At 35.2% G+C, this 72,089-nt stretch overlaps 5 protein-coding genes and 2 pseudogenes across 7 annotated transcripts; 4 read left to right on the forward strand and 3 right to left on the reverse strand.

Moving 5' to 3' along the window:
- Positions 1 to 2,900: 2,900 nt before the first annotated feature.
- LOC143545488 (cytochrome P450 76T24-like) lies at positions 2,901 to 11,020 on the forward strand (annotated as a pseudogene).
- Positions 11,021 to 26,225: 15,205 nt separating this feature from the next.
- On the reverse strand, positions 26,226 to 31,743 carry LOC143545514 (serine/threonine-protein kinase AtPK2/AtPK19-like). Its single transcript, XM_077037396.1, has 3 exons — positions 31,573 to 31,743; positions 31,384 to 31,491; positions 26,226 to 26,333 (listed from the first exon to the last, which is right to left on the reverse strand). Exons 1-3 carry the CDS (start codon positions 31,741 to 31,743, stop codon positions 26,253 to 26,255), a joined length of 360 nt encoding a protein of 119 aa, XP_076893511.1. The 3' UTR covers positions 26,226 to 26,252.
- Positions 31,744 to 33,241: 1,498 nt separating this feature from the next.
- LOC143545489 (geraniol 8-hydroxylase-like) lies at positions 33,242 to 39,486 on the forward strand (annotated as a pseudogene). Its single transcript, XR_013137433.1, has 3 exons — positions 33,242 to 34,126; positions 37,392 to 37,484; positions 38,791 to 39,486. The product of XR_013137433.1 is annotated as a geraniol 8-hydroxylase-like (transcript).
- A 1,357-nt stretch (positions 39,487 to 40,843) lies between these two features.
- LOC143545513 (serine/threonine-protein kinase AtPK2/AtPK19-like) lies at positions 40,844 to 45,684 on the reverse strand. Of its 2 annotated transcripts, none has more exons than XM_077037394.1 (7): positions 45,586 to 45,684; positions 43,045 to 43,845; positions 42,402 to 42,484; positions 42,200 to 42,320; positions 41,949 to 42,122; positions 41,759 to 41,866; positions 40,844 to 41,280 (listed from the first exon to the last, which is right to left on the reverse strand). In XM_077037394.1, the coding sequence occupies exons 2-7, from the start codon at positions 43,630 to 43,632 to the stop codon at positions 40,993 to 40,995; spliced, it is 1,362 nt and encodes a 453-aa protein (XP_076893509.1). In that variant the 5' UTR covers positions 43,633 to 43,845; positions 45,586 to 45,684; the 3' UTR covers positions 40,844 to 40,992. The 2 variants fall into 2 exon arrangements, with proteins under 2 accessions (XP_076893509.1, XP_076893510.1); XM_077037395.1 differs by lacking the exon at positions 40,844 to 41,280 and adding an exon at positions 41,291 to 41,656 and having other exon boundaries at positions 41,691 to 41,866.
- A 2,712-nt stretch (positions 45,685 to 48,396) lies between these two features.
- Positions 48,397 to 49,927, reverse strand: LOC143545515 (delta(12)-fatty-acid desaturase-like). The gene is made up of 2 exons (XM_077037397.1): positions 49,825 to 49,927; positions 48,397 to 49,719 (listed from the first exon to the last, which is right to left on the reverse strand). The coding sequence occupies exon 2, from the start codon at positions 49,693 to 49,695 to the stop codon at positions 48,556 to 48,558; it is 1,140 nt and encodes a 379-aa protein (XP_076893512.1). The 5' UTR covers positions 49,696 to 49,719; positions 49,825 to 49,927; the 3' UTR covers positions 48,397 to 48,555.
- Positions 49,928 to 63,739: 13,812 nt separating this feature from the next.
- Positions 63,740 to 64,225, forward strand: LOC143545475 (uncharacterized). Its single transcript, XM_077037366.1, has one exon. It carries the CDS (start codon positions 63,740 to 63,742, stop codon positions 64,223 to 64,225), a length of 486 nt encoding a protein of 161 aa, XP_076893481.1.
- A 779-nt stretch (positions 64,226 to 65,004) lies between these two features.
- Positions 65,005 to 67,414, forward strand: LOC143545490 (uncharacterized). Its single transcript, XM_077037376.1, has 7 exons — positions 65,005 to 65,125; positions 65,840 to 65,888; positions 65,965 to 66,067; positions 66,153 to 66,248; positions 66,384 to 66,458; positions 66,577 to 66,646; positions 66,738 to 67,414. Exons 1-7 carry the CDS (start codon positions 65,012 to 65,014, stop codon positions 66,810 to 66,812), a joined length of 582 nt encoding a protein of 193 aa, XP_076893491.1. The 5' UTR covers positions 65,005 to 65,011; the 3' UTR covers positions 66,813 to 67,414.
- The last annotated feature ends 4,675 nt before the right edge of the window (positions 67,415 to 72,089 follow it).

The following is a 72,089-nucleotide window of genomic DNA, read 5'->3' on the forward strand; positions in this document are numbered from 1 at the left end:
CGAGGTGGCGAGTTTCTCAACAAACTTTTCACCGAATTTTGTGATCAAGAAGGAATAAAAAGAATGTTTATGGCTCCTTACTCTCCTCAACAAAACGGTGTAGTCGAAAGGCGAAACCGAACAGTCCTAAATGCAACAAAAAGTATGATGAAAGCTATGGACCTTCCACAAAATTTATGGGGAGAAACGGTGAGACACTCGGTTTACGTATTGAATCGGGTACCAACTAAAGCATTGAAGACGGTAACCCCGTACGAAGCCTTGATGGGCCAAAAGCCTAACATAACACACTTACGAGTGTTTGGGTGCTTAACGCACATGAAGATACCCAACGTCAACCTTCAAAAATTAGATGATCGGAGTATGGAGGTTGTACATCTCGGAACCAAACCGGGATCAAAAGCTTATAGGTTGTATGACCAGGCTCAAAACCGTATTTATGTGAGCCGGGATGTCCGTTTCGAAAAAAGTCAAAAGTTTGACTGGTCTCGACATACCGACTCGTTTCAAGTCGGAACCGGACCTGAATGGGTTGAATTTATAATCGAGCATGTCCAAGAAGAAGTTCAACAAGAAATTCCAGTTGAAAACGAAGACCCAACAAACCTTAACGTGCCTGAATTTGAAGACCAACCGGAAGAAAATCTCGAACCTGAGCTGCGAAGAACTGGTCGTCAATCGGTCCCACCGAAAAGATTTGAAGATTATGTAGTGTTGAGTGAAGGAGAATGTCTTCTCCTAGATGAAGAGCCAGCTACCTTTGAAGAGGCAAAAAATTCAAAGAAATGGCGAGAAGCAATGAGATCTGAATTAGTCTCAGTTGAACAAAACAATACGTGGGACTTATGTAACCTACCAGCGGGTCACAAGGCGGTTGATTTGAAGTGGGTGTTTAAAACCAAACGTGATGCATGCAGGTCAATAACAAAGTACAAAGCACGACTAGTCGCGAAGGGGTACGTGCAAGAGCACGGGGTAGACTTTGATGAGGTTTTTGCCCCGGTGGCGAGAATGGAAACCATACGCTTGATTTTAGCAATTGCAGCGATCTATGGTTGGTTTGTTTACCATTTGGACGTTAAGTCGACGTTCTTAAACAGGGAGTTGAAGGAAAAAGTGTACGTAAAACAACCTGGTGGATTTGAAGTTCCCGGGAAACACGGTATGGTTTATAAGTTACGAAAGGCTTTATACGGTCTTAGCCAAGCCCCACGAGCTTGGAACGAAAAACTCGACAAGACGTGAAAGGTTTGGATTTTACTTGATGTCCAAGAGAACCCGCGGTGTACAAGCGGAATACGAGAACCGACATTCTGATTGTTGGTGTATATGTCGATGATCTTATCGTGACTGGTTCAAGTCAAGCCGTGATTGAGAAATTCAAAAGTCAAATGAAGAATGAGTTCGAGATGCAAGATCTCAGAATGCTATCTTATTATTTGGGCATTGAAGTAACCCAAAAGAAGCACGAGATAAAGTTGAAACAAGAAGCTTATGCTAATAAAATTTTAATGAGTGCAGGTTTAAACGAGTGCAACTCGACTCAATTTCCTATAGAACATCGGTTGCAAGTGACGAAATATGAAGAAAGAGAACCCGTTGATGCAACCGAATATCGAAGAATAATCGGTAGCTTAAGGTATTTGACACACACGAGGCCCGATTTGAGTTACTCGGTTGGAGTTGCTAGTAGGTTAATGCAAGAACCGAAACAATCCCATATGCAAATTCTAAAGTATATATTACGATACGTACAAGGCACGAGTGGATATGGTTTAACGTATAGATGCGGTAGTAGAGAGTTGGTTGGTTTTTGTGATAGTAGTTACGACCTGGATCAAATGGATGGACGAGGTACCACCGATTTGGCGTTTTATTATGGTGGTGCATTGATCTCATGGCTCTCACAAAAACAACAAACCGTAGCCTTGTCATCGTGTGAATCTGAGTACATGACAGTAGCAACCGCGGCTTGTCAAGCTATATGGTTAAGGGGATTGTTAAGCGAGTTGACCAGGCATGATGAAAAGGTGGTGACTTTACATGTGGATAATAGATCTGCTATTGATCTGATGAAGAATCCTGTGTTTCATGGAAGAAGTAAGCATATTAATATTAGATTTCACTTCATTCGTGAATGTATTGAACTTGGTGAAGTTGAGCACATTAGTAGAGAGAAGCAAAATGCGGATATTCTTACAAAAGCACTACCAAAGTTAAAGTTTGAAGAGATGAGGAAATTGCTCGGGATTGAAGATCTGAAAGGAACGAATCAAGATTAAGGGGGGTGAATGATATATTTAATCCCGATTCGTTAAAGATAAAACCGAGGGGTGGCTAGGTGGATCTCAAGGGGAGGATAAGGAGGAGATTAAATTCAAATATATTATTTAAGTTTTTTTATTTATTTGAAAGTTTAGGTTTATCTTTTAGTAGTTTCCTAGTTCTAGTCTAACTATGATTGTTAGGTTTATAAATACTTGAGTTTGTTTTCATAATAATAATAATAAGAAAAGTTGAGAAAGATTGTTGAAATTGAAGTCAAAATATGGAGGGTTCGTGTATTAGCCATGCACTTAGCTATAAGAAAATTATACAATTATACAGTTTATATATAATACAGTAATTGCAAAATTTCATATAATTTTACATTAAATATATATCACGTGTGTTTTCAAACTGTTATAGTGCTTTCAAATAATAACTTGAAATAGAATCACTGTCAACATCTTATAGATTTATATCAAATACGACATATGCTTTATTTTCCTAATATGTTCAAAAGAAGAAAAAAAATCAGTGCCTTTCAAATAGAAATGTCGTTATCTAGCAATTGGCTGCGAAGATGACAGTTTATTTTCTATAAGTAAATTATATGATTAGATTCAATATATATTAGTGATTTTAGAAATCATAAATTAATACACATTTGTACAAGTTATAAAAGATGTTAACTATCCACCATTGTTTATAACAAACAAGGAAAAGGAAACAATGGAGCTTCTACTTCTAATTATCTCGACCATTGTTTTCTTCTTCTTCCTCCTCCATGGCCTCGACCTATACCGCAAAAGGCGAATGCCACCCGGCCCTACAAGACTCCCCATCGTCGGAAACCTTCTTGACATTGGACCAAAACCACACGAGTCACTAGCCAAACTCTCTCAAAAACATGGTCCACTTATGACCATTTGTCTGGGCAGCGTCACAAGTGTGGTAGCATCCACACCTGATGCGGCCAGAGAAATCCTGCAACGCCAGGATGAGGTTTGCTCTGGCCGCATGATCCCTGACGCTGTCACTGCCTTGGAGAACCATGACAAGGCAGTATTATGGATCTCAGCCAACGAAGATTGGAGAACCATAAGAAAAGCCCTCAATACATACCTCACCCACCAACACAAACTCGACACCCTTCGTGGCCTCCGCCAGAACGTGGTGGACGAGATGCTAGACTTCCTTAACCAATCCGCACTAAAAAACGAGCTTGTGAACATAGGAAATTTGGCATTTGCGGTGGCGGTAAACCAGATATCCAACACGTGCTTTTCACGAAACGTGACGATCATCATGCTGATGGAGTCACCAAGTACAACGAGGGTGTGGGAGCTGTGGAGGAGTTTATTGTAGGGATTGATAAACCACATGTTATGAGAGATGTTGCTCCCTTGGGAGGGATAGTGGTGGATGAGGTTCTCCTTGACCGCGTCTTCTCTCTTCCTATCACAACTGTTAAGAGCATCCCTCATAGTTGTCGTATGGCATTTGCTCAAGCATTAACTGCGGCTCTGGGTAAGGTGGTTGCTATGCCAGACTCTATTGAGGCATGGGTGAAACTTTTCTTGTTACCGCGGTGCACGCTGCGTGTTTTCAGACCTTCTAAACGTTAGGAGCACAGACCCGGTAATAGAAAGTCTTTGCAATGTCAGAGTATTCAACAAGCACTAGCAAGTTGGGGTGCTAAGGATGGTTTTGATGCTCTTATTTTATCCCTTTTTGCCACACCTATAGGGGTGAACTCGAGTCATGGGGAGCCTCTCGCTAAGCACGATGATGTTGCGGTATGCGCCAATGTGAAACAATGTTTACGAAAAGTGGCGGACGGGCATTTTACTGCCGCCATTAAAGTATTATGCTCTTCAGGGGTTGCACCTTTCGGCAATGACACTTTGAAAGCGTTAGTGGCTAAGCATCCCAATTTGCCCCCGCCGGTTATGCCTGCTTCATTGCTTTCTAAGCCTCCTCTTGTTGTTGATGAGGATTGTGTTCTTGGATGCATTAAATCCTTCTCTAAAGGGACGTCATGCGGACGAGATGGATTGAGGGCACAACATATTTTGGATGCATTTTGTGGAGAGGGGTCGCTGATCGCTGTTGGGTTACTAAAGGCTACTACTGCGATGGTTAATTTATGTTGGGGGGGGGGATGCCCAAGGGTTTGGGCAGAGTTCATTGCGTCGGCTCCTCTCACACCGTTGCTCAAACCGGACAATGGGATTAGACCCATTGCCGTAGGTGCCATTTGGAGAAGATTGATCTCTAAGGTGGCTATGAGGTGTGACACCCGGTAAATTCCCAATCCCTTAAACCAAGTAATCAACCTAAATATTAGGTAATTGTTATGTGCGCCCTGCGCGAGCACGCCATATTAGAATCAGCGCGTGCATTTGTTATGTGCGCCCTGCGCGAGCGCGCCATGTTAAGAACCAGTGTGGGCATATGTTATATGCGCCATGCGCGAATGTTTTGGCTTTATGTTTTCATGTACCTTAACGTTATGTTGTCTAATGGGTTGACCATCCCGCATGATGCTAAGGCGGGTGCATCCTAAATCGTTTATGCGCGTGCGGAAGGGAACTAACCTCCCCGCATGGCGGGAACATTGAGAGCTAGTTTGTCTGAAGCTCCAAGATGGAATTGACTTCAACATAACTGATCACTATGTTGAAATACCAAGACCACCTGAAGAATCTACAAATGAAACTCAATGTCCTAACTGCGAGAAGGTTACGCACCTACCCGCAGCAAAGAAATGTCCTTCACGCAGAAAGCTATGCGCACAAAGTGATACGCACAGAACACTTAGTCTATTCTCCAGACGTAAGGAGATTACTCCCGCCCAAAAGGAAACAGTAGCATGTTTCAGAGATTTTCCACTTTTTACTGTACACTGACAAAAGTACCTGAAAAAGCACACTGTAACATGAAAAGTCAACTGTCAGCCACCCCATTCTCACCAACCCCAGACCTGCATGTCCTGACCAAATCAAATCAAAATCTTTTATCCACTACTCCACTTTTAAATAAATAATAATAATTTCCATACCTTATCATCATTACACCTAGATATGAAAAGATTACAATCCCCTAAAGCAAGGGATTGTGTTCCCTTAAGTTTGCCTATAAATATGTAACCTAAACTATCACCCAAAACACACTTCAAACTTCTCTCTTAAGAACTGCAACTTGCACTAATCATCTCCCAAGCATCCGTTGTTTTCGTTTCCGATCCTGTTACCAGGTAAGCCAAGAATATAACCTTGAGATCTGCTTTCCAACCCTTATATTCTCCTAATTCTTGATCTTAATATATATACTTCTTGTTATTTAATCACATTCTAGACCTTCAATTCCGAGGCCAACACCAAGAAAACCCGAATCTCGATTAATCCCTTAACAAGAACCACAGGTGAGTCTCACAGCCCCTATTCTCGCTGTTTTCACTGTTTTTAAACTGTTTTCGGGGCGAGGGACACGTACTTAAATAATGTTTTATCATGGTATACTTACAAGCTATGCAAGCGATTATGTGTTTAAATTATATTTCATAATGAGTAATGCGAACGGTTATCTAAGGTTTTCGATGTATGTGCGCTAGAACTCGAGTAAGTGATCACTTTACCATTGGAACTCTAAGGGTAGGGACTGCTGGTTTGATCCACCCACTCGTAGGGGTCGCACCTCTTTGCATGGACGAGTGCCTAGTATGGTCATGGGGCAGTACTATGGGTTTGAGCCCGCTCGTAGGGGTCGCGCCTCTTTGCATGGACGAGCGCCTTGTTTTCCGGCACAACGTCTGCGCGTAACCCGCGGGACGGTATTATTCGCTCGTAGTGGCAGCGCCACTTACACAGACGAGCACGGTTTTTCAGATGTGTCCGCGCGTAACCCGCGGGACGGTATTACTTGTTTCGCTCGTAGTGGCAGCGCCACTTACACAGACGAGCACAGTTCCCAGAAATGTTCGCGCGTAACCCGCGGGACGATTTTATCAGAATGTGTTGATAGAACTATGTTTTACCAAGCATGTGTTTTAATGATGCTATCAGAATTACGTTTCAGAATGATTTTTATCAAGATTATGATGCAATACGATTTATCAAGTTACTAAAACTTGTGAACTCACTCAGTTTATACTGATTCAAATGTTTTTACGTGTCTTTCAGGAGATAACTAGGTAGCGCATGGAGTCACACTTAGAGCACCTCACGCTGAACATCTAAAACTAGCTTTTTGGAAGATTTTAGTTCTATCCCTTCGATGCGCGTGGTTGTTCCCGCCGCGCAAGGGGATACGGCGTGAAAATCTTCAACAGTTTTTATAATTGGATGTTTTTATGTAATTTTTAAACAATGTAATGTATTTGTATTAAACATTTCATGCGCAATGAAAATCTTACTTTGAATGTTTGCAATGGCCCGTGCTTAATTATCAATCCCCACTCGAGCGCGCCCGGCTGTTTCCGCCGCTCAGGGCCGGGTGTGACATGAGGGGTGTTGGGAAAGACATTACTAAATACCTGTGCAACTTTCAGTTTGGGGTGGGAGTCCCTAGTGGTGCAGAGGCCGTTCTTCATAGCGCGAACAGGTTTTTAAGTAAGTTCCATTCTGATGGGTCATTGGCTATGCTTACTATTGATTTTTGTAATGCCTTCAACTTGGTGGATAGGACTACCCTTCTGAATGAGGTTCGGGCCCGATGCCCATCTATTTCCTTATGGGTGAACTTTTTATATGGGCAACCGGCCAGGCTATATGTGGGGGATGGCCACATTTGGTCCACCACTGGGGTTCAGCGGGGCTTGGGACCTCTTCTTTTCGCCTTAGTTCTGCACCCACTTATTCATCTAGTCTAGAGTTCCTGTAAGCTTCTCTTTCATGCTTGGTACCAAGATGATTGTACAATTATTGGGGACTCTAAAGAGGTTGCCAAAGCTTTAGATATTATCAGGTTGGAGGGTCCCCGCCTGGGCCTTGAACTTAATATTAAGAAAACCGAAGTATTTTGGCCGTTGTGCAATGGGGCTAAGGTGCAGGAGGGGGTGTTTCCCTGTGAAATTGGAAGACCGGTGCTAGGTGTGAAACTCCTCGGGGGAGCCGTTAGCCGGGATGTCGGGTTCATCAGTGAACTTGCTATGAAAAGGGCTTCGCGAGCTGTGGATTTGATGAGCTATCTCCCGCATTTGCGGGACCCTTAATGCGAGCTCCTTTTGCTCCGCTCATGTATGGGAGTTGGAAAGTTGTTGTTTGGTCTCAGAACATGCCAACCTGTGTATGTAGGGGAAGCAGTTTCTGTGTTTGACAATGGCCTTCGGGGGGAGATTGAGGACATCGTGGTTTGTGGTGGTCCCTTCTTTGGAGATTTTCAATGGAGGTTGGCATCACTTCCGACTCGTTTTGGAGGTTTGGGTTTATGTTCAGCTTCAGACGTTTCTACTTATGCGTTTGTGGCCTCGAAGGCGCAATCTTGGGAATTACAAGACCACATTCTTAGAGGTTGTGTTATTGATGGGTTTGACTCCGATTATGGGAGTGCGATAGATCGGTTGCACATTTCACTTCCCAATTTTGACATTAGCGGTTTCTCTAATAAAGACACCGCCCCCTAAAGCCCAACATGCTTTGGCGAGTGCCCTTTATAGTGGAATCATCAAGAGTTTGGAAATGAAGTTTGATTTATCCCCTCGTCAGAAAGCGGTGTTTGAGTGTCTTCGGGCTCCTCGGGCTTAAGATTTCTTAAGTGTTCTCCCTATTGAAGGATTGGGCCAACATATGTCGGCTTTGGAGTACCGGGCCATCCTGAAGTATCGGTTAATGATCCCTTTGTTTCCGGTAGATGAGCCGTGCCCGGTTTGCCGTAAGGTTTGTTTGGATTCTTTTGGCGAGCATGCGGTTCACTGCAAAGAGTTGCCTGGGTTTAAGTACAGGCATGATTTGGTGAGGGATGTTCTATGCGATGTTCTTAAACGAGCCGGAATTTCGGCTAAAAAGGAAGCTCCCGTAAACTTTCTTACGGATCCTCAAGAAGGAAGATCTACATTACGACCGGCCGATATACTTGTTTTTGGGTGGGTAGGGGGAAAACACGCTTGTGTCGACCTCACAGGAGTGTTCCCTCTTGTTGGGATTAGGGACACTGGATTTGTAGCAGGCCAGGCAGCATTGAAGGCGGCATCGGGCAAGGTTGCTAAACACGAGAGAGCTTGTTTGGAGAATCAACACGTGTTTATCCCCTTCGCCTTTGACACTTTTGGTTTCTTAGCTCTGGATGCCGTGGACCTTTTGAATAGGGTTCAGAAAGTTGTGTATAGTAACGTATCAGACCATAAGAATCAAAACTTTGTTTTTAGTCGGATTGGGTTTGCTATCCAAAAGGGGGTTGCGGAGCAGCTTGTTGCCCGCTTATCTGCCACTTCATTGTAAATCGTTTGGATGTTTCTATGAAATATAAAAGGAAAACTGATATAATGGTTTTCATTATGAGTCCGAGGATATTGGAGGGTCTAAGACCGCGGTGAAGACATTAATGGAGGTAGACGGGAAGTTTAACATAGCCGATATATTTCCAATACTGAAGCCATTGGACCCGCAGAACATACGAAGACAGGCTAAGGCTGCTTATGCATGGTTAGACCATGTCGTACAAGGTTTCATAAATGAGAGGTTAAAACATAGGGAGTTGAAGCTGCCAAGGTTTGGTGACATGTTGGATTCATTGCTGGATTATAGTGAAGATAATGGAGAAGACTTCAGCCTTATACACATCAAGACTTTACTAGTGGTACGTATATCACTAAATCCATCCTTTTATCATCGAATGAAAAATAAAAAGATATCTTCAGACCGTCATTGGACTTGTGGCAACCGCATAGGGCACACTAACCTGATTTCTTTTATTCGGTTTTTGAAAACTAGAAATCAAGCTATCACAATCTCTTCTTTTACTCTATCAAACGTTTCTCTTTCGACTGCCCAAATTAAAACATTGTTCAAATACTCATCACTCATCTTGCGCAAATCCATCTTGATAAGCTTCATTTTAGAAAAAAAACACCTTTCAATGGTTGTGGTTACAACCGGTAAAACCAACGCTAGCTTCAATATTCGATAAACCTAAGGAAAAGTGGCGTTCTTTCCAGTGGCGAAGCTTGGACGTGAAAATCGGGGGGGGGGGGGGCTTAAATTTTTGGTCGAAAACAAGTAAATTTACACTACGCATAAAATATTTCGGACGAAAAACGGCTAAATTTACACTAACGCGCGAAAAAACAGGGGGGGCCGGGGCCACCCCTGGCCCTCACTATCCTTCGCCTCTGGTTCTTTCCGGTTTACCGAATATTAAAGCTAGCGTTGGATTTATTGCCGCAACCGTCGAAAGATTTTTTCTAAAACGAAGCTTATCAAGACGGGTTTGCACAATCAAATGGGTGGTGAGTATTTGAACAATGATTTAATTTGTGCGGTCAAAATATAAACGTTTGATAAAGTAAAAGAAAAGGTTATAATGACTCGATTTCTAGCTTTCATAACCTAAAGAGTAAAAAAAAGTTATTAATATGTTAAACTTATTAATTATCATGTTTCTATTTTTGTTTCGTTTACATTGTATGAAACACAGTAAAAAAAATTAAATGTTACCCGTGAGATTTTATTTTAGAACATATCACTGGGGACGGCATTGGATATCTTTTGAGGTGACATTGGACACTTGAGATTTTATGTAAGTAATTTTAAAACAAATAATAGGATGAACATGAATGGGACAGAAATTGATACACGTTGAAAATGAATGGGACAGAAAACAAAGGAAATATATCTTTTGAAAAGGACACCACATGTTTTATGAACCTAGTTTTAAACAGAAAATAACATTTTTTAGAACACTAAAGAATAATAATGATTTTAGCAACTTCCACTTGTTAAAAAAAACTAAAGCAACAAGTATGTATGAGATATCAATAAAAGGAGATGGTCTTACTAAGGTGTCTCCGCTCTATTCTAAAAGGGTGTATTGGTGGTTTATAAAAGCATTTAGAAGTAGGTTAGTTTATCATTAAGAAAAAAAAGATATCAATATTTTAATATACCTAATGATGGTAAAAAAACTTTTGAGTAACATTATCTTTTGTAAATGACAAGATTTATTCATAGCCGGTACAGAAACAAGCTCAAACACAACAGAATGGGCTATTACCGAACTATTTCTTAACCCTGACGCGTTCACAATAGTTTGAAAAGAAGTTTCCACTAAAGTAGGAGAAGATGGTAAAATCCAAGAAGAGAAAATCCTGGACCTGCCGTATTTGCATGCTGTCATCAAAGAAACAATGCGTCTTCATCTATCCGTTCCTTTATTAGCGCCTCATAAAACTGAGAAAGAAGTTAAACTCGGCGAATATGTTGTACCCAGGAACGTACAAATTCTTGTGAATGTTTGGGCTATGTCACGGGACCCAAAATATTGGGAAAATCCTTTGAGCTTTATGCCTGAAAGGTTCATGAAAACCGAGGTTGATTATAAGGGTCAACACTTTCAGTTTTTACCATTTGGATCAGGGCGAAGGATGTGTCCTGGAATACCCTTGGCTCACAGAGTGGTGAGCTTAATTGTGGCGTCGTTCGTATGTCATTTTGATTGGAAACTTACTCATGCTAGAAAAGATATGGACATGAATGATGTCTTTGGCCTAACTTTGCTCAGGACAACTCCACTTGGCGCATACCCTATTTCGATTGAATAAGTACATAATGCCATAAAGCCATGCGTGCACTTTCTGTTTTGTGGTTAATAAATGGTCAATATATTCTAAAAGCTTATGAAGAAGCTGTAATTTATTGTGATACATTTGAAGTTTTTGCCTTAAATTACTTCAAAAGTGACGATATAAATGTATGTGTGTACTTGTGAAATGTGGTTATGTTTTATTTATCTATTTATTTATTTATTTTAAACAACGAAATTTTGATATATGAGAGACTTGAACTCAAGTTCTCTCAAATCCTAACTCATTGGTGTTTTAAAGGTTTTGTCTTACTAATGGGTCATCAACCCTATTGGTGGTTATGTTTTATTTCATCACGAGGATATATAATGGTCCGTGTTACACACAAGTGAAAATATTTCAAACGTTATATATATGTGCATATCATAAGAATTTTTTACCTTATTCTATACAAACCACAATATGTAGGAAAAATATGTATAAATGGTGGAATGAGAATTTGTTATACAAATCATTGAATTGCTAAAATAATAGGTTATAATAAAAAATGGAAGGCAAAATCAGTTATAAATAATTAATTGTGGTCAAAATCGGTTTTTAAATCATTTGAAAGGAAATAGTTGGTTATGATTATATAAAACACAAGTTTTTATCCCCCGTATTACGGGGTTGTTTAAATTTTTCGTTTCTAATATTGTGAATGTAGTTTTTTGGATTTTAGTTTATTTATTGTAATAAATTAATAATATACTTGAACTTGTTTTTATTAATTTATGTTGTGTTATGTTCATTTTTTAAAGAAAAGTTGAATGAGTTATCTACTTAATTTTTTTTATATTTATTCGTTTATGTTCATTTGTTATAATTTGAATATTATTTTGTGAAACTTTTTATTTAAGTTAAACTTAAAAGAAAAAAGAACCTTCTGACTAAATTCACATTAGCAAATTAAAATTAGGGTTTGGTTACGGGATTTGTTTTACATTTTGCGTTTTTAATATTTATGTCTTTTGTATTTTAATTTTGTTTATTGTAAGGAAATTAATAATATACATAAGGTTTAAGGTTTGATGATAAAAGAGTTTCACAAATAAATGAGATGTTAAACTCGTTTAAAAGCTATCTGGGTTTGATGAGACCCATGAACCACTTATTTTTTTTACTATAAAATTGTTTCATAATTATAAATAGTAAAGTATCTTTTTTTTTAAAAAAAAATAGGATATTAATTTTTAGTATATCCCTATTTTTAAGATTTTCATATCAAATATTTGGTGAGATTAATTTTTAATATAATGAGATCTTATAAACCGTTTAATGGCACTGGGTTTGGTGAGACCCATACCCGTGAATTCGGATCAAATGCATGAGAATCATCATTTACAAATAAAATAATCTTGTGGTTTGAGAGAAAATAAGGAGCTTTCGTTTATATATATTTAAGATTAATTAGTGAGGTTATGATTGTAGAAAATATTAATTAGTGAATTATGTGGCAATTCTATAAATGTAAACTGAATGACTTAAAAGCCAATACGAACATGCAAGTCGAAGACCACGTGGATATTTTGTATCGTTTCAATAGTATAATAAGATTAACGGCAAAAGGACCGTACACCAAAGACTAGTACACGAAATCTGAGTTTTATTAGTATTATTTTATGAATAAACTTATAAAACTATTTCAGTATTACAGTTATAGTTTTTCTTTCTTGTTTTTTTCAAAAGGCCTAACATATTTGTTTCACTACTATAAAACTGGATTTTCACTGGCGGAAAATAACCGACAACAAAGTCCGTTAGTAATTTACCAACGAAGCTCACAAAATCTTAAAAAAATAAATAAAACATTTTATCGACAGATTACAAACACAATTTAGCAACGACTCACCTTCTAATTTACCGACAAATAATCTAAAGTTATTTCTTTCTCCTCTAATTTATCCACAGATAACCAACGAACGGTAAATCAAAAAAACATATTTTATTAAAAATTTACCAGACACTGTATTCAATATAAACATTCATAGGTTACACTAAAAAAATATTTGAAGCATTTTTATCCAAGAGTACACAATCATGTTCACTTCCAAATTTCATTTGAATCAGGTTCTGTAAAGCCTTCACAAACCTGAAACAAGGCCACAAAAACATATACAACATAACTACCAATCCAACATAACTTATTTTCATAAACCGAATCTCAAACCGTCATTCAAGCATGAAGCCCTTGAACGGATTCTCAATACATTTAGGGCTAGCAGCCGGGGAATCCAGCACCGCGGGCAAATTGGTTCAACACGTACTCCTCAAAATTTGCAATGCATTGCTTACCAGTAACTTGTGGAATATGTTAGTGTAATCTTGCGTAAGTGCGGGGACCTAGTTGTCGTACTTACAAACCTAGGGGGGTTTTTGAGTTAGTTTTTCTCATATTCTTGTCTAACAAGTAATTGTATGGTTATATATAGGGGTTATTTGTAATCAAGTAATCACAACAACTTATCAATCAATACAATAAAAGTTTAGACTTGAATCTTATTGTCTTCAATTGGCATCAGAGCTTAAGTATCGATCAACAAGTTCAGGCGACGCAAGGCATCTCCGATCGTAGGGTAGTCCGGCGAGGAAGGCAATCTGGTTGCATCACCTGGTTGCAAGATCTCAGCACGGGTTCTAAGATCGATCGAAGATCAAGAGCGGCAACCGGAAAGAAAGATTCGGTGGTCATCTATTTTCCGTCAAGGTTTGCGTTTGGTCTCCGACGAAGGTGAACAAGGACGGTGGGTTTCTAGAACATTGATTCGATCTTGAACAAGGCCGACAAGTTTTAAGAACATCTGATTACCGGCGACCAATTATTTTGGTTCACGTTAGAGAAACTTTGTTAAGTTGGTGTTGGTGTTGGTGTAAAGAATTAGTAGCAGGGAAGTTAAGTTTATGAATCTTTTAATTGGGGTTTCTTTTATTTTGGTCATAAAAGACTTGTGAGGCTTCGAGAAGGATTAGTTTCTTTATTTGAAGTTTTGGCCTTTTGTGAATAATTGAAGATTTGCACAGAAGGCTACGAAAGAAAGAAAATATTCATTCTTATATTTAAAGAATTAAAGTTTCTTCTGTATACGAGATCTTTTTCGCCGAACAAATTTTGGTTCAAGAAATTGAATCAAGGTTTGGTCTGAAGTACCAATGAATAAGAAACGATGGGTGATCAACCAAATAATCAAGTCGGTTTTCCCAAAGAACCGAGTTCCCTCTCGATTCAGTTTCCGATTCTTACGTCCACCAATTATACGATTTGGACGGTAAAAATCAAGGCCATCTTCAAGGTTCAAGGGTTGTTGGAGGCTATCGAACCAAGAACGGGAACGGTTGTTGACCCAAAGATAGATGGGTTGGCGATTGTGTATCTTTATCAAGGCATGCCGGAGGCTTTGGTGATGCAAGTGGCTCACCTTTCCACCGCTAAAGAGATATGAGATGCACTTAAGACTCGTTTCATTGGGGTTGATAGGGTTCGAGAAGCACGTATTGTCAACATGAGTTCGATGTACTCAAGATGAAAGAAACGGAAACGACTGATGACTTCTCGACCAAGATTAGCCAAATAGCTTCCAAAGCAAGCAATCTTGGAGAACCGTTTGAAGAAAAGACCCTTGTGAGAAAGCTTTTGAAGTCCGTTCCGAGAAAGAGGTATATAGCGATTGTTGCTACTATTGAACAGTTTGCCGATATAAAGACCATGACGTTCCATGAAGCCGTTGGACGCCTAAAAGCGTTCGAGGAACGATCTGGAGATGAAGATAAACCCATATCCGGTAAGCAAGAACAACTCCTATATACATATGATGAATGGAAAGCTAAAAGCAATCAATAAAGGCGTCATGGGAAAGGCTAGATGGGAACCAAATCAAGTCAAAGGAACAAGGGAAAGGGTAAGGTTGTGGATCGGGAAAAGAAAGAACCCCGAGTTAAGAAGGATCGGTCAAAGATTAAATGTTATCGGTGTGATGAACTAGGACACTTTGCCACGTCATGTCCTAACCGAAACAAGGAGACAAACGATCAAAGTAACCTCGCTCAAGATGGCGGACCGGTTCTAAACATGATGACGGTAGCTCGGAGTAAGGAAGACGTCGTTTTTCTAAAAGAAGACCGGGTTGATCCGAAGCAATATGCTTCAACCCCATGTGATAAAAACACGTGGATTCTTGATAACGGGGCGAGTAACCACATGACGGGAAATCCGGAATGGTTTTCTAACATTGATCGTAACAAGACCGGTAAAGTAAGTTTCGGTGATGGTTCGTGTGTTGAAATCGAAGGTCGGGGCACGATAGTAGTAGAAGGTCAAAGGGGAGAACAACGAGCATTGAGTGATGTTTATTTTATTCCATCTCTCAAAAATAATATTATAAGTCTCGGGCAATTAGACGAAGGAGGATGCAAGATCGGGATCCAAGACGGTATCTTATGGATATTCGAACAAGATGGAAGACTTCTAATCAAGGTACTGCGTTCCTTCAACCGGGTTTATAAAATTAATTGAAAGGTTGTTTCTCCGGTTTGCTTACAAGTCAATTTGCATAATGTTGCATGGATATGGCATGCTCGATTGGGGCATTTGAATTTCGATGCCCTTCGGGGTCTCTTGAAACTCGCGGATGGAGTGCCAAGAATCAAACACCCGATGCAAATTTGTGATGCATGTATGCTAGGCAAACAAACAAGATCGGATATCCTGAAAGAATCCAATTATCGTGCAAAGGTACCGCTCGAGCTCGTTTATGCCGATGTTTGTGGCGCGATTACTTCCGAGACACATGGTGGCAACCGATACTTTTTACTTGTTGTTGACGACTACACCCGCTATATGTTGGTTTTCACGATAAAGACGAAAGACCAAGTTGCGGGTTTACTCATTGATTTCGTGAAAAGGGTGGAAAACGAAACAGGCAAGAAACTCAAAATCATACGAACCGACAATGGGGGTGAGTTTACATCCCATGTGTTGGAAGATTACTTATCAAGTATAGGTGTGGCACATCAGTTTACGGCCCCGTACACCCCACATCAAAATGGGGTGGTTGAAAGAAGAAACCGAACCATACTTGGTACGACTCGAAGTTTGTTAAAGGCGATGTCACTACCACAAGACCTATGGGGAGAAGCGGTTCATCACTCGGTTTATTTACTAAACCGGTCACCAACAAAATCGTTGGAGGATTCGACTCCGTACGAGCATTTAAAAGGAAGAAAACCGAACCTTTCACACGTTAAAGTGTTCGGATTCACGGGGTATGTCAAAGTCCTTGGTACCGGTCAAAAGAAATTGGACGACCGAAGTGTTGTGATGATTCACTTAGGTACTCAACCTGGAACAAAAGCCTACCGTATGTTTGATCCGATCAAAAGACGAGTACATGTTACGCGGGATGTCAAGTTTGCCGAGTGTAAAAGGTACACGTGGGCTGATCTTGACAAACAAGAGGGCGAAAAGGGTCCTGAATGGACCGAGTTTATTGTCAGGTGCGACATTGAACCCGAACCGGAGCAAGTGACATCCGGGTTTGACACCGGGTCCGTAGACCGTCATGATACCGGTGAGTTGGTTCGTATTAGAAACGGAAGTGAGTCGTCAAATTCAGAAGGTGCCAGCCCACCCGTAAGTCCGACTAGGCACGACACTAGCCTAAACGAAGAACCGTTACAAGTAATTCAACCGCGTCGAACTACTCGAAAGACGGTTTTACCCAAGAAATTTAGCGACTTTTGGTTGAAGGTATACCGACACCCGCCGATCAAGACCCGACAACCGACGGGATAAATCTCCTATTATTATTCGATGATTAACCGGTAAATTTTCGTGAAGGGAATAACGAAAAACATTGGAGAAAAGCAATGGAAGCGGAGATCGAGTCGATAGAAAGAAACAAGACATGGCGGTTAGTCGAAGCACCACCCAAAGTAAAACTGATAGGTTTAAAGTGGGTCAAAAGAGATGAAGCCGGGAAAATAACCAAGTACAAGGCCCGACTCGTAGCTAAGGGGTATGTTCAGAATTATGGGATCGATTTCGAAGAGGTGTTCGCACCAATGGCGAGAATCGAAACCGTTCGACTTTTACTCGCGTTAGCAGCAAACCGAGGTTGGGAAGTTCATCACTTGGATGTAAAATCCGCGTTTCTTCATGGTGATTTAAAAGAAGAGGTGTATGTGTTTCAACCAGATGGGTTCGTTAAGAAAGGTGAAGAAAGAAAAGTGTACAAGTTGGCTAAAGCGTTATACGGTCTACGTCAAGCTCCAAGGGCGTGGAATACTAAACTAGACGGGTCGTTAAAAGAACTCGGTTTCACTTGATGTAAACAATAACAAGCGGTTTACAAACGGTGTTTGATGGTTGGTTAATGTGTATATGAAACGAGAAAGATATGAAGAAAAAAAGAATTTGGGCAAGTGTCCCACCGTGGCCCACGGTCAAAACCGTGGCCCATGGTCAACCCAGCCCAAAAACAACAGTTTACACCGTACCGTGGGTTCTTGGACCACCGTGGGCCACGGTCCGGAGTTCGTAACAGCTTATTTAAAAGGGTTTTTGGCTGCATTTTGACCTAGCTTTCATTCCATATCATTCTTGGCGGCTGGAGGCGATTTCCACCACCATAGCTCGTGCCAAGACCCTACATATGATTCACATCATCCGAATCGAAGATTCTATGATGTCAAGGCTCGGCTAATCTCCTAGAATCGCACCCGGGATGTATAGTTTGTAATCTTTATAGTTTTTCTCATGTGACTAAGAATATCATTGTGTTATTATTGATGATTGATATATGATTATTGATGTTTGGTATTTCTGAGTGTTCGGTCGGTTTAGGTTTACGTTAGTCTGAACGATCTGTTACCAATTGCTAGATAATTGATCATATGACTGTTTGGTTAGATTGAATACAATAAAACATACAATTACCCTTAACTAAGTCACACTGGCAAGGACTGTTTGATAACCAGTGCTGTGTGTAAAGTGATTGTTGATGTCTAAGGTTTTGTCTGATTAATCGGTCTTTAGTTAATCGTTCATAATTAATCTGATATGTTGCATGAGATAACTATTGGTTGCTTACTTGAATTCCTGGGTGTGATTTGTTTGTTAACTGGTTAATACTCGGTTACTTGTTCGTTGCTTAGTTCTCTAAATTCAAACTATTGCTTGTGTGATCAGCACTAAAAATCATTTACTTCATAATTATAAATTTGTTACACGAATACATTGACCACATACTCCTTGTGATACGATACCCTACTTACTCTAACTATTTAGAATAATTAGGTTTTTGATTGACTCAAACGACGGTCATCAAAATGGCGCCGTTGCCGGGGAGTTAGTGCGCTTAGTGTTTTTCGTGTTATTTGATTTTTGTGTTTAATTTTAATTTTAATTTAAGTTTTAATTTTGTTTTCAATTTTTAGTTTAAATTTTATTTATCTGTATTTTATGCGGGTTGTGTTAGTTGTGCAGATTACAGGTTTATGCACACCTGCCATTCAGGCCGACAGTCTCCGTTAATTTACGAGCCCGAAATAGAGAGGTTAGCTCGGCAGAACCGAGTTCAGAATAGAAATGCAGAGATGGAAGACCAGAACCAGAATCAGAACCAAAACCAAGACCCACTCCCACAAACCAACGCGTTTCACCCGGCCAACATACCTGACTTACCAGACTTCAATAACCAAAATGATCAAAATCACTCAGCTCGTGCTTCCAGAACCCGAAACCAAAACCCAAGACGAAACCTAAACCTCAACTTTGACCGAGCCGGATAAATCTCGATGATTTTCAGCCGAGTGTTCCGACAGAGGAGGAAGACGAAGGGGAAAATCATAATGGAAACGAAGGTTTGGAGATCGATGATGAGGTAGACAGATGGGTTAGAAATAATCGGGCAGTTGAGCCCGAGAACGCAGGTTTTGAGCAGGAAGATGTGGGTTATGGTAATCGGGGTAAAGAGGTGGAAGAGCCGGTTAATCGAAGATAAGCTGAACCAGTTAACAGAAACGGAAGGGTTCGAGACAGAGTGAATCGGGCAGAACGACCCGAAAGAGTTCGTGGTATTCAGGTTAACCGGGGCGGTATGGGAAACCCCGGGGGGGCTGAGGAGAATTTATATGGCCCCGGTTCATGGTGTTAACAGTCGGTTCAGACCGGCTATCTCAGATGGAGCATCCCCGTTGGTTCCACAGGAACGAGTGCAGGGACAACAAACTTTCAAGTCCCGGCCATCTTACATCAACATCGTTCCTCACTTCAACAGGATGGATTCGGAAGACCCGTATTCACACTTAACTGATTTTTCGGCTATCTGCGGGTCTATCTGTGACGGTACGTTTGATCAAGATGAAGTCCGGTTGCGATTATTCCAATTTTCCCTAAAAGACAAACGAAACTTTGGTTTAACTCGCTACCGATGCACAGTATCAGAAACTGGGCCGAGATGCAATAAGTGTTTCTAAACGAGTTTTATTCACAGTCGAAGACTATCGAGGCCCGTTCCGACATTCGTCACTTTTCACAGTTACCTGGTGAGTTATTTCACGAAGCCTTTACTAGATATAAAGACATGATCAGGAAATGCCCACATCACCAGGTCGAACTGTGGGAACTGGTAAAGTGCTTTGTTGATGGTTTGACATACGAGGACCGAAAGCATCTTAAGGCCTCATGTAACGGTTTGTTGCTGAATCAGCATGAGGAAGATGATTGGGATTTTTTAGAGTTTATGTGTGAAGATTCGAAATCTGAAGCAGCAGTTGAAAGACGAAGACGGGGTAATTCGTCAAGGTCAGTTAAGTCAGTTGTGAGTGAGTCTGAAAGAATTACTGAGTTGGAACGTGAACTGGCTGAGTTGAAAAAGGGTAAGAAAAGAGAGGTCGGGAAAGTTGGTGTTAAATTCCCGGTTTGTGAAGATTGTGGTGAAATCGGGCATAAGGCAGAAAATTGCCCCGGGTATTTTGATGATGTGGAGGATGACACCGAGGAAGTTAATTATGCTTACGGGGATTCCAAAGGCCAAGGGTTCAATTCGAACACCTATCACCCGGGCCTGAGGAATCACCTGAACTTTCATTACGGGAACGCGTCTACACAGTTGAATCCGAACTTTCAGGGATCGAGCCAGAACATGTCGCAGGGTAATTACCGCAAGGGCGGTTATCAGCAGCAGAAAGATTCGTATGATCAGAATCGGGGGTATAACAGAGACGGTAACCGGGGTGGAAATTCATCGGGTAATCAGGACCAGCAGAGGGGGTCCTCGGGGAATTCGGACGAGTCGGTGCACTCAAAGTTGGATGTGTTGCTGAAGATTATGACTGATCATAAAGCTGAAACGAAGCAACAGTTCGAGTTACGAGATAAGTCTTCAACGGCAATGATGAAGCAGATCGGTCAGCTCGCTTCAGATGTGGCAAAGTTACAGAAGAGCACGAGCCAACTCCCGAGTGACACCACAGTCAACCCGAACCATTACTGCTCAAGCTCCAAGAAGGGAAACAATGTGCACATCAACGCTGTAAGTCTTTTACCTCATTTTGAAATTTCTGTTGTTGAAGTTGATTCACCACCACAGTTTGTTGAGGGGGTGGTGGAAGATTTTAGTGGTGAAAGTGTCGGTCAAAATGAATCAATTTTCCAAAATGAATCAGAACCAAAAACATATGAAATGTCTTTTTGTGAAAATTGCACATGTGAAAAATGTTTAAATGGTAAATCGACCAACATGAGATAAGAAGAGGTGGAGAATAATACCACCTCAAGTAAACTCCATGACCCGGGAGTGCCACTTTTATCAATTCAAATTGGGAAATTTAAAACTGATCAGGCACTTCTAGATCTTGGAGCATGTGTTAGTATCATGCCTGGTAGTTTATATGATCAGTATGAATTTGGCCCATTAGAAAGGGTAAACACCACCGTGGTGTTGGCGGACCAAACTCATACACTTCCTCGGGGCATGGTGACTAATGTAATGGTTCAGGTGGAGGAATTTTTCTACCCAGTTGACTTTCTTGTACTTGACTATGCCAAACGTGTGAATAATACACAACCGCAAGTCATATTGGGTAGGCCATTCCTTGCCACAACACATGCGGTAATTGATGGTGCTAAGGGGATATTGGAGATTAAGTGTGGGGATCGTGATAAACGGTTACCATTGTTTGAAAATACTACTAACCATGTTGTTGACAAGTGTGAATCCTTGAGAAAGGATCACACAAAAGAGAAATGTTTTGTGACTGACATGAATGAGCTAAGGAGTAGCATGAAGGAGAAAGGATGGAATGAGATGTTTCATGGAGTTAGAGATGGTGAGGAACCAACTACAAGAAAGGGAATGAAGACGAAAAAGAAAGAGGTAAAGAAACCATCAGACGTAAATGAAAAATGGCAGGATCATGGCGTTCCAAAAGGTTGGGAGGAATCTCTTGAGGAGCGTGCATGTAACGAGAAGGCTGCATGGGGGCATGCTAGACGCCCACCTTGAATGTCATCAAATTTTATAAAGGGTGGTATTTGTACATTTTGTATATTTTTAGTTTGCATTTTTTTTATTTATTATTAATTGTATTTCAAGCGTACCATCATAGCAAAAGCTAAGTGTGGGGATACCACTCCACGAAAAAAATGAGGTTATAGTTAAGCGACCCAGAGTGCTTTCATGTTCATTTTGCTGTGGTTAATCCAGGTACGTGTATATTATGTTGTAACCGAACTTTGTGGGTGTAGTTCACTATAAACCCTCACGAGACCCCACTCGTCCCCCGGGCTACCGGGAGGTTTACAGGGCTTGTTGCATATGCTAAATGCAATCTTGATTCCTACGAAAGTGAGTTAGGTCTTTTAACGTTTTTAACTAATTTAACAGAATTTCTTATGAAACAACTTAATTTGGCTCGGTAATTGTTTTAATAAACATAACATAAAACCTATTTTCATAACTCTTAAAAGACCTATGTCTTACACTTGTGAGAAGCTTGCTTCTACACATCGCGAGATTTTGCAGGTTCGATTGTCAGTGTGGTAATTGGATGAGACGAGAGTATACGAGTGTTTTTGAGAGTTCACGAGCCTACTGGTCCTCTCCAGTCCCGTTGATGTCAGGTGATTTCAGTTTCATAATTTATTTTGTTTTTATTACTTTAAATGTTAAAAGTGTAATTGTATAAGTGCTAGTTGAACCGCCACATTTGAGCCCCGAATTTTAAAATTGCTTAATAGTCAAAAAGTCAATTTCAACCCCGTCCCTCAAATGTCATTAATCGTTTTCTCTATTTTAACTTTGAGGACAATGTTTAAGTATTCTTACATTGAGGACAATGTGAACCTCAAGTGTGGGGATGGGGGAAATTTGAAAAAATTTAGTCCGATAGTACCTCGAAGAGTGTTCAGAAACCAAAGTTGTTAACTGTTAATTATTGCCATTAATGCCAAGTCATAGGTTTCTGGTAATGGTTGGTTTTTCAGCTTCTCATTAGTCTTACTCACAAATGTTTTTATAACAAGAAGTTGAAAATGGGGTCGTTTAGGCAGGGATAATGAGTCATGGGGACAGGTACACATGTTTATATCGTCAACCCTATCCCTCCGGTACGTGTGTGAGTTGACCCAAATATATATAATACACATATAATATATAGTACACACATGTCATTTGAGTGCTTTCATTGATGTTCATGGATTACGGGACCGTAGTTGGCAAAATGCAAAAGTGATAGAGGCAATTAGGTTAAGCCTCGTCTGGATGAGCGCGAGTGTGGGTACTGGGGGGTTGGGGTCTCATACATTATACATATGAGGATGGTTAATGTGAGGGGCGGGGGTTTGGGTCCCTTAGAAAACCTTTCTTGGACTTATTTTTCATTTGTTTTACCCCTACATTATGTTACGAGACGATCCGGCTTACTAGGTTTATCTGTAATTGTATTTGTTTTTGATTTTATATTTGTATTTGTTCCAGTATTAAGCATCACGTTATTATGCTAAAAAACAAAAAATAAACAAAAATAAACAAAAAAAAGCAAAAAAAAAAAAAAAATTGAGGAAAAAGCCAAAAATATGTCTGTGTATATTCAGTTATGTATTCAGTAGTTCGTTTATGTAAAAAAAATGATGAAATCAGCATTTATGTTAGTTTGCTTATTTAGAGGTTTATTAGTCAGTCAGTTTGTATAGTAGTTTCGTTTATTTAGATATTTTGTAATAAGCCGGGTCGGATCATTTGAGCTACTTAAATATTTCCCTTCCATACCCTTACACTTGGCCTCGTTACAACCCTTTTAAGGCCTCTTGATTTGCATTTGTGTTAAAGCAACTTTATGGATGAATACTTGCTTATGAGTGATACTGAGAGCAGAGTGATACTGGCACATCTTTTGCTAGTCCATATATTAAACCGAGAGCATAGATGTTATATTACGAGGGGTATGAGCAAGTGTGCCTTAACCGGAAACAAAGTACACTTGTCTGGGCGGCTCTATTGTTTTTATTATAGCACTTAACCTTATTTGTGGGATGTCAATCTATAAAAAGTGTCAGTCTGGAAAACTGGGTATGACCTTAAATCTTACTAGTATTAATCTACATACTTATGATGGAGGTTGATGTTTGCTTTAGAGTTTGCTTGAGGGCAAGCAAAAGATAAGTGTGGTGATGTGATGGTTGGTTAATGTGTATATGTTTTAGTTCGTTTATTTTTAAGTTTTAATCGTTTATTGTAGGAACTTTGTTACTTCATATGTGCTTTTGTATTTCAGGTCATTGATCGTTAAAGATGCTAAATTAGAGACTTGTACGAGCATGGATTGATATCTCGGGAAGATCGAGCCACTACACAAGTGTTGGAAATGAAAAGAAACAAGTAGAAGAAGATAGAGGATGTAATTACGAGAACGTGGGCGAAAACGGCGAAGAAAATGGAGTTGAGACGAGAAAGATATGAAGAAAACAAGAATTTGGGCAAGTGTCTCACCGTGGGCCACGGTTGATATGAAGAAAACAAGAATTTGGGCAAGTGTCCCACCGTGGCCCACGGTCAAAACCGTGGCCCACGGTCAACCCAGCCCAAAAACAACAGTTTACACCGTACCGTTTGTTCTTGGACCACCGTGGGCCACGGTCTGGACCGTGGGCCACGGTCCGGAGTTCGCAACAGCATATTTAAAAAGGTTTTTGGCTGCATTTTGACCTAGCTTTCATTCCATATCATTCTTGGCGGCTGGAGGCGATTTCTAGCAACTCCAAGAGGCGATTTCCACCACCATAGCTCGTGCCAAGACCCTACATATGATTCACATCATCCGAATCGAAGATTCTATGATGTCAAGGCTCGGCTAATCTCCTAGAATCGCACCCGGGATGTATAGTTTGTAATCTTTATAGTTTTTCTCATGTGACTAAGAATATCATTGTGTTATTATTGATGATTGATATATGATTATTGATGTTTGGTATTTCTGAGTGTTCGGTCGATTTAGGTTTACGTTAGTCTGAACGATCTGTTACCAGTTGCTAGATAATTGATCATATGACTGTTTGGTTAGATTGAATACAATAAAACATACAATTACCCTTAACTAAGTCACACTGGCAAAGACTGTTTGATAACCAGTGCCGTGTGTAAAGTGATTGTTGATGTCTAAGGTTTTGTCTGATTAATCAGTCTTTAGTTAATCGTTCATAATTAATCTGATAGGTTGCATGAGATAACTATTGGTTGCTTACTTGAATTCCCGGGTGTGATTTGTTTGTTAACTGCTTAATACTCGGTTACTTGTTCGTTGCTTAGTTCTCTAAATTCAAACTATTGCTTGTGTGATCAGCACTAAAAATCATTCACTTCATAATTAGAAATTTGTTACACGAATACATTGACCACATACTCCTTGTGATACGATACCCTACTTACTCTAACTATTTAGAATAATTAGGTTTTTGATTGACTCAAACGACGGTCATCAGTGTTCCGGTCAAAGGCTACTACTCGTTGGAGTTTACGATGATGATTTGATAGTCACGGGTACAAGTGTGCAAGAAATTGCAAATTTCAAAAGACAAATGAAGTCAAGGTTCGAGATGAGTGACCTCGGGTTGTTGCATTACTATCTCGGGATCGAAGTGAAGCAAAGTGATCGTGGGATAACGTTAAAGCAAAGTGGTTATGCAACGAAGATCCTAAAAGAAGCAAGTCTTTGGGAGTGCAACTCGACTCAATTTCCTATGGAACCGGGCTTAAAGTTGTCTAAAGAAGATGAGAATCCGAAGGTAGATCCGACTGGTTATAGAAAGATAATCGGAAGCTTGCGGTATTTAACTCATACGAGACCTTATTTGAGCTACTCGGTTGGTTATGCAAGTCGATTCATGCAATTACCAACTCAAGCTCATGCTCAAGCAGTTAAATATATTCTCCGATATCTAAGAGGTTCACTAGACTTTGGTATTACTTACTCGAGAGGCGGAAACAGTATGTTGCACGGGTATAGTGATAGTAGTCATGCGGTGGATATGGATAATGGTCGGAGCACCTCAGGTCTAATTTTCTACTATGGTACATCACCGATATCATGGGTTTCACATAAACAAGGAACGGTGGCGTTATCATCATGTGAGGCTGAATTTTTGGTAGCTACATCGGCTGCATGTCAAGCCTTATGGCTTCGGGGTTTGTTGTCAGAGATGACTAGAGAAAAGGAGGAGATTGTGACGTTGAAGGTGGATAATTCATCGGCTATTGCCTTGATGAAGAACCCGGTTTTTCACGGGAGAAGCAAGCACATCAACACACGTTACCATTTCATCCGGGAGTGCATCGAGAGAGAACAAATCAAGGTGGAGCATGTCAGTGGAGATTTACAAAGAGCAGACATCCTTACAAAAACGTTGCCACGGTTGAAGTTTAACGAGATGCGAAGCTTCATCGGTGTCACAAGATTAGGGAGGTGATTGTTGGTGTAATCTTGCGTAAGTGCGGGGACCTAGTTGTCGTACTTACAAACCTAGGGGGTTTTTGAGTTAGTTTTTCTCCTATTCTTGTCTAACAAGTAATTGTATGGTTATATATAGGGGTTATTTGTAATCAAGTAATCACAACAACTTATCAATCAATACAATAAAAGTTTAGACTTGAATCTTATTGTCTTCAGAATAAAACTCGGCTTTATTTCCCGACTTTCTAATTTTTGCCGGTTGATTGATTTAAACCAACTGTGGTTTTTTTATCCCATTGCTTCCACCAACTCCACTGCCAAAACGCCTGCTCGATTCCTTTTGTAGCAACTAAACAATCATAAAAACACTATATTAGCAACCACTAAGTTTCAACCTGGTACAACAGTGTTATGAAGGAATTATGTGACATAATAACTCTTATGAGCCTTGACACAACATATATTCAACAATTAATAACTTGGGGATATATTACAAGTTTGGTCCTTAAGTTTGAGAAATTACATGTGCACTCTGTACTATTTCGAAAGTGTAACAAGTATCGTCCTCTCGGAATGGATGTGCACCAGTTTTGCTAGTTAATTGGGAGTTGGGACCCACCACAACTACATTTTATTTTTATTTTTAATGCTAATTGGAATTTTAGTCATTCCACTCCCACTTAACTGAGTAAACTAATAAGTAACAACTATCCATTTTAAGGAGAAAAGTTTTTAAAAATAGGAAATATTAAAGGGGTGTAATGGTTTATAAGAGAGATAAATTTTTTTTGGGTTTTTAGGTGTTCCGTCATTTGAAATGGCGGAACTGACCATGATTGCATAACCTGTCAGAAACTGTCTGGTGACATGGACGTTAATTTTGTGTTCCGCCATTTCAAATGGCGTAAATGAAATAAAAACCACCTGTTCCGCCATTTGAAATGGCGTAAATGAACAGTATTATCCTGACACATCTGACGAGGGACTGCTGACCAAAAAACTATTCATTTCCGCCATTCTTTGAAATGGCGGATATGAACAGTACCGACAAGTAATGACCTGACATGACCTTTTTGACACCTTTTTAACCACACTATTCACTTCCCCCATTTCAAAAGGCGGAAGTGAACAGTAACTTTTTGACACCTTTTTTATGTATGCTTTTTTGACCACATATTTAAACTAACACACTATTTTAATATAATATTCACTCATGCCATTTCAAATGACGTAAGTGAACAGTAAAATTTATAAATAAAAATATATTATTACTTTATATATAAAAATACCATACGTAATTAAGACTCAAAAAAGTATATTTCAAATGGCGGAACAGGTGGTTTTTATTTCACTTCCGCCATTTGAAATGGCGGAACACAAATTTAACGTCTATGTCACCAGACAGTTTTTGACAGGTGATGTGCTTAAAGTAGTCAAATAATTATTAACTAAAAATAAACTAATCTAGAAACAAAGTAATACTCTAGACCCTTAAACTTAACTTAAACTACTAACCGGTAAGTGAACCGGTCGACTCTAGTACAGCTAAGTAAGTCCGGATATCGAACCCACGAGACTCTTTAAATTACGAAACTAGCAAATTAAACTCAACTACAAGACACGACTATTTATTAATAATATTTGAGGGGGATTTTAAAACTAATTAATTAAAACTTTAATAAAATTAACTAATGATTATTTTAATTTAACTATTAATTAACTAATTAATATAATAATAAAACAAAACCCTAATTATTATAATAATAATAAAACATAATCATTACTTATTAATTAATTAATAAAACTTAAACCCTAATTAGTTTTTAACTGATAAACAATTTAGAAAACTTGGATTAATTCAGATGATTAAAATAACTACCCAGGCCGGAATCACCAAAGTTACGGTTATTAATTTAAATGGAAAAACGTAAGTTATGGAACCGGGATCATAAGATAGACCCTTGACAGAAAACCCGAATAGGACCCTTGAACTTCAAGAAGACGCCTATGGATTTCTAACAAGTTTTAAGATTCACCAGTTTTATATTAAACTTCTTTACGGTTATTTAATTGCTTATGTCTAAGTATCTTTTATGACGAAAACCTACCTTACAGCGCGGAATTCAAAAGATAGCAAACCAAACCCAATTAATTTAATAGACTAAGCTGACAATCAAATCTAGACGGACTCCTTACGAAGAACTAAATCTAGCAATCCCGACAAGCAAAGATCTATTAATAGCCTATCACTTTACAGCTTTTTAGACTAGCAGCTCACTTTTATTTGTTTAGTTGATTTTATTGTTTCTATGATCTTAATCGATATCAATCATAAACTAGTTAAGAACACACAGTAAATGACCTAACAAAACCCTATCCTATGAAACAATCAACAAGGGCAATGTGAAACAATAAATTCAAGTAAACAAAACCAAGCAATCATACGCATCAACTAAATAAAACTCAACCGTTTACTTAGAACATAATATCCATAACGAAACGAAAATCCAAATAAAATCAAACTGAACTAAGGTTCATCATGACCTAGGCAGTCTATGGAATTTAGCCTAGCATATTAAAATCTAAATCAAACAAAACAAATAATAACGAAAACATGGTGAAAGTAAAAGAAACGGGGAATCGAAGATGATAAAACCCGTAAACTTGAACGTGAACGTTTAGCTCTTCACCGGATGTTCTCTCGCCTTCAAAATCACCAACAAACGCGTAAAATAGCTCCAAGAACTCTCCAAAATTGGTTGGTGGCTTTCATGTTATGTCAGGTTTAAGTTAAAGGTTTTTAAATAGCGAAAACAAGGCCCGACATTAAGCGAAAACGAAATTGATTAAGCCCAGTTTTACCTAGGCGCCGCGCTAAGGGCATTTGGCCTTCCCCCTTCGCGCGCCGCGGCGTGCTTCTCCATGGGGGCCGGTCAGACCGGCCCGGTTCTCTGTTCTGGTTTTTCCTGACGCGTTCCGGATCTCCGTTTCGGCTCGTTTTTCGCTCTTTTTAATCACGATCAAATCCCGGAACCTACGAAACATAGAAACATTAGTAGTATACAAATCTCGACTAAAAACGAACAAAAACTATTAAAATATTAATTAAAATGAACAAGGGAAACATATATATTTAGCATTATATCAACAAGTTATGCTATCATGATCGTGGTGGAACACCTAGAAACCCAAAAAAAATTTCTCTCTCCTATAAACCATTACACTCCTTTAATATTTCCTATTTTTAAAAATTTTTCATTTTAAGGACCATACATAGTGGGCATATAAATATATAATGTACTACTTTTGTATTTATTTTCTATGTTAAGGGGAACTTTAAATTCAACTACTATATTGCCCGGCGTGTTGCGCTTGTCAGGTAAAATTCAAGCGTTGTAGGTTCTAAGCTTTGAGTAGGTAAGTCAACACGAATTTGGTCGGTTTCGGTTACATGCGTTACTGTACCGGAACTAAAACAATAAATAGAGGGCGGCGTCGGTTGGTAAAACTTGAGCGTTGGTAAAACCCGACCGCTGTTGATCACGTGCATTGAGGCGGTGAGCCTACACAAATTCGGCCGGTTTCCGTCACGTTCGTTAGGGTACCGGAACTTAAAAAAAACAAAACTGGCATCCGGTCGGTTTCGTTACGTTAGTTATGGTACCTGAACTACAAAAAAAGGCGGTGAATCTACATGAATTTGGGAAGTTTTGACACGTTTATTATGGTACCGAAACTAAAATAAAATAAGGTCAGTTTTCTTTACGTTCGTATGGGCTAAAATTAAAAAAGAAAACAATATAAATTTCTTACATCAATAGGGCGTCGTCAAGCGGCACAATCATGTATTTGCGGCACCAAAAACTATTTTTGTATTATCATATTTAAACAAAAGACATAAATAAAATAACTTACAAAATTGAAAAATAAATCAAAGTAATCCGTTTGAAGGAAGGAGGGTCATGAAGCCAAAAAAATATTTGTTTAAACTATAAAGTAAGAAATCCTCCACTGAAAAAATGCAAAGAAATTTAGTATTATGTGAGCCTCGAGCCTACATAGTTTCTTCTTATAAGATTCTAAAGGAAAAGTAAGACAATCAACAAACCGGGACATCTCAATTGTTTAAACATCAAAATGATTTATATAAAAACAAAACATAGCTAATAAAATAAAGAAAAAAGTCTTTTGTAGCACCAAATCTCTTAATTGTAGTATATATATATATATATACTAGCTTTCCAACCCGTGTATTACACGGAATTTTTCAAAATAATAAAAATAAAATAAAGTTGGTTATTTGAAATAAAGACACAAAATTAAATGAAAAAAATAAATGAATTATATAGTACAAACAATAAAAAGTATAGAATCTTAATTTTACAAATTAGAGAAAAAAATTTTATATACAACATTTGTTGTTTTATCACAAGTATGTACTATTTAGTATTATCAAGACTATAAACATAATCAACATTTTTTATTGTATGTTTTTATTTTGTATCTTTTTTTTTGTTTCAAATAATTAATTTTATTAATCTAAACATTGACAAATCTCGTGTATGACACAAGTTCTAGAGCTAGCTGAAATGAACAAATGATAAAATAAATTTATTTAGGTTTACATTCATAGTCTAATTTTCCTCCTAATTTTCTAAGTTATAACTCTTTTGACAAAATGATTTTACCCATGCCCCATGAATAGTTAGAATGAATGAGGTGAAAGATTAGAAATTAGGAAATAAATTAGGCTAGGATTAAATACGGTTAGGACACCTAATCATCATTATTTTTGTTTATTAGAAGAGTAAGATATGTATATATAATTTACCATCAAGAATAGATATATAAAAAGTAGAGTAAAGTGTCATTTTCGTCTTTGTGGTTTGGTAAATAATGCGAATTTAGTTCAAAAAGTTTATTTTTTTGCATATGGATCATCCATATTTCTCCGTTCTTCCCAATTACATTCAAATCACTAACCCTGTTAAATTTAATCGTTAAGTCAGATGTAGACATGTATTTTCACTCATTCTTTATTATAATATTTATTTTAGTGAATTGCGATTTCGTCCATGTGTTTTGTCTAAATCTGCGGTCTTAGTCAAGTAGTTTCAAATTTGAAATTTTCTTCCTTATGGTTTCATTTCACTTGTAATTAAACCCGAATTCACTAATCTCGTTAAGTATGGTCGTTAAAATCATCAGTGTGCCCTTCACGTTAGAGGCAGTTTTGTTCCTTCTTTTTTTTTTCCTTTTCCTCAAATACATCTCAGCCCCTCACGTGAGAGGGCTTGCCAAATATGACTTAGGTTTATTTAGGGAGATAAACGACAAAACTGGTCGTCACGTGAGAGACACGCGGATAGGTTAACAACCAGACTTAAAAAGTATATTACCCCTTTCAAAAGAGAGTGTGCTTCACTTGACAAGAAAGCTGGAAGCTTAATCTTATCCTTAACTATCTTTTGCTGAATTTTATGTTTGTTTCCACCTCTAAATGGAGGCTGCAGACGCAACGAAAATCAGAAAAATAACAACGATGAAAATTACAAAAAAATATTTTAATTTAATTAAAGAAAATCAACCTTCCCTGTGAGCATTTCATACATTAATATTCCAACACTCCACCAATCAGCAGCTTTATCATGGCCCCGCCCTTGTACGATTTCAGGAGACATGTACTCTAATGTTCCACACATGGAATTTGATCGAGTACTCTCGTCAAATTCCTTTGCTACACCGAAATCAGTCAACATAACCTGAAATAAACATATATAGTATACTAAAACTCAAAACACAAAATAAGAATTTTATATTAAACAGGAAGGTGACCTTAAGCGTGATAAACCACCGGTGGCTGTGTGAGGTGAACCCATCACGCGTGATGGGCCTTGCTCACGTAGTGCCCCGGTGGCCTTACATGTCCCTCTACAACAAGAAGAATATTTTCAGGTTTCAAGTCCCCATGCAAAAGAAATATTCAAACATGCTTATTATGGATAAATTATTCAAAAATTGTTCTTTCGTAATGAATATTCTTTTGTAAAAAATAAAAAAGTTTTAGAAAAATTATAAAAATTAGTGACAAACATTATAAATAGGCCAATAATTACCCATATATGACATATAGATTATAAAAATACCCAAAATGAATAGAATGGGTTAATAAGCCCAACCCAGTTAAAAAAAGGCCGAAAACAACGACTAATCAATTTATTTTCTATTGACTAGGTCTAGGCTATCGACTCCTTCTTCGCCATTTCGGGACCGAAAATAATGACGTACTCTTGTTGATATTGCATTTTATTTATTTGGAAGAATGACCGACCCGACTCATTCGGGCCCGGAATCTTTGACGCCTGATAAAATCGAGCACCGAAAAATCCTAAACCCTTAGGAAAAAAATCTTGACTCCATCACTAAGTTCAAGACCCAATCTTCTGATTCACCCGTTCTTAATATATTTACCTCAAACTGGTTTAGACCCGACCTGATTTGAAAAAAAACATGCAAAAGTAAATAAAATAATTAACGAGTTTTTTGGTCCCAAGCCAGCCGGTTTGATCGGACTCAACATTCTTGCTTCCATACTGGTTTGGAGTTTGAAACCTGATCCGGTTTTTCCAACCCGGTTATGACCGTGCATCAACCCGGACCGGTTTTAACCCGAACCGATTTGGTATTTAACCGGTTTGTAAACTTTTACTCATAAACACATGCAAACAAAACACAAACATAAGAATATAATCACCAACCATTAAACTTTGACAGTAAGCTGTCATGAAGAATATATTATTTCAACACGTAGACTGTTTGCGTGATAATATCCCTCAGAGCAATCTCAGTAGCTTCTCTAAAAAACTTTAGAGGATTGTAAGTGGTTGTGAGTGGAGAAGACAAAATTTTTAAAAGAGAGGATGAATTTTGAGTAAATTTAGAGAAACATTGTTTATTCTTTATTTATTTTTTAATATATTTGTAAGTGGTTGCTGTGAGTGGAGGAGAGAGAAGAAATATTGATAAAGATAAAAAAAAGTATCATTTAATAGTATATGAGAAAGAAAATGTAATCTTTTTGGTGTAATTATAGATATCGAGATAGAAAAACTGTCAAGAACGCTTTTAATCCTGAAACAGTTATAAGAATTAAGTAATCATCATGTGGCCAAAACCTACCACAATGAACGATATTAAAGTCTTAATTACACAACATGAGGCTTTTAATAATACCTACATATGGCCATCCAATAATTAATAAAAACAAAAACAATGCTTCATATTGTTGTATAAATCCACACTCATCTTTGTGAACTACACACAACAAACAAGGAAGAGGAAACAATATATGGAGCTTCTACTTCTAACTCTCTCCACCATTGTTTTCTCTTCTTCCGCCTCCATGACTTCAGTCTATACCGCAAAAGGCGAATGCCACCCGGCCCTACGGGCCTCCCCATCATCGGAAACCTTCTTGACATTGGACCAAAGCCACACGAGTCACTAGCCAAACTCTCTCAAAAACACGGTCCACTCATGACCATCCGTTTGGGCAACGTCACGAGTGTGGTAGCAAGCACAGCCGATGCGGCCAGAGAAATCCTGCAACGTCAGGATGAGGCCTGCTCTGGCCGCATGATCCCAGACGCAGTCAACGCCTTGGAGAACCGTGACAAGACGGTATTATGGATCTCCTCATCCAACAAAGGTTGGCGAACCATAAGAAAAGCCCTCAACACATACCTTACCAACCAACACAAATTCGACACCTTTCGTGGCCTTCGCCAGAACGTGGTGGACGAGATGCTAGAGTTCCTTAACCAATCCGCACAAAAAAACAAGCTTGTGAACATCGGACATTTGGCATTCGCAGTGGCGGTAAACCAGTTATCTAACACGTGCTTTTCACGAAACCTGACGAATTATGAGTCCGGGGATATTGGGGGGTTTAAGACCGCGGTGAAGACATTAATGGAGATAGGCGGGAAGTTTAACATAGCCGACGTATTTCCCATACTGAGGCAATTGGACCCGCAGAACATACGAGGACAGATTAAGCCTGCCTAGGCATGGTTAGAAAATGTGGTACAAGGCTTCATAAATGAGAGGTTAAAGCATAGGGAGTTGAGCTGCCAAGGTTTGGTGACATGTTGGATTGTTGGAAATCAGGCCCTTGATCGAAAACACAAACACGAGATTGAACAACTTGTTCGACTCTTTTTATTATTATAAAAACAAGCACACAAATTACAATACCCCTAACCATCTATTTATACTAAAACTTTAACTTGCTCACCAAGACTCCTAATTAGACTCCAACTAGGAAACCAGATAAATACAAATATAATAAAATCTTATTCCTAATTATAATATAAAACTCAATAAATAATTCACCAAGAATTATCTATAACTCGTTTAATCTTTATCTTCTAAAATTCAAGATTAACATCTTCATTCTCCCCCTTTATCTTGAATTGGACCCGTTTTTTCACACCCATACCATGATCGACAAATTCAATCCCTCTTTCCTGTCCTAGAACTACACCGTTCTTGACCACCGAACAAAGAAAAACAAACTCGCTACTTTTACTATTTTCTTCTTCCTTTGCTAGACATGACAAGATTCAAAGCCTCCCACTTTGACGAATCTTCTTCCGCCTGCCTACCCGCAAATCTCTCTAATAGATTCAACCATTATTTGATCGTAATTTTACCATCCTGTCACACTCTTCCTTGATATGCACACACTAATATCAACCACCAACAAAGACAATAGCACCCCACTATTCCGTCTTTTCGGTCACTAAACGAATTCCTTAGCTCCTCGCTCTTTCGTTTCTTCCGCGACACGCCCGCTGGCTTTTCCGCCAAATAAATCAAACTCACTGCGATTTTTCTCCTTGGCTAGAAAGAGTGTCCGACACAATAAAACACAATCAAACAGCATGCATCAAGTCTTCAACACCACGTCACCAAGTTACCAACTTATTATTATTGTTGCGACACCATCTTTTGCTCAACTTGATAAACAAGACACGAACTCATCATAGGCTCGATGAGTCGGCCCAACCCGCCTCTTTGACTCGAGGACGGAAATTAAGTCCAACAATCACCCCTCTAATTTCGGACTCGAAATAGGTGGTTTTTGACTTTGAACTTCTCTCCTTTGACGTGTTGTTTGGGCTGTTTTGGGTGTTTTGAGTGTTGTTTGGGCTGAAAATTTGGTAGTTAATCTGGAACAAGTTGGTAACGTTATAAATGTGTTTGACGAAAATACCCCTAGCCAAAACAGCCTGAACATCACTGATTTTAGCTCAAACAGCACCCAAAACAGCCAAAACAGCCCGAACAACACCGATTTCAGCCCAAACAACACTCAAAACACCCAAAACAGCCCGAACAACACGTCAAAGGAGAGAAGTTCAAAGTCAAAGACCACCTATTTCGAGTCCGAAATTAGAGGGGTGATTGTTGGACTTAATTTCCGTCCTCGAGTCAATGAGGCGGGTTGGGCCGACTCATCGAGCCTATGATGAGTTCGTGTCTTGTGTATCAAGTTGAGCACGTGCTTGGTTTACATGTAATAAATTACTTGATGAACAAGTCGAGCCAATGACTTGGACTACAAGGAATTTATTTATTATTTATTGTTTAAATATGTTTTTACTAATTAGTATTTGAGTATGATAAGGAGTTTGTATTCTAGTCTAATTAGGTTTTCATGTTTAAACTAGTATATATACCCGAGCTTGTGGATTATATCAATGAAGTGAGTTTTCAGTATTATAATTTTCGAGCTAATGAGAATTACAAAGATCGAGCTTATGATCTAAAAATTCGTTATTGTGTTTATTGATCCTGGTCACCAAACTTCAATTGGTATCAGAGCCAAGTTTAAAAAATCGATAATCGGTTGGCAGCGATCGGCGGCTTGAGGAGGATTATTCAAATCGAACAAAGGGTGTTTGTTTTGGTTTTGCGGAGGGGAGTGTTCACTGCCAAAGGTCTCGAAAAAGAGGATTAACTTTTTGTGGAAAATTGAAAGTTGTGTCACAAAAAGTCAACCGGGGCTTCGGTTACGAAAGGAGTTTTGAGTAAATTTTGTTTGAAACAATTAAAAGGAGGTTTGGTTTTTTTCTTTTCTTATTGGGGATCCCGACGAGGAATAACAAAAGATTTAAACTAGTTGGTTTATCTTTGTTTTGTTGGTTTTACAAGCTTGAGTTATTTTTATCGGTTAAACAAGTTAGTTAGACCGGGTTTTTATTTGGATTTATCCGGGTTGACCGAAATTTTTTTTGACCAAGGATATGAAAGATGTGCTCGTGTTTTGATTCGGGAACAAAAGAAGATCAATGAAGATTGTTGTTCGCTCGATTACATGACCGGAATCGCAGCCAAAGGAGTGGTTATGCGTGTTCATACGGCCGAGTGAATGGTCGGGGACATGGTCACAGAGGTAATCGAATTTGGGAGAGCCGAAGAACACATCTATGGATCAAGAAAAGTTCCGGGGAGATCAAGGCTAAGATGGTTGTGAAAACCAAGAAGGTCAAGATTGTGGTTCAAATCAGACACGACAAAAGAGACATGCTCGGAGTTGGAGAACCACATATTCTGAGTCAGAAATTAAGGGGTGATTGTTGGAAGTAATTTCGGACTTCAAGTCACAAGTCGGTGAACTTGAGGGACAATTGTTGACAAGCTGGTCATAGTTGGTTGTGTTTTCTAATTACGTTATACTTCCTAATTTAAGGAGAAAAAAGAAAATAAAATTCTTGTTTTCCACTTTGCCTCGAAAGTCAACGTGGCGTCTATATTAATTCACCGTGAATTAGCACCAACTCTCAAGCTGCAAAAATCCAAGTAGCAAAAACGTGAACGTGATCCTCCAAATCGATCACGGCTTTAATTGATGGCTTCGGTCTCCTCCTTATCAATCACGACTTTGATTGATAAGACACCAAGAGCTTAACCGCTTTGATACCAATTCAAGTCCCGGATCGATAATCAACACACGACCAACTAATCGAATAAGTATAACTCTCGTTTATATTAATCAGAAAATCTAACTTAAAAAACTGATTACAAATATCTCAAACTCTAACTCGGTTTGACTCTTGATGAACCCTACCTCGGTTACACCAACTCCACCCTAGATGAACCCTAACTCGGTTACATCTCGTGTGTGTCTCCAGATGAACCCTAACTCGGTTGCATCTCACATCACTATCTCCTAATGTCTAACAATAACTCGGGTTATATAAACTAACCTAACTTGTTAGCCGAGACATTACCTATTATAATCACAATACAATTAGGAAGCATAACGTAATTAGAAAACACAACCAACTATGACCAGCTTGTCAACAATGGTCCCTCAAGTTCACCGACTTGTGACTTGGAGTCCGAAATTACTTCCAACATGGATTCACTGCTGGATTATAGTGAAGATAGTGCACAAGCCTTCAACCTTCTGCACATCAGGGCTTTATTTGTGGTACGTATATACATATATATATATATATATATACATATATATATATATATATATATATATATATATATATCTCACTAGCTAAATCCATCTTTTTATCATCCAATGAAAAATAAAAAGATATATTCAAGGCCGTCTTAGGACATGTGCGAAGTGTGCAGCTGCATAGGGCTCACTAACCCGAGGGCCTTATAAATTTCAAAAAACTACGTGTATATATATAATTTGATTTTGAATCAAAGCCCATCAAAAATGATTTTGCTCATCGTTTTGTTTAATATTATGACACTTATTGTTTTATTGCTGGTAATATATATATATATATATATATATATATATATATATATATATATATATATATATATAAGGGAAGGTTAACTTACAAATGAAATTAACGTGCTAAACGTGAGAATCAAGTAGAGTAATTATGTATACAAGTAGAGTAATTATCATAGAGTAATTATGTAACTACTCTATGATAATTACTCTACCTGTATACATAATTACTTTACTTGATTCTCACGTTTAGCATATTAATTTCATTTGTATATGATCCAAACTCTACATAAAATCTATCCAATGTCATCTCAAAAGATATCTAGGACCATCCTTAAGAGCGTGTGGACCCTCAAGACAAGTAAAAAAATGAGCCTCTAATATAAACTTTTATATATATATATATATATATATATATATATATATATGGTTTGAATCAAATACAAATGAAATTAACATGCTAAACGTGAGAATCAAGAAGAGTAATTATGTAATTACTCTATGATGTAATTACATAATTACTCTACTTGATTCTCACGTTTAGCACGTTAATTTCATTTGTACGTTAACATTCTCCTATGTAGGTAGTTTTAAAACAAACAATATGATAAACATGAATGGGAAAGAAAACTATTAAAGGATGAAAATGAATGGGACAGAAACGAAATATATATTTTGAAAAGGACACCACATATTTTATGCAACTAGGTTTAGACAGAAAATAAAAAAAATAAAATTAGAACACTAAAGAAAAATAATGATTTTAGTAGCTTCCACTTGTTAAAAAAACTATATATAGCATCAAGAATGAGATACCACTAAGGGAGTAAGGGAAATGGTGTGTTGGTAAGGTGTCTCATCTCTATTCCAGAGGTGTATAGGGTGAATACGTGTAGGTATAGGTGGTTTATATAAACATTTAGAAGTATGTTAGTTTGTTGTTAAGAAAAAAAAAAAAAAAGATATCAGTATTTTTATAAACTTAATGACGGTACGAAAACTTTTGAGTAACATTATATTTTGTAAATGACAGGATTTATTCATAGCCGGTACGGAAACGAACTCAAACACAATTGAATGGGCTATTACCGAATTGCTTCTCAACCCTGACATGTTCGCAAGAGTTCGAAAAGAAGTTTCCACTATAGTAGGAGAAGACGGTAAAATCCAAGAAGAGAAAATCCTGAACTTGCCATATTTGCATGCTGTCATCAAAGAAGCATTGCGTCTTCATCTATCAGTGCCTTTATTAGCGCCTCATAAAACCGAGAAAGAAGTTAAACTCGGCGAATATGTTGTACCCAAGAACACACAACTTATTGTGAACGTATGGGCTATGTCACGGGACCCAAAGTATTGGGAAAATCCTTTGAGCTTCATGCCCGAAAGGTTCATGAATACCAAGGTTGACTACAAGGGTCAACACTTTGAGTTTTTACCATTTGGATCAGGGCGAAGGATGTGTCCCGGAATACCCTTGGCTCAAAGGGTGGTGAGTTTAATGGTGAATGATATATCATTTTGATTGGAAACTACCTCATGCTAGAGAAGATATGGACATGAATACTGTCTTTGGCATAACTTTGCTCAGAGCAACTCCACTTGTTGCATACCCTGTTTCAATTGAATAAGTGCATAATGTCATAAAGCCATGCGTACACTTTCTGTTTTGTGGTCAATAAATGGTCTTTATATTCTAAAAGCTTATGAGGAAGTTGTATAATTTATCGTGATACATTTGAAACTTGAATGTATGTGTGAACTTGTGAAATGTGTTATGTTTTATTTATGAACGAAGAATTTTTGTGTTTGGCCTTTAGGAAACTTGAATTCAAGATATCTCAAGCCTCAATCATTTAAGTGATTTAAAGACTGTCTTGTTAACGAGTCACCAACCCCATTAGTGGTTATGTTTTTTTAATAATAATCAAGAATTCAAAATGTGTATGCTACACTTTACACTTACCTCCTAATTGTTTCTATCTTAACAAGCCATCTCAAAAAGAGAATTATTGAGCGTTTGGTAGGTGTTTTTCTAAGGAATTGAAATAATTAGAATCTGGCATTCAAATTTATAAATGTATTTAATTAGTTTGTAAATTTGTAGAAGAAAATTGGAATATTAATAAATTAAAATGAGTATATTCGAGTTTTATTTGAACCGAGTTCAAGCTCAAATTTCATCTTAGTTCCAGGCGCGTTGCGCCAGGTTGATGTTATTGACAGTCGTGCTCGTACAACTTATCAAGTCGTGCAATGCGTCTGCGAGTCGAGGTGAATTCGAACGGTGCCAGGTTATAAAACCAGTAATTACCCAAAAAAAATGTTAACGCAAAAATATAACAAATTAACAAAAAAAAAACACGCGTTGTAGTTACGAACCGATGGCACTTCGATTGGTAACTGGTTACGACCCAAAAAATAAAGCAAACCATAAATTTGTCCACTCTTAAATATACAACAATTGAACATATTTAAAAGAGAAAATTGCTAATTGAGTCCCTACGGTCTTTAGACGGAGTCACAATTAGTCCCTGCAAAAAAATATGAACTTCTTACATCCCCATAGTTTTTCAGTTTGTAAACTATGGGAATGTAAGAAGTTCATATTTTTTGCAGGGACTAATTGTGACTCCGTCTAAAGACCACAGGGACTCAATCAGCAATTTTCTCTATTTAAAAATTAAAAAAAATGTGGCGAACTAAAAAAAATATGTGCGTTGCAGTTGCGAACTGATACGAATTTGTTGATTATGGAATAGAGGGATAAAAAATTATAATAAAACTCACGGAGTAAAAAATCCGTTAGTAATTTACCAACGAAGCTCGCAAAATCTTTAAAAAGATATAATAAAACATCTCATCGACAGATTACCAACGGAATTTAGCAACGACGTCTACTTATGTATAAAAGGAAAATCTGCCGCTAATTTAAAAAAAACATTTTTTTTCACCTTTAATTTACGATGAATAGTCAAAAGTTATTTTCCCCCCCTCTTAACTTATCCACGGATTACCAACGAACTGTATTCCAAAAAACCATATTTTATTAAAAATTTACCACACCCTATAGGTTACAGTAAACAAATATTTAGAACATTTTTATTCAAGAGTACACAATCATGTTCACTTCCAAATTGCATTTGAATCAGGTTTTTGTAAACCTTTCACAAACCTGAAACAACATAACTACCAACCAAACATCAACTTATTTCTTAAACCGAATCCCAAACCGTCATTCATTCATGTGTCGTGCAGGTCTTACATACGTGAACCCCTTGAACGGATTCTCAATACATTTAGGGCTAGCAGCCGGAGAATCAAGCACCGCAGGCAAATTGGTCCAGCACTCTTCAAAATTTGCGATGCATTGCTTACCAGCAACTTGTGGAATAAAACTCGGCTTTATTTCCCGACTCTCTAATTTTTGCCAGTTGATTGATTTAAACCAACTGTGGTTTTTTATCTCATTGCTTCCACCAGCTCCACTGCCTAAACGCCTGCTCGATTCCTTTTGTAGCAACTAAACAATCACAAAACAAAAACACCGCAATCATTAAGTTTCAACCTGGTACAAGAGTCTTATGAAGGATTTATGTGACAGTCTTGACACAACATATATTCAGCAGTTAATTACTTGGGGGTTCGCCCTGCTGTTTCGAAAGCGTAACAAGTATGGCCCTCGGAATGGATGGGCGCTAATTTTTCTAGTTAATTGGGATCCATCACAACATAATTTTATTTGTTGTTTTAAACTTATAAAAAAAGTGGGCCATTTAATACGCTACTTTTACTTTTATTTTCACTGTTAAGGGGCATTTTAGTCATTTCACACCCACTTAACTTAAAAAACAAACCATCCATTCCAAGGCCATAGAGCGTAGGCATATAATATACTGCTTTTATTTTATTTTATTTTTTGTTAAGGGTCACTTTATATTCAATGTACCTTCAAATACGGATATATAAAAACTATTGTAATGAAAAAGTATATAAATTACCCCTTTCAAAAGAGAGTGTGCTTCACTTGACAAGAAAGTTGGAAGCTTAATCTTATCCTTAACTATCTTTTGCTGAATTTTCTGTCGGTTTCCACCTCTAAAAGGAGGCTGCAGACACAACGAAAATCAGAACAATAACAAAGAGGAAAATTACAAAAAAAATATTTTAATTTAATTAAAGAAGACCAACCTTCCCTGTGAGCATTTCATACATTAATATTCCAACACTCCACCAATCAGCAGCTTTATCATGGCCCCGCCCTTGTACGATTTCAGGAGACATGTACTCTAATGTTCCACACATGGAATTTGATCGAGTACTCTCGTCAAATTCCTTTGCTACACCGAAATCAGTCAACATAACCTGAAATAAACATATTTAGTATATAAAACTCAAAGCACAAAATAAGAATTTTATATTAAACAGGAAGATATTCTTACATGTCCCTCTGCATCAAGAAGAATATTTTCAGGTTTCAAGTCCCTGTGCATTATACCATTATCATGGAGATGCGAAACAGCAGATACGATCTCTGCAGTGTAAAATCGGGCCAAGTCCTCCCTGTAGACAGAAAACAATGTTTAATCCTTTATTATTTATGCAACGTCATGAAACATAAGTTTTCTTAAAGGTGAAAAATACCTGAACAAGCCTTGTCGATAGAGTTGAAAGAAAAGGTGGCCCCCGTTTACAAAATCAAGAACAAGGAATAATCTATATTTGGTCTGTATACATATAAACCAGAAAAAAAGAGGCATTAGAAAATTGGACCATTAGGACCTTTACTGTATATGAACCGAACAAACACAAACGAAGCATGTTCATGTTAGTTCTTTCGTGTAACTTTTACTGAATACGAACAATTAAACAAACAAGGTTTCTTTTACGCGTTCATTAAGAAAAATGAATGTGCTCATGTTCGTTTGTAAACAGTGTAAACGAAGGGTTCACGATATAATTGAAAATAGATGAACAAACATAACTAAGCTAAAATCAGTTAAATATAATGTGAAGAACAATGTGTTGGGTCCAAAAAGTTATTAGAACTAGTTGTAATAGGTCAGAAAAAATTAAATAAATATATTCACGAATGTAAACAGACGAACTTAAACAAACATAAACTAACGAACAAGACATGTGTTCATGTTCGTTTGTTTGTTAAATAAGCGAACTTCCCACCGAACAGACGAGCTATTCACTAAACATTCGGTTAGTTTACAGGCCTATTTTCAGAGCAAAAAGACACATATACCCCCAAAAAATTAACAAGTGATGTAATCATTACCTGGAACGAGTATTTGAGCTGCACGATAAAAGGATGGTTTATTTTTGTCAAAATATCTCTTTCCGCTTTCATATATTCAGCATGATCTTTCTCAAAAATCCTATCTTTACGCATGACCTTCATTGCAAAAATCTCTGATGAACCATTCTTTTTCACTTGATAAACTTTTGCAAATGCACCTTGACCAACCACTTTCAAAACTTCAAAATCTTCAAGTCCAACGCTAATATTATTAAAGTTTTTCAGTAAATCCCCATCATCATTATCAACATCAACAAGATCATATTCAGTCTCATGTAAAGTGAGTTTGCTAAGCTTCATGGACTGACTGGCAAAGGTTGTAGGGCCCACCAATGAATGGGACCGGCTGCAAATAACTTCCGGCTCATCATACACCAAGTCATTTGTATTATTAATTGCAGATGATACTTGAGGTGGGGCCACGCCAAACACGTCGGAGAAGTCAAACTCTAAGTCAACATGATCCACAGAAAGAGCATCAGGTGGACCCATTGAAAGAAGCAGTTGGTTGCTGACAGTTTTCACTGTAGTGTTTGCGATTGTTTGCAAACACTGAGAAGCAACCATTTTCCAAAGTTGAAGATAATTGATTTGTGATTTCTAAATTGATGATGGGCGGTTCACGAGAGACAAAAGGGTCGAGTGTAAAAGTGGGGTGCCGAGGAATCTTGAGAATAGGCAAATCAGAATCCAGAAAGGGAAGTTGCTCTTGTTTCCCGATTCACAGGAAACAGTGGATACAGCAATGCTTCTTGAAATCATGAAGATCATGCAGTCAAACTGTAGTAGAAGAAATAAGTCGTTTAGAATTATATCAAATAGTAAATAGCGTTCATATAAGTTTGTTTGACTTTCAAATGCTTCAGTTAACTAGCTATCATCCTATAACTAATATACTCACAAATCTATAACTTCTGTAATACTAATGTCAAATAAGGAACTATATCATTCTTAACTACTTGTATAGTTGAATTGCCTAAAATTAAAATTCACATATTTTGGTTTCCTGCTACTTAATCTGAAACCTTCCAAATTCAAACTGTTACTCCAAACAACTAACTTTGGATTAGACCTTGAACCGAGACCAAAACTGCAAAATAATTAAATGCATACCTTGCCTTTTCATTCATTTATCCTTATTTTCAGAAGTGCATGTGTAAATAAAGTAGAATTAACAGATTAAACAGATAACTGAAAAGGACATACACACATTCATGCAATCACCAAAAGCAGGATCATATGTTCTGAAACTATTGTTAACATTTAATGTTTATTGGAGGCCAACACCAAGACTAAGGGATACAGTTACATATTGCAACATCTGAAATAAGCTTAACAATAACAGTTTGTTAAAGCTTGCTAACATGCCCGTAAACATAAATCATTCAGATAATTTCATGCATCAAAACCAATGTTGCAAAAGTCGTTAGGCGGTCCCTAGGCGGCCGACCCCCTTGGAGGGAGTACTCGGAGTACTCGGGGAGTACTCGGACACGATAAATATAAAGAAAAATAATTTTTTGGGTGATATATATATTTCAAATATCATAAGTTTACTAATATTTATAACAAAATAAGTGAATATCAATATAAATAAGAGAAACACATTTTTAAGTACAAAATTATTCTAAAAAATGTTAATCATTAATTAAAAAAATGATATTCGTTCTTTAATATTATAGAAATACGAATTATGTTTTATTTTTAAGTCAAAATAGGCCCATGTTAACCGACTAGATGTATTTCTGGCTGATTTTGACCACCTTTGAACAATTTTTAGTAACTAGGCGGAGTTAAAGAAACTCCGCTCGGCAACATACCTTGGAGCGAGTACTGGGAGAGTACTCGGCCTTGTAGACCTATTTTTACAACATTGATTCAAAACAATTCACATAGGCCCAAACTTTAAGCCAGCAAATTTTGGGAAGTTACCGTTCAAGATCAACAATATGCATATTTATTAATAAAAAAACAAAACACTTTATGTAATTTAACTACAAGAAACTTTTAGGAAACAATAAATGGGATTCAAGAACAGAAATCAATTCCCTTGGAATCTTGTTTCAAACTATCTTTTACAAAAAACAAATGCCGGAAACCGAAGATTCTTCATCCACACTATCATAAACAATTTCATACATACTGATATTGACCATAAACCTACCACAAACAAAACAATCGAAATTCCACAATTAAAATGATCAAAATCCCCAATATTCTTCAACCATATAATAATAATAATAGCACACAATAATAATAATAGCACACAACCAAAATTCACAATACAACAAACATCCAAATCATAAATACTGCTAAAACCCTAACAACAATAAATAACACAACACGTCATCATGAACAATCTATATATATATATATATATATAACCAATCACAGCATCGTAAAACTCTAGATTCATTACACCAATCTAATCAAACAATTACAAAATAACAAGCATTCAACCATGATAATTAATAATTAAAAATTAAACACAAATATCAATTCCGATGGGATCATACATACCTGAGGGGATGTATCGCCAAGGAGATTGATTGATTCGCTGGAAACTATATAAAGCTATTATTATATGAATAATAATAATAATAATAATAATAATATAACCTTTCCCATTTGCCGCTTACAACTGACTTTATAAAAGGCAAATTAATATTGGGAGATATATGAGTGGCGTGATATGATTGGTGGGAATGGAATAAGAATAACATACAGCTTGTGACCTTCACACGTTTCTCTTGGTTTTTTGTTGGTCCCACACGAAGTCTAATTTGTGGCTTCTACGAAAGGAAGTCGTTTTGGCCACGGCGAAGCAATTGGTTTCGAGTGAATTACAAAACTAGTCCTTTCATAAGCACTTTTTGTCGTAATGTTCGGTGATAATTGGTTACACGTAACTTGTGTCTCTCTTTCTCTTGTACATGGTAATATAACTTCGTTAACAAGTAACATCAATAAACCATAACTTGTTCATTTAAAAATCCGTCTAACCCCCTTGTTGTAGTAGCTACATGGGCTCGACTCCCATTTCACCGACTATGAACGGGTGTAACTAAGGAACGTAAGGTTTGATTTCAATTGGACAGAAAACGAACAACTCTAACTGGGTTGCTTTAATTTTGGAATGTTGCATAAGTTGTATTCATTTATAAAATTGAATAGCGTCAATTTAATATTTAACAAACATACAAACATGGAAACTAGAAAACTAGATTGCACGATTTGTTTGGAATTTTGAACTCATATTGCCGGATGTAGAAGAAACAAAGTATGTTGTATATTTGTTATGATTCTTGTTTGAGTTGTTTGATACTCATAATAGGTAAAGATACATACCTAGAAAAAGAAATCGGGGTTTGAAATCGTTACTTTCCTAGGTGTTAATCAGGTTAACCAAAATTGACACAAACCCGTCCAATTACTGAATTGAAATAGTGAAACCGGGTTCGAGTTATAAGGAATCTTATGTTCGGGTATACAGTTTAGACATGTCTTTGAGTCATGTCTATTCAAGTTGGATATACTTATTGGGTTTAGGTGAAAACAACGGGCCTACTATATAAGCGTTCGTGAACACATTTAGCTTCATCTAGTTTCGTCTCACCCTTCAAATTTTATGTAATTTTATCAAATTTATCTTGAATTTTTGTTTAAAATAAAAATTGAAGAAAGAAGGTATTAAAAGAGGGAGGATTTGGTTGGAAACAAGAGAAAAGTAAAGGTGAAAATTAATATATGAACAAAGTTGGGGGTGAATTCTGCCAAAACAATTTTCAAACAATCAAAGGGTACGGTGGGACTTTGGATATGCTCCACTCTATCCGAATCTATTATGAAATCTATAAAATAAATATTAAATGCAAACTTAATTTATTTTGGATAGGAGATGAACTTAATAAGTGAACTTACTTGTCATACCTCGTTTTTTTTTTAAATTAAATCAAAACTTGTTATATTTCATACTTTGAAGTTCATTTTAAACGGGGTTTTCTTTTGAGAAAATAAGTTCAAAAACTTTTTTTGAAATTTTTTTAATTAAATAATAAAGGAATGCTTTTATTATAAAATACATAAAACATACTTTCTCTAAATAAATTAAAATCACTTCAACAACATTTCTTTAGCTAGTATTTTCATTTTTTATAAAATGCATTTACAGAATAATGATGTTACATCTTAATAAAAGCAATTAAAGATTTTTCTTATGTAACTTTCTCTAAAATTTATTTTTTAAACAATTTCTATAAAATTAAAAAAAAACTATTGAAAGAAAAAACGTTTTCTAAAACAATGTGCTTTTTTTCTAAATAAGAAAAAAATTGTTTTTGGCTATCTTAAAAAAATAGAAAAAAAAACATTTCATAATATATATAATATAAAAAAACAAAAGAAAAAAAAACTTTCTTTAAAAATATAGGAAACTAAAAAACGTTTTTAAAATAATGATTGTAAAAGATCACATAATAAAAATAAAAAATAAAAAATAAAAATATTTAAATCATATTAATGTAAAACCTGAAGAAGGAAACACGTTTAGTAAAAATAATGGAAAGAATACATTTAACAACACCCTTAATTTTACCATTATTTTGTATAGGGAGTGAACTTAATTAATTTTAGGCGTCTTCAAAATCTTTTGCAAAATAGTGAACTGATGAGTTATGAGCGTAAAAAAGTTTGAATGTCAAATAGCTATTGCCACATACTGTTTTTCATTTCACAATAATTCTATTACTTATTATAGTTGTTGGTAACTGAACTGATTTAATAGGTCGATGTGGCATTAAAGGCTATTGTGGGTAGGAATGAGCAAATAGCAGCGGTATAGTACCAGTATTTTTTTAAAAACTGGATCGATGTTGGAATTCAACGGACTTTTGCCAACGGTACCGGTACTGTATTGGTACCGAACCGAACACTTTCAGTACTAGTACCGGCACGGTACCAAGTTTTTGGAAACTCAGGTTTAGGATTTTCAAGATTGGTGTTTGGTATAGCTGCCTAGCCCACTTGAAGATGCTTGCTTTTTAGATGGAGAGTCACATTTTCAAACCAACAAGAAGATGCAATTAGTTCAAGCCTACAAGACGATGCAATTACTTTGTTTTCAGAAGGGTCGGTATTGTCATTCAAAAGAGGTGGCGGCGCAACTTGTTACCCGCTTACTTGTCTCTTCTATTTTAATTGGATCCTTTTAACGTATTTAAATATTTCATGTTTAAAAAAATGTGTATAGTGATGTTATAGTAGTGTAGAAGTAACATAATTGATGTTTAATCAAAAAAACAAAAGAAAAACATTAAAGTCAACAAAGTACAAGAGGAAAACAAGAAGAAACATTCATACACTTCCAAAAGGACATATATCTTGAATCAATAAAGAAGTTACATGACGGGACCCGAGTTCAAATAAACCAAGGCACGCTTATTTTTCTTCAAGGAGGTACACAAACATGTAAAGTACAAGTTACTATCAAGTCTAATTGCGGAACCAATAGACACCGCTATCCTCGGCACCTTCATCGGGTTCAACATAAACACAGTTCTTTGTTTCTCTCCAGAAAGCCTCTAGGATTGGCGTATCATCATACTTGTAGTAGTCACCCATGATGGGTTTGACTGCTTTGGTGGCCTCTACGGTATTGTAATGTGGAATAGTTGAGATCATATGATGCACCACATGAGAACAAGTCACGTCATGAAAGATACTGTTAAAGATCCCGTAATCCCTGTCGACTGTGGACATGGCACCTCTTAGCCAATCCCACTCTCGTGAGTCGAAGTGAGCTAGGGAAGGATGGCTATGGTGTAGAAAAGTGAAAAAGATGAAATGAGCATTCATAACCACCAAAGGACCAAAGTAGATGCACAATAACCATGACGCGCTTGTGGCTTGCGCAATCTTGTAAAGTCCATAGGCTGCCGCAAGCATACCCGCATCAGAGAGCCAGACTAGCTTCCTCTCACTGTCGTTGAACATAGGACTTTGCGGCCAGAAATGACTCACAAACCCATCGTAAGGCCTGCCGTGGATATTGAAAGTGAAGTACATGGGAAAGCTGAAACCTAACCTAACAACCGTCATGAACAAGTTGCCTATAGGGTTGTTTAGAACTTCGGAATACAACTTGTCGGCCTTTCGTTTGGGGATCCAGACCTCATCGTACTCCATTGAATTGGTGTGAGCGTGGTGACTACGATGACTGTATTTAAATGAAAAGTACGGAGTGAGGAATGCTGAGTGGACGACGAAACCAATTAGGTCGTCAAGCCACTCGTATTCACTAAACGCATGATGTCCCAAATCATGACCGATACTCCATATACCCATAAAACTACTACCTTGGACGAACCAGTAAATCGGCCATGCTATGTATTTAAGGGGTGTAGGTAAAAGAGGAATAAAAGTTGATGCAATCTTGTAAATTGTGAAGACGATGGCTATGTCAGCAAAAAGGTAGTAGAGAGAACGTTGGAGATCGCGTTTATAACAGTGCAACGGTATCGCTTTCTTGAGATCACTAATCTCGAATGGAGGTTTTTTGGTAGGAACACGTTCTAGGACGTTTTTCACGTTTTTATCACCGTTGTCAACATTCATATTACCGCCTGCGCCCATCTTGTTACTTTAAGCGAAATGAACCTACAAACAGAAATATATATATAGGGTTATGACTTATAACTATGCATTAAATCTACATAAGCATAAGACTATTATATTTGGATCTGAAAGAACAAAGAGATATACCTCACCAGAAGCTTTGAGTTTGCTGCTGGTTTTGTTGTCAAAATAGGCCAAGCTGCTTGCTATTTTATAGTCGAGGTGTGGGAGCTTTAGTTGGATTTTTTTTTTAATGAAACAATTGGTCTTTCTACATGTGCTGGCTTATGTTGCTCATAGTCAAACTATAGCCCTTTATCAACAGCCAAAGTTTTGTCACATATATGAATGTATAATAACTTATTCTATACACAATTAGTTGATAACCAATCCATTGAGAGATTTTGGTTTTACTACAGCACCATTAATTATCTTATTTTATTCTACATCTGTAAACAATTTGTCTATATTATATGGAAATATGTTAATGATAAAACAATCAATACTTTCAATTATTATTAACTAGGTTATTGACCCGTGTACGACACGGGTGGAATATAGAAATCGTCAACTAAAGACATATTTAAGATGATAAAAGTTTGTTTCATATGTTTATTGGGAGAATTATTTGGTATAATTGCAATTCATATTCCTATGTAAACAAAGTACTTAAAACAAAAAACTTACTAAAAAAGAATATTCATAGTACGTTGTTTGGAAACATAATTTAAAATTTTAAAAATTACAAATTCATAAACTGCTAAATTTTTCCTTATAAACCATATTTTTTGTCTTGTTTGTAATTTTACCTTACTTTTTCAAAATATGCATTTTAATACAATATCTACTATTCACTCTTGATAAAGCAACATATTGTTGACTATAAGTAGAAAATGGGTCTCTCATATATATTTCAACTCTTGCTAGAGATCTGCTTTAAGTCGTTACAATTATATCGCGCTAATATATTGTGTCACCGATATCACCAATGATTAACGCTGCAACTTTAGAAATTTTTGGCAGGTTGTAATTCCTTGCATCTTTTTGCCTTGTTTCAATAATGCACAACTTTAAATCCATACCGGAATCGTTTTTAAAACAATCGCTTACCATCCGGTATCCTTGAACCAAAAGATTTTGAGAATCCAACATTATCTTCAAGTAATTCATTATTCTTTATCTAACATTTCCGAACTTGATTCTAAGTCGTTACGTAAGAAAATGATTATGTGTTAAAAATAATAGATTGTTCATAAAAAATATTGAAAATAATAAATGATGTTTTAAAGATCCACATTGAGTCTTGACAATTATGATATAGAATACGTAAATTCAGTTATTACATATAATGATCTTTATTTATGATTTTTTTTAAAAGTTTTTGATATATTTATCCACTATTAATTCAAAGTGTCAAACCAAAATTTGGTGTGATTTATTATAGAAATAAAAATTCATACCGATATTTTTATATTACATTTTGTGTGCATAAAAATGATATTTCGAAAAAAAATATTGTCACGGATTTAAAATATAATTTTACAAACACTAAGATTTTGTTGTAAAAAAATTATCTTAAAATAAAAAGAGAAATGTTCAACACGGGTTAAAATCAAAGAACCGTTTACCACACATGTGGAAAATATATAATATGTTATACACTATAATGAATTGTAAAAAGTTGTATTTCTAAAAAAATATAATTATATATGAATTATAAGTTATTTATAAGAATAAAATTACAAGTTCAGTCATCTTTATAACTTAAACCATGAACCAAAAAAATACATTAAGAAAATCATGTAAAATCTATTTAATTACATGCCCAAAAAACTTTGTAACATTAAGAAAAACATTAAAAAAATATATGCTTTAGTAGGTTATGGGTTAGTGACCCGTGTACTACACGGGAGAAAATTATATAAAAAATGTCAATTATAAATATATGTTAATATATTGAAATATATTGTGAATTTTTTATTTATACGAACAAAATAATTTTATATAAATGTTATGTTTTTGAAATGTATCAAAAAATGCAATGTGTAGTCATTGCTAATAATTATAATATTTCATATACTGAACTACTCACTAAACTTTCTTTGAAAATGATCAAATAAGAATGTAAGCATTGTTATGATCCTTAAACTCTTTTTGTTTTAGCCTATCACATTTAAATACAATCACAAAAAATAATATAAAGAAAGTCAATTGAATGTTTAAGAATCCACTTGGTGACATCATTACTATAAAAAGAAAAATCAACCACAAAGTAAAATAAAATTAGAAATAAAAAAATATATATGTCAAAATTTGATAAATCTTAAAATCACTTAATGATTTGATTAATTTTAATTTTTTTGAAAGTATTAAAATCCTGTAAAAATAATATTATATAAGACATTTATGAACATATTAAAAGATAAGTATTCAAATATTGATATTGATATAATTAAGTAAATCATTATTGTTAGTCAAATCAAATATTAAATGTTACCATAATTATATTAATTATACATCTATATATCCATAAATAACTATATAATTATGATAATATTTTGAATAATTGACTGAAAGTTTAAAAGCTGCAATATAACTTGTTGATCATTCAAAAAAATAATTACAATATAATAAAAATCTATAAGACCTAAAAACAAAATAGGAATAATAATGCGATAGTAACCCATTCACCAACTCCACATATTAACTCAAGTTACAAATCCGTTACCTGTACAGTTTGAGAAATCTTGACTAAATAATTTAGATATAATTACAAAATTTAAAATCAAATCGGTTATTTAAAAATACTCCCAAAAATTATGAAAACATTTTTTTATTTTTGAAACATTTAAATAGTGGGTTTATTTTAGACATTAATTTTGACATTTATGGATAACTAAAAATAGTCAAATAAAAAAGTGAAAACCTTGAGGAGATTGAAGATATGGAAACCTTTAAAGGTTTGTTGCAAGATTTGTCAAATTTCGTATTTAAAATGGTTTGTCAAATTTATTATGAATATTAAGAATAAATTAAGGGTATTATAAAAACAGAAATTTAGGGTATTAAGAATAAATTAAGGGTATTATAAAAACAGAAATAAATAGAAGTCAATAATAAACTGGAAAATAAGTTGTGTAAAAGAATAAAAAATAAATAAAATTAACACACATGTTAACCATTGATAAAAGTTTCAATATAAGATTCACACTTGTTAACAGTCAACATAAAAATTAATCATATAAAAATGATTTAATTTACATTAACTGTGTAACCTACTTAAATACATGAATAATCGTAACTTAATATCCATTGTTGTACGAAAAGAAAACCATTTTTCCATCAAATACTCTTTCCACTCAATTAGCTATTTTACAAGTTGGGTCGCTATAACCTTAAATGATTAAAATTAAATTAATGTTACATAATATACTATTCCGGCTAAATTAAAAAAAAACATATATTTTGGTCTAGTTAGAATTACCAATGGTGGATAGATGCAATTAGAAAAATTTTAATCACAACCTAAATAAGCCATTTATTGTATGGAAGATAGAGTAGTTATAGAAACTTCAACATGTCATTTGAATCTTAGAGTTTGATGTACAACCTAAACAGATTATAAGAAAATCATATTAGAATTAAAAACAATACAAACAACAAAGTGCAAAGAAAATGAAATGACAATGGCAATAGCGAATAATATTTGAGAATCGACCATTAGCGTAGAATAAATACATTACCAGAAAATATGGAAAAGAAAGTCAGCAGAAATGACTAAACAGCAAGAGAGAGAGATAAATTTTAGGGGTTGTAATGTTAAGCTTTATATAGTATGAAAGGGGTGATTTGACTTAATTAAAAAGGAAATATGTGACATGACATCTAGCTGGACACCCTAGAATGATACCATGTAGAACTATTGTATTGCTTTAATAAAGTAGTAAATAAAAAACAATGAGCAACAACATAAATATAAAAAATATCAATATACACAACCAGATTTAATAATAGTTGAAGAAAAATAATGCACTCTCGTAATTAAGTTTTATTAATTGAATGAATAATAATAATCCATAATATATAGAATGTAGCAAACATCTTCTGTTGAGAGTGATAACTTTAGTTATATGTCTATGTTATATTGTTTTAGTGTTCCATAAACATTTTAAATAAATGGACATTACAAATATTAAAGGGAAAACATAAACAACATATCTTGTAGTATCGAATAAGAAAAATATCAATTAACTTGAGACTTCATAAATTAATAGAAAATGAGCATTGGAAAAATGTATATGGAAAATCCAATATTGTGTATCAGTGAATAATAATCCTTCATATTATAAGAAATGCAATTCCGGAATGATTAATTTAGTAAACCAGGAATTTCTTGTTACTCAATATATGTAAGGAAGTGCATTAAATACAAATTTCCATGGTAAAAATGGAAATTTGTTTATAAACAGTACCGTTAATTTAGCCGGGACAAGAAAATTAATTGATTGACTTATAAAGCTTGGAGTATATTATTTTGTAATTTAAAATATTGTATGAGTTTATCAAAAAAATCTATAAAGAAATTAGTTAAGCATGTTAAAAAAAATCCATAACAATCATATTAAAATTGATTCTCTAATTTATTGGACATAATAATGTATTTAAAGATAGTTAATGCATTGACTATGATTTTACGATAGTAAATGTATTGACTATGATTTAAAAATATTTTTAATGGCCATATAATATAAGCTGGCATTTAATATGAATTTAGAATTATTTAAATGTGAATAAATCTAGTAAGGCTTGATATTTTATTTTTATTTTGAATTATTTAATTGTGGAGAAAATCAAAGAAGTGTTTGTTATATATGGAAACAATATGGTTAGACCAATAAAAAGAGGCCATGCATCCAATAAATCCATTGCTTTAATAGTATAGTTAGATTAGATTGTAAAAGTAACTTGATATAATTAGCACGAGTTAAATTCATTAATATATTTAACAGCAATTATTAGACGCAATTTAGTTATATACTAGGTTATTAACCCGTGTACGACACGGGTGGAAATATTGATATTTTCGAACAAACACAAATGACAACATAAGTTGTTATATGTTATTCGGGAAGACAACATACTTAAAGTTATAAATGATATTGGTACGAAAATAAATGACTGTGAAACACAAAGATAAACACAAATAACATTCAAATTACAATATTTGAAAACATAATCAAAGGTCAAAAATGTAAAATTTATAAGCTACAAAAAATACATCCTTATAAACCATATTTATTCTTTATTTATAACTTTGTTTTTCTTGTTTAATATACAAATTTTAACACCAATTTTCGCTCTTAGTAAATTTACATAGAGTTGTCTATGTGTAAACATCGGGTCTTTGAGATATATGTCAACTCTTGCTAGAGATTGACCTTGACTTTTGTTAATGTTCATTGCAAAACAGACTATAACTGGAAAAAAACTACCTTCTCTTCAAACTAAACGAAAGTTTCTTTTCTGAAGGTGTTAGACCACAACGAATTATATAAGTGCAATAACCAGTATTAGTACCTGAAATAACTTTTATTTCAACAAAACGCCTACCCAAATTAATTACTCACAATTAAGTTTCATTACACAACCCGTTAAACTGATCCATATTGCTTAGTAACATGGCACACCGACTTTTAGAACCAATCTATGAGACAAAATAATTTCGATCTTTTTGATTTTATTTAGCATGATGTGTTTATGAAATTTTAGTTCAAATTAAAATATAAAAAAAATAACTGGTATGATCTTACTTAAAAATAAAAAAACTGTTTTTTTTATATGAGCCACAACTAAATTTGTGAATTTTGTTACCAAGTATGAAAACAATATAAATTGAGTAAACCAAATATAAGTAAAAAATATGGAGAAATATCTTTGCGCCTCTAATTAATATAAACTGATTCGTATACGCATCTTAATTAAAACACATATTTTAATTGGTTTTTAAGAAAATAAAATAGTATTGGATAACTGAAAATTATGTTTCGTATCATTTCAATTGTATACATTAATCTTGACATTTATGCGTAATTAAAAATTGCTTAAATATAAAAGATAGAAAGTTTGATGACATTGAATACTATTAAAACTACAAAAGATTGTTGTAAAATCCGTCAATTTCCGTTTAGTAAAAACAAAAATAAATAAATGTAAATATTATTATAAAATTTTTTTCATTTTTCTTGAAAATTCAATAACTAAACAATATACTATTGATTTTTGTAATTATCATGAAATTATTGTTAACACTTTAGCATCATTACTTTATTTAATAATAAATTTATTAGATAATTATTTTTTCAATTTTATACATTAATCTTGACATTTATGCCTAATTAAAAATTGGTCAAATATAAAATATGGAAAATATTTATTTTCTATTTATTTATTAATTTAATTTTTAATTTGGCCAGAATAATGTAGACGAATCGGTAATTCTTGACATTTATGCCTAATTAAAAACTGGTCAACTATAAAAGATGTAAAGTTTATTGAGATCGAAGAATATTAAAACTAAAAAAGAGTGATCAAATTCGGTTCTTAAAAACAAAAATAAATTAATGTATAAATGATTGGAGTGTATCTAGTAAAATTAAAGATGATGAATATTTTTAAATAAATAAGCAATTATATTAAATATCTAAGATTTTTTAAATGTGAATTCGAAATAAGTAATACACCACATATTAAATTGGTAGTCAACTTTGATTTATTTAATAAGTAATACACTACATTTTTTAATGAGTTTTTAATACAAAACTTATTAACTTTCGAGTATAATCAAAAGCAAATTATTTAAAATTTTCAGCTACATTAAATTTGTAATTTATGCTAACTAAAATTTGGTCAAATATAAAAGATGAAAAGTTTGTTGAAGTTGAATACTACTAAAACTACATAAGATTGTTGCAATAGTAGTCAACTTTGAATTTTATAAACAGAAATAAATAACTGTAAATATTATTATAAAAAAACGTTCTAATTTTTTGAAAGTTCAATAACTAATTGTTAAAAATTTCAAGATAAGATTCAAAAATTTTAACACAGAAAATAAAGATTGTGGTTTATATAAAAATGAATTAATTTACATGAATTGTCTAAGCTACATAAAATAAAAAAATGATAGAAAATTAACAACTAAAATACATTCGTAATGACCAAAACAAACATAATCAACGTAATATCCATCAAATATTTTTTCCATGCAATTAGTCAATCTACAAAGTTGGGCGGCCATAATTGAAATTACTAAAAATAAATTAATGTTAGATACACTGAACTATTAAAAAAAATTAGTAAGAATTATCAATGGATGTAATCGGAATAATTATCATAATAATTTCGATAAGGAAATAAATCAACAATATTTTCGCATATCTCAAAACCTTCAACTTGTCTATTGAATCTTGGAAGGAGCAGGTAGAACTTTGGTGACCTAGTCCTACCATGGCTAGAGTTAGTCTTCAAATGGTCCTTAAACTGTAAATATATATAGAGGGAGCTCTCAACATATAAAAATAAAACTTTAAATATGAATTTCAAGAAATCTTACATTAATCAGAACACACATTTGGTGGCCAGGTCCTATCATGGCTCGAGCTAGTCTCTGAATGGTCTTCAAACTTCATGATCTGACCTACCTAAGTAGCGGCAAGATGTGTGCAACATATAAGATGAACTGCAAATAATACCAACAATTCAAATAATTTAGTTTCATTCAAGGTACACCAACAATAAGAACAAAAGAAATATATTTAAGTAGAACTGACAATACGGAAATTTTAACATGAATCATTCACCTAACCAGTTTGCATACATCTAATTCCCAAGCTAACTTGCCTGCATAACAACCAAAATACCAAATAAGGACAACATAATTATATTAATATGTGAATTTTACTTACAAACAATAACAAACGATAGAAATTTGAATACAAAGTCGTAGTTATAAGTTATAACAGTTTCAGAAGAGTGAAAATGATGATATAAACAAATGAATATGAAATACCGAATTTATAGAAATGATTGTTAAAATGGTTTTCGAAGTATAAGATGAGGCCAAATAAGTAGTGGTAAGTTGAAATTTTAAAAATTGGACATCTAGTACTTGAGGGTTTAACAATATTTATTACACGATTTTTATTTTTAGATGATTTATATTTAAAGTAAATACATTTAGTAAGGATATGAATTAATTATGTTGTTAGTTTTGGTCTAAATTTGAATATTAAAATTGAACATTCATTGTGTTAGTTTCGGTTTAAGTTTGAAATTTAAATTTGAATATTAAAATTATCGGTTTTAGCTAAAAATTAGTTTATAGATGATTTAAATATCATAGTATGGAATTAATTGTGGGCTATTGATTAATTTAATTAATTTTGAATTATTTAATTGTTAAGTAAATCATAGAAGTGGTTATTATATATGGAAACAATAGAGTTTGTTCAATAAAACTCAATTGTTTTAATATAGATATAGATAGGTGTTTTATCCGGCGCGTCTAGTGTTTCTTTTATCGACAATATTAAGAATTGATCTGAAATCTGTTAGAATCGACGGTTTATGTATAAAAAAACACACGTTTCGGTGGCGAACTAACACAAATACGGTCGGTTCAGGTTACATAACTGAAAGTAAAGTAAAAAAAGCGGAAAAAATATAAATATCTTTCACACCAAAATACAACAAATTAATGTATTTAAATAAGTATAAAAACGTGATGAACAAAAAAATATACACGTGTTGCACCAAGAACTAACACGAATTTGGCTAGAAATATCGCGTTTGCGGCGGAGAACTAACACAAATTCAATCGGTATTGATGGCATCGACACTAAATCAAAATCGTAAACATAGAACTCGGTCATCGTTGACGATACTGGCACTAAATCTTTGGCTAAAAAGAATATATCATAAAAATAATTTGAAATATCAACATAGGATTGGTGTCACGTAGACCAATCAAATCAACCGCAACTTCAACTCATGGGTTTTAAATATATATAGTAATTACCTAATTTTAGTTAAAAAACAATTAAAACGTTAACACTAGGATTACTTAGGCTGTGTGTTGTGTGGGCCAACATGGGGTTGCCAACCTCCACATCACCTGTTAAACCATCGGCCAAACCACAACAATCTCAACGTGAACTTCCACCTTATTAACAGTCAATTACTTTTTTCTTATAAATATTTAGTTAAATCTAGTTAACCTATAACGGGTTTGTCTTAAGGTTGTCTAGACCACCTCCTATGTAGCAATAACATGAGGCTGATATTAAACTCGAACTACCTTTATTAATTGAACCACTTAACACACATTCTTGTCATATTCTTATAACATGGATTTCTATGAAAATGATTTTAAATATGAAAAAGGAAAGAATGTGATGAAACCAAGAAAAAGATACTAACTGACTTCCTCATTTGAAACGATTTATTTATTTATTTATTTATTTTCGTCCATGTTGGCGGCTAACTACCTGTCCTTTGTTGTCTAATATGTTTTAGCAATAGTTGTTGTCTTGGTGAGTGAGGTTGTTGTAGATGGCCAGTTCAGATTTTATACAGGGTTCGGATGAAGTGTAGAACAAATCTAGATGAAAGCATAAAACTTTTCAATATTATATATATTTATGAAATATAAAAATTTTAACATTAATGTGAATTGAGCTGAAAAATGATAGATAAAAAACCGATAAGGGCTCAAAAATCTAAACAAGTACATTAAACATTAAACAATCTAGTAATGAGGTAATGGACTTGTAGATAACCTAATAATGTGTTTCCTTGAGCTACCTTGAGGGAAAAACATTATACAATTGTTAGTCTTTTTTAGTACTCGTCTACTTAAAATCTCAAAAGACGATCCCGCTTGTGATCGTCCTTTTACCAGGCGGGTTAGCCTCTTGGAAATGTGTATTGGGTTTCAGGGTTTAAGTTTCTATATATTCATTGTCGGCCTAATGAGAGTCAACTAAGCAATCGCTTTAGGCCCCCAACTAATTAGGGCCCCGAGTTTTAGGAAACAAGTTAAATATATCGTTAAAATAATTATTTATTATTCAATTAGATACTTTTGTGTTTGTAAATTTCTTCTTGTTAATGTGTTTCTTTTTGTGTTTTTAAATGTGAGCGTTGCTCAATGCCTCAATGTTCGGATGTGGATATGGGCTGTGGACTGGATCTTTGCAAGACTTAAAGCTACTATTGGGCTCAGGAGTAGCAAAGGAGTTTGGAGATGCTGGAGCGGCCCAGTCTGGATCTCGAAGATAAAGGCCCAGTCTAGTGATTGACTTCACAAGAAGAATAGAACTATAGAAGCAGTTAATTTGGATAGATCACGATTTTACTTGATTTTAAAATACAACTAAAAGACATTAATGCTAAGTATGTTTTTTATAGTTTGTAACATGCTTATTGTTCGCTGTAAAACACGTGTTTACATCCTTTTGGGAATATCGTGATATATTTTACTAGTTTGAGACCCGTGTGTTACACGGGTAATTGATGAAAATTTTAAAAATAAAATTATGATTTGCCTCCCTATGATTTAGTGGCACGTAACCTGCAAAATCGAACCGAGACCTGTAGAGTGCTCCCACCCAAAGCATAGGGAGGCAAATCATAATTTTCTCATTTTAAATTTTATATATTAAGAAATATACAATCAACAACGAAATTATCATATATTGTTTATACAATTACAAATTACATTAAAATTACAGGAATTACAAAAGCAACATTACACAAATATTTTACAAATAAGAAAATTTCGTGTGCACTACATTTGTGGTTGTATTGATCAGATTACTATCTTAATCAATAATCAAAATCTTTAGCACATGTTTGCTTGTAACTTTTGACAATGCGACATATAGCTATCCATGTGAGAACACGGGTTCTTTCAAGTAAAAACATATATGTTGGTTATTTTTTTTATTGAGTTGGATACTTTTAATAATATTATATCAATAGAACTTTGATACAAAGTATTATACTAATTGAACTGAAAGTTGAGTGAGCATGATAAATTTGTTGTCACCAACCGATCTGTATTGAAATATTTCAAGTTTTTTTTAAATTTATTACAATTAAAAGTCATATAATCAATGAGTATATTAATGGTTGAAAGTATTACATAAAGAATGCAATTCACAGGAATATGAAAAAGACATACTAACATGTTTGTCATAGTTGTGAAACCGTTGATTACTGTATGAGTTAGCAAAGTACCACATGATGTGTCTTATATATAGTACTTGAAAACATTAGATAAAGAATGTTTAAAACTTTGAATACCAACCCCGTGTGATTAGTGATTATTTTAAAAAGAAGTTGCAATATTTAATTCGGTTGATATACCTCTATCTCTATAATTATTTAAAACAATTAAAAAAATCATGATTGTAGTTTTCAAAATAATGAAATAATTCATATTTACAGGAAATAATCATGGTAAATGAGTTGACAAGATTAAATAAAAAATCTGTAATTATAGCTTGATTATATTAGACCGTTGTTTTCTTCATTAAAAAATCTACCTAAAATAATTTATTGATTTATTTTTAGGGAAAATTGAAAAATCAAATCAATCACATTTATATTAGTTAAAAGTGTTAAATAATGAATATTTATAATTTGATACATATCTGTGTGATTAGATATATCGTTTGGAAAGTTGTTGATATATTAAACACCTAGTAACCATGATTGTTTCCACACTTATATATGTATTAATAAGGAAAAAAACATAATTTAATACTTGATTTTAATATTTAAAACTAATAATTATTCGTTGATTAGAGTTTTAGTAGGAAAACCATAATTGTAAGTTTCCAAAGTTTAAACTAAAACTAATAATGGTTTTAATGTTTACCTAAACTTCTCTTATTTTAAAAATTTTAATTAAAGTGATTTTAATGAAAATGTTAATCTTTACACATTAAGCAAAATACAGTTTACCAAAAATATGAATAATGAAAAAACAAACAACTAATGGTATCTTAGTTATGAAAAAAAGATATATAACGAAAAGTTTTAAACAGCTAGTGAATCGTGATTATAGCTTTCTAAATAAACAAAATATTCGAATTTTTAGGAAGCATGATAAATGAGTTGATTAGATTGAAATTTATGTTTTTGAAAAAAAAGGTTAAAAAAGATGAGTATGGCTAAGGAAGTGACAAGTGACACAAAGGAGTAGTATTTTATTGTAATAGTAGATTTGGCATGCTCTTTTGTTTGTTGTAAGGAGTGCCGCTATTTTAACAAACATAAATTATTCCCACTGCGTAGCGTAGGGGAATCCCACTAGTTTTAAATAACTGATTTTGTTTAATCAAGATTATTGTAACTCGGGTTAACTCCAAATTCAAATGATCTCAAAACCGTGAAAAGTAATTCTAGAGGTATTTTTTTGTTAACTCCGTATTGTACAAAAATAAAATATGAATCCAGGGTTGCATATCCTAAAATAACTTTTCTCTTGACATCTTGATGATAAGGTGTCCCTTTTTATCTTCGAGGTTGAGGATCAGAACATGCACGGTGCGTTGGTGGTGCATAGGTAGTCAATTAACGTTATTTGAACCCAGAGTTAGTAAGCTCGATTATAATTGTTTTAAAAAACAAATTAATAATATAAATGAAATATTGATTTATAATACTCTTCACTTTTACTCGTTGGTAGATAACACTTCCAACTTTCACCTTGTCTCTCACCACTCCCAACTTTCATACTATTTGTTTTTATCACTCCCCCGTTAAATAAAGACTAACGTTGTTAGTGGAAACGCTGACGTGACTTTTTTTTTAATAAAATCAGATGAGGTGTCATGCCTACTTGGAAATTAACTATTAATTTTTAATTTTTAATCTTTTACAATTCATCATCTTCTTCACCATCCAACCTCCTACTACTACCACCACTCCGATTCGGCCGGAAAAGCTCTTATGTCGCCGGATTTAACAAAAACACCCATGTTGTCTTATTTACCAAACGACCGCCCTTAACCACCACACTTACCACCATTTGCCATTGTCATTCTAACTAGATCTGAACTTGGAACCGCCACCGCTGCTGTCATTACATTGTCGGAAAAACTTGTGGCAGCAAAACCCTAATTGTTCATCCATCTAGACCCGACATCGTACTGATGTTCAGTCTCGCAAGACCCACCGTTGCAACGGATGTCACGTCGTTTTCGACCAACTAAAACCACAGTCTGATTTTCACCCACCATGCTCGCCGGGAAATCGAGTGCGGAGGCTAATACCAAGTGTCTCCAATTTGAATGGAGGAGGGCAACCAAACTTCAATTTGAGCAGAGGAGTGCGATCAGACATTGTAAAGTTAAAATAGAGAGAGTGCATAAATGGAGGTACCGGTAGATAAGGATGGTGCGGGAGAAGTGGTGGCGGTGGTGGTGATGTCCGGTAGTGGAGGTTGTGGTGGGAGGTTGGATGGTGAAGAAGATGATGACTTGTAAAAGATTAAAAATTAAAAATAAATAGTTAATTTCCAAGTAGGCATGACACCGCATCTGATTTTATTAAAAAAAAAAGCCACGTCAGCGTTTCCACTAACGACGTTAGTCTTCATTTAACGGGGGAGTGATAAAAACAAATAGTGTGAAAGCTGGGAGTGGTGAGAGACAAAGTAAAAGTTGAGAGTGTTATCTACCAACGAGCAAAAGTTGAAAGTATTAAAAACCAATACGATCCCGATATAAATTGATAATATTATTAATCAAAAAAGCAACATGAAGACATTGAACCCTGGCTCAAGGAATCACTTCTTTGCTTTCTTATTTCCCTTAAACTAAAGGTTTAAAGAGAATCAAATGTTTGAAGTGCTACTAAGGGAAGGCATTTCTAATCTTTACAAAATTCCAATTTCACTTGTATTTAAGTTACAACCTACAAACAAACCATCATCACTTATATTTTTGTCTCTTGTTTCTAAACCAACTAAAGTACTTAAAAAAAACAACCAATCATGCCGGCTCCTGACTCGGGGGAGAAGCAACAAAAGTACCTACTCGACCATGAAATTCGCGGTATGATGTCTATACTCACTACCCGTCTAGCTCATCTCCAAAAGAAACCGACCGAGGGTGGAAGTGCAAGCAACACGCTTGACCATGACCATGATCATGACGATGACCATGGCGGTTTTGGGGTCATAACTATGGCGGGAAGCAACGAGGGTGCCAGCATGACGGGTGATATGAGTGGCGCGGACGATAAATCCAAAGAGGATAAAGACCAAGGGAATCCTCCATTGACAACATTATTAAATGGCAACTTTCAAGTTGTCAATAACTCCATCATGATTGGAGGTAGTTACTCTGCCAATGATCCTGGTATCCATTTGGATGTTGAGGACCATGATCATGAGCAACATCCTAGTCATCCTACACGTGGACATAAGGGTAAGAAGAAGGCTCATTTTGGATCATCTAAAAGTGATGATTCTATTTAAGGTGCATGTATGTATCTTGGGTATCCCCTAACCAACATACACACACATATACAAAAGCATATATACTAATACTAGTAGCATGTTGAGTGGTTTGTTCATTTCTACATTGAATTTCGGAGAGGCTATATATGTAATCATGGTTTCATACAATAAACTATCTTTTTTCAATATTTATAAGTGCATTGTGCATGATCAGATATCTTTAATTAAAGGGTGATTGAATATCTCACTTTACTTTTGTAAATCCATCTTCCAAATTGATGCATTATCTTTATCATTGGTGACATATTGTATTTATTATTCAATTATTTTCAAAGTTTGAAAGTACTTACTTTATGTTACACGAGTAATATAACCTTCTTGCAAAAGCGGGGCCTTAACTAACATATCATTTTGTATTAGGGTGTACTTGAAACATAAAATACCAAACTATAACCAATATGCGCCGAAAAAACAAATCAAACCCTAACAGAATATGACGATTTGGTTTTACATTTTCTTAAAAACCATCATGACGAGGAGCCGTCAGAAAAATGACAGTAACAAGGGATAGAACATAGCTATAAACAGTGCTGTAAAAATTGTTAGTCGTTAGTCGGCGGTGATAGACTAGCGATTAATCAATCCGTGTGTTAAACAACCCCACTAACTCCTCAGTGAACCTAGTGTGTTAAACAAATGCCCCTAATAATTTCACCAACAATCATCAAATCCCCAATTATCTGTAATCGATTATTATTCTCAAACCCTATAATATCTCCAGCAGCTGTGAAAGCTTCTTCCAATATGTCTTCCAACGGAGGCGATGTGGCTCACTTCAATCTCTCACAGACAAGCTCGCTCAAGATCCAGAAAGGCGATATTACTCGCTGGTTCATCGATGGCTCATCCGATGCTATTGTATGTCTTTCTATCGAATCGATTATTAAATTAATTGCTATTGATCGTGATTGTGATTCTAAGTAGAAATGATTGATCCATAGATTTCTTATACACGTTTTGATTTAGTGAATTTTAATTGATCACTTGTTTTTAGATAGTATGAAACCCTAGATATGTGACTGAGTGGTACTAGACACACTCACACACGACATGATAACTGATCGTGTCAATTTTTCCAGAATACGAACACGAGTCTGTTTAGAAACAGGTTACACGACGCGACTTGTTTAGGGACACGGACACACGGTAAATATCGTTTATGTAGTCAAACAAAAGTTGCCAATACATATATATTTTATTTATAAAAATAAATTAAGAAAGTGTCGGGCGTTAGGTAACTAAAGTGTATGTCATATATTTTATTTTATATTATTTTAAAAGAAATAAAATATATGAAAAGGTTAACATGTGTTTAACCTGTGTGGACACGAATTTAATTGTGTTGACCTGTTTAAGACACGAAACGTGTTAAGCTCAATCCCGAAGTTGTTTGACTTCGTGTTTTTCGTGTCGTGTTAATAGTTCCGTGTCAGAAATTGCCAGCTCTAGATATGTCAATTGACGCCTCCTGCTCATTAATCATTAAAGAAGTTAGTTAAGTAAAACGAATTCTGCAATCATTTAACTGAGACAAATGGACTTTATGATTATTGTTGGATGACATGCATATAGGTAAATCCAGCGAATGAGCGGATGCTTGGTGGTGGTGGTGCTGATGGAGGTAATACTCTTAGAATGCAACCAAGTTTTCTATATGTAACATTAGTTTCTTACACTAATTCTTGTAAATTTGATAGCTATACACCGAGCTGCTGGCCCTGAACTAAGGACCGCATGTTATGATGTGCCTGAGGCTCGTCCTGGTGTTCGTTGTCCGACTGGAGAAGCAAGAATCACACCGTATGATCTCAACATTTAACTTCCATCATAATTATTCACACTCTTATTTCATTTATGAAACTTACTATTCACAAACTTCATGCAGAGGGTTTAAATTGCCTGCATCGCATGTAATCCACACTGTTGGACCTGTTTATGATGTTGATAGCAATGCTCCAGCCTCCTTGAGTAATGCTTACAGGTATCACTTTTTATTATTTAAATTACTTCTTTTTAACATCGACCCGTTAGCTGACCTGCCCACTTAATTGTGCATTCTTACAAAGCCTTGTACTGATTTCTATATCAAAATCATTTTTTTTAATCTCTGTTTCAGGAACAGTCTTCGTGTTGCAAGAGAGAACAATATTCAATATGTTGCGTTTCCTGCCATATCTTGTGGTGTCTATGGGTGAGTCTTATAACTTACACAAACTATTCTCACATTAGTAATTTTAAATTACTGGTATAGATATAGATGATTAGTTATTGATGTAAAGTAACCCACAATATCTTAATTTTTATTGCAGATACCCGTATGATGAAGCTGCAACTGTGGCCATATCCACAATCAAAGAGCATTGTGATGCCATTAAAGAGGTGATTACACATGTGACACGTCTTTTGTTGTATTAGTTAATGACAAGCAGTTTGTGATGATGTGAAACGAGTGATTATGCTTTCTTTTCAGGTTCATTTCGTGCTTTTTGAGGATGATATATACAATGTTTGGGTGAAAAAGGCGGGCGAGTTACTCCCAAATTAGAGTTTGTTTGACTTTAGGTATTGACTTTTATTGAAATTATGTAAGTTGGAGATTACATTTGCACATTTATCGTTATGGTTTCAGTTTCATGCTTCCTCATGTCAAACAAATCGAAACGAATTGGCCGGTTTAAGTTTCATCCGGTTCACACACAGTTTATGGTTTGAGAGTTTGGAACTTAGAGCCGGCTGTTTATCTGTAGCATTATTTTTGGAACCGTTTCTGCCGGTGACCCAACCAGCCTGGCTTTTTTTTAACTCCTATTAAACAAACTTACATCGGATCTTCCAACTTCCTATCTGGACCACATTGTGCCGTAGAACACGATACCTGTAGGAACTTTATAAAATTGAAGAATTGAGTTGTATGAATCTACCCAAACGGTATCTTCTGGTCTCAAGTTAGTTGTATTATAGAAGTACGTTTTGTTTAATGTTGCGAAGCTCAATTCTCATCTGGAGGTTTGATTTCCACACAAAATGTGGGAAAATCCCATCTAGGTTACATATACCAAGGAAAAATTAACCAAATTAGCATGCGTAAGTGTTTATTGGACAACACAATAAACGAAACGTATACATCATACCACTTAATTCGTCATCTTAACGCTTCATCTAACATGCGACTGCATCAAGTAATATGTTATTCCGATTCCAGTTGCATCAAGTTTGTATATAACATTCACTTTGTATTAAAAATGTAGGTTATCCAATTAAATTCGGAGCGCGAAAAAGTTTTTCAACAGCCTCTTTTGGTAAATAATTTTGTAACACCAATTGGTAAATATCATATCTAAAAACAATTCTCGCTTACATAAATGTGATTGGATGTAATAAGCTAAAGGTTATTAGAGGCAACTTCGAACAATTTAGAAAAAGATGTCTGTCATCAACAGAACTAGGAGGGGTGGTCTAGAGTCCGTTGACCATCCGGCTAGCCAGACAGGCCAGGGTAGATACCATTAAATACTAATCCATTTTGATCGGCATTTTTATGTTATTTAGTACATTGGTCAAAAGACATTTGCTATTTGGTTGTTTTATTAGTATGGGCATCAGACCAATGTATATATGTGTTATATGATTGTTGATGTTAGATTATACCCGCAGGGTATGAAATGACAACGTTCACGTAGTTTTCTTGAAGCGGCATTTTAACTGTAACACCAAGGATCGTGTTGTTTCATTCCCTATAATTAATTATCTGATTGTGTAAACGCTCTAGAAGTCGGTCATATATATACTCACTCCATGATTATCATTATCAACTTGTATACTTCACAACTCATTCCTCCTATTCAATCCAAATCGAAATTGGGAATGCCACTGCCTTACAGCGGTATAAGAGCACATGCCAAAGGGAAGAAGATATGCATTTTAAGAACTGCTAGGACCGTAATCACATGCACAAACAAACAAAAACGACAACAAGCAAATGAAAACGAGAGATTTAATGCATGTGGTTCGGTCTAGGTCTCATCTACATCCACTGGCAATAATGTTAAATATGATGTAATATTAACTTGAAGGAACCGAATGATTAGTATGGGAAAGTACAAGGGTTTTATGGTAATCTCTATAGGGTGGTTGGAGGAGATTAATAAAATCCAAGGTCTAATCTGAATTACTTAAAGGTTGAGTTAGTTTATTTATCTTCTTAGTGTTTAGATATTTATGTTTATTATTTGAATTCCTAGTTTGAGTTTGTATAAGAATAGGTAGCTTGGTGTTATACAAACCCTACAAGTTGGTTTATTTTAAGTGTTTTTTTCATTTCTTCATAATAAACGAAGAGTAAACTAGCCGGTTCAACGTTCGTGTGTTTTTAGTTTTTGACTCGCTTAAAGTTTAACAAGTGGTATCAGAGCCTAGGGCTCGTATCGGGAAGCGGTTTGAAGATCGAAGGCAGCCTCCGCCGGTGGGTGTGTCAGTCGGCGGTAGGCATACTGTGGGTCCGTTTATAAATTTCTCATTTAGGTTTTTAGAATGGGTTTATTGTATGAGGGTCAGTTTCAAAGTTTAAAGGATAAATTGCATAATTGTATAGACATTTGGGATTTTAATTTCAAAGTTTAAAGCAAGTGAGGGTAAGCCCTAAGAAGTCCGGTGTGGACACATATTTACTATGATAGTAATATGTCAAATTTGTTTTAAACTAAAAACTCGGCACTACATATTATGAAAGCACATTAAAATAAGATTTCAATATCGATCAATAGCTTGGTGGAAACACCAAAGTCGAGCACAAAAATGGTCAAACTAGGAGGTAGCCGTTAGATTGTTTGAAGGTTTGATGAATATACAGCTGCATGTTAAAATTTGTTATCTTGTTAGTCTATTTTTTTTCTCTTAAAAGCCATAGTACTTAATGAATAAAGACAACATGTGCCGGTATAAAATAAGTGTTCAAAATGTCCCAACACAGCATGCCTACCACATGTTACGACAAACACGTACAATTTGTTATCCACAACGGGCAACTCATCCCGAGGTCCGGATGATGTGGCCAAGCAGCGGACATGGGAAGCACGAACTTCACCGTTGTGGCCATCAAATCCGGTGAAGTAGTCCGGGACTGCAAACGGCTCTGCAGACCAAGATATGGGGCCCATGCTATATCCTATAAAACAACAGAAAAAGAAAAAGAAGAAGGATGAATCGAACATGGCAGCAGCATGAGGTGTTCACCGGTATAACCCAATTACGAACCCTATATTTTCTACCGGAAAGAACAAAATCTTTTGGGGAAAATTGGAGAATGAAATTCGAAGGGATTTGATTGAAGAGATGATGAACAAAATGGAGGAGATTTGATTGGAGGAGACATTTGTTGCAAGAATTCAAAGATGGTGTTGGTGAGCTGCAAAGAATGGAGGAGATTTGATTGAAGAGATGATGAACAAAATAGATAAACATATGCCTTTTATCTAATTTTCTTTTTAAGTTTATTATATTATATTATACCTCTTCATTGTCGGCCAAGTAAAAATAAAGCCATTTCCATTTATTTATTTTTTTGTTTTTTTAAGTTAAACTTCATTCAATCAAAAAATAAAGCCATTTTCATTAAACATAAATAATTACTTTGTAATATATATAATATTATAAAAGGTAATTTGTTTTATATAAATTAATTGGAGAGTTAGGTGATGATGTGGCGGTTTGTAAAGGTTTCTTGTTGTGGAATAAATGAAAGGTTTTTGTAAAAAGTTTGGAATCTGATGTGGAGCTGATGTGGCGGTTTGTAAGTGTTTATTGTTGTAGACGCTCTTAGTCTATTTTTTTCTCTTAAAAGCTATAGTAGTTAATGAATAAAGACAACATGTGACGGTACAAAACAAGTGTTCAAAAATGTCCCAACATAGTATGCCTATTAGATTTGTGACATTCGTCAATTTCGGGTCACTTGTGTTATGTAAACCCGACCCGTTTGTAACCCGAACATTTTAAATATATAAAATATTGGATCTTGTCATTTAAAATATATAAAATATATTTTTTTTATATTATGCATTGTTTGACCATTTAAACATACCCATTTTTATGCAAACCATAAAAGAATCTTTATACCCAACCCTTCACTCCTTCCCTATATATACATACCCATCTTCTTCATTTTACTCTTGCTACATCTCCAAAAACTCTCTCAAACTCCATAGATTCAAGGTTGTTATTTCTTATGTATTCTTGAAGTTTTGACTTCTCAAGTCAAACTAACTATAGTCTTTCATTCTAACTTGTTCATCTAACATTACTAACTCTTGAATATGGTGGTACAACATATATATAATACACACCCCTTGTTTCCTTTATTTGTTACTTCACCGACTTTGGTTGGTTAAGTTTCGAATGTCATAAGGCAAGGCTTCATGGAGGACTTCGTGTTCTTGATATATATTTACACACACATAACTTATTATACATATCACTTATGACTAACTTCTAACCCTTTAGTTTGTTCATCTTATTTACAAGTTCCATGATGTGGGTTTGTATAAGACTAACCTCGGTTTAACCGAAACTAGTCCAAACCGGAAACCGAACTTTTGTTTACTAGTTTTGTTAAAATAGTTGTTTAAACATGTTTATTGCTAGATTGAGTTTCAAAAATCATTCTTACAAGTTCTTTGATATTAAGCATATGGAATCCATCTATGAACTCGTTGGGAGATGGAAACCGAACTAAACCGAAACTTTTGCTTAAAAGACTTGTAGTTAACTTTTTTTGTTGTAAAATTTAAGTTTTCTTCATTTATAAACCAATATACAAGTTCTATGATATTTGGGCATGTAGAAACCATCTATGAACTATTTATGAGATGGAGACCGAACTATACCGACTTTTACTCGCTTAAGACACACAAGTGTGTTTTTAGTTATCAAGACTTGTATATTTCTTTAAAAAAATAGTTTACAAACTGATTTTAATTATTTTCTTAAGTACTTGGAATAGTTGGATCCAACTTGATCTCATAACATAGCTTGGACCGACAAAACCGAACACTCGCTTAACGTGCGTTGTTAGTTCTAAACAATAGATCTACATACTTGGTTAAATGTTAGTATGTTTTAATGAGTTATCTCATAACAATTAATATTTTTGAAAGTTGACTTTGGGTTTGACCATTTGTCAAGACCCGAACCGACAACCCGAACACTCGTTAAAAACCCGTTTTAGTATCTTTAGCCTAATGGAACTTGCATTTTAGCATTTTCCCCACCTTATTACTTAACATTGGTTAAGTAAATATTAAGGTTAGATACTTTAACCCGGTTTTGAGCAAACTTACATTTTTTAAAAGGGTTATTATTATAAATTCTTAAATAGTTACATTTTAAACCTTGAACTTTAATTGACTAGTTTTTGCAATAATTATTTTATTTAAAGATCTTCAAGACAACCTTTCTAAATCCAAGACTTTCTTTTATTTAGGCTTCATATGTTAAACTCGTCGTTCTGGCAAATCTCCAAATAATCAATCTTTCAAGTTTATTACTTGAATGTGAGTAACTTCATACCCCGTTTTCTATCTTTTATTTTGGGGGTGACATTTCAACTTATCTAAACTAAATGTTTTATACCTGGGGTCTTAAACCACAAACGTTGTTGTATACATTACTTGAATAATTGCTCGATTTGGTGTTCTATGCTTATTTGACTATATGTTTATCGCTTTTGGATGGTGGAACTATAAATCCTAGACCATTTGGCAACCCCTCATGGCAAGGTGTCGTTAACGTAATGCAATTAACGATAACTATAAAATCCTAAACTATT

The sequence above is a fragment of the Bidens hawaiensis genome, unplaced genomic scaffold (genome assembly GCF_021521415.1).
Source record: "Bidens hawaiensis isolate Kalapana, Puna unplaced genomic scaffold, B.hawaiensis_p1.1 tig00013978_1, whole genome shotgun sequence".
Lineage (NCBI taxonomy): Eukaryota > Viridiplantae > Streptophyta > Magnoliopsida > Asterales > Asteraceae > Bidens > Bidens hawaiensis.

Bases quoted from the DNA above. Each gene is read 5' to 3' on its own strand.
- LOC143545513 (XM_077037394.1), bottom strand. From the start codon at position 43,632: ATGGTTGCTTCTCAGTGTTTGCAAACAATCGCAAACACTACAGTGAAA. The intron at 42,485-43,044 runs GTAATGATTACA...ATATGTATACAG, and splicing joins AGCTCAAATACTCGTTCCAG to ACCAAATATAGATTATTCCT. The intron at 42,321-42,401 runs GTATTTTTCACC...TTCTGTCTACAG, and splicing joins TATCGACAAGGCTTGTTCAG to GGAGGACTTGGCCCGATTTT.
- LOC143545475 (XM_077037366.1), top strand. From the start codon at position 63,740: ATGCCGGCTCCTGACTCGGGGGAGAAGCAACAAAAGTACCTACTCGAC.
- LOC143545490 (XM_077037376.1), top strand. From the start codon at position 65,012: ATGTCTTCCAACGGAGGCGATGTGGCTCACTTCAATCTCTCACAGACA. The intron at 65,126-65,839 runs GTATGTCTTTCT...ACATGCATATAG, and splicing joins ATGGCTCATCCGATGCTATT to GTAAATCCAGCGAATGAGCG. The intron at 66,068-66,152 runs GTATGATCTCAA...AACTTCATGCAG, and splicing joins GGAGAAGCAAGAATCACACC to AGGGTTTAAATTGCCTGCAT.
- LOC143545514 (XM_077037396.1), bottom strand. From the start codon at position 31,743: ATGTTGACTGATTTCGGTGTAGCAAAGGAATTTGACGAGAGTACTCGA. The intron at 31,492-31,572 runs GTTGATTTTCTT...TTGCGTCTGCAG, and splicing joins ATGAAATGCTCACAGGGAAG to CCTCCATTTAGAGGTGGAAA. The intron at 26,334-31,383 runs GTAATATACTTT...ATGATTGTTTAG, and splicing joins CACACTCTCTTTTGAAAGGG to TTGCTACAAAAGGAATCGAG.
- LOC143545515 (XM_077037397.1), bottom strand. From the start codon at position 49,695: ATGGGCGCAGGCGGTAATATGAATGTTGACAACGGTGATAAAAACGTG.